General features: G+C 42.2%; 2 protein-coding genes and 1 pseudogene across 2 annotated transcripts; 1 reads left to right on the forward strand and 2 right to left on the reverse strand.

The window, feature by feature from the left end:
* Positions 1-14,989: 14,989 nt before the first annotated feature.
* LOC139374526 (peptidase M20 domain-containing protein 2-like) lies at positions 14,990-17,242 on the forward strand (annotated as a pseudogene).
* A 5,488-nt stretch (positions 17,243-22,730) lies between these two features.
* On the reverse strand, positions 22,731-46,149 carry LOC139374335 (gamma-aminobutyric acid receptor subunit rho-1-like). Its single transcript, XM_071115374.1, has 10 exons — positions 45,920-46,149; positions 41,264-41,320; positions 40,927-41,033; positions 31,026-31,093; positions 29,997-30,220; positions 25,523-25,605; positions 25,245-25,385; positions 24,876-25,028; positions 24,422-24,618; positions 22,731-23,551 (listed from the first exon to the last, which is right to left on the reverse strand). Exons 1-10 carry the CDS (start codon positions 46,033-46,035, stop codon positions 23,234-23,236), a joined length of 1,464 nt encoding a protein of 487 aa, XP_070971475.1. The 5' UTR covers positions 46,036-46,149; the 3' UTR covers positions 22,731-23,233.
* A 9,982-nt stretch (positions 46,150-56,131) lies between these two features.
* LOC139374336 (antimicrobial peptide NK-lysin-like) lies at positions 56,132-58,243 on the reverse strand. Its single transcript, XM_071115375.1, has 5 exons — positions 58,146-58,243; positions 57,911-57,990; positions 57,336-57,419; positions 57,057-57,214; positions 56,132-56,875 (listed from the first exon to the last, which is right to left on the reverse strand). The coding sequence occupies exons 1-5, from the start codon at positions 58,192-58,194 to the stop codon at positions 56,845-56,847; spliced, it is 402 nt and encodes a 133-aa protein (XP_070971476.1). The 5' UTR covers positions 58,195-58,243; the 3' UTR covers positions 56,132-56,844.
* Between the last annotated feature and the right edge of the window lie 13,846 nt (positions 58,244-72,089).

The raw sequence follows: 72,089 nt of genomic DNA on the forward strand, positions 1-72,089 counted from the left end.
CAGAGCCTGTAACACAACTTCCGCTTTTGGATCTTAACAAGGCGACACCCCGTCTTATCTCCTCCTCCACATTTACTGGATTGGCTGAACAGTGCAGAAGAGAACCATAAGGCCAGTATGTAGGGAATCTAGCTTCAGGCGTTTCATTTACAGCTGCTACGTTAGGTTAATAGAAACACAATCTTTCCATGTTTTAGAACACTGATACATGAGGTTCTAAAGCTTACAAACATCTCTGAGTATGGGTGCAGACTCTGCAGAGGGATATAATGTTCGGATTCAGTACTGACATTGATGTCATCTCGTCAATGAGGTCATGCTCCCAAATACTGTATTAGAGACCAATATTGTGGACATGGTTTGAGTTCATGTTGAACAGAACAACCATTATGGAAGAGGAAAGGGAATTAGTAAGATATATTAGAATGATGTATTTAAAGAATTGGGCAACTTTTAGAATTTTGAATATCATTCTAATTTTAGACATTCTGACAACGATAAACACCTGCCTCTGATTGAGAACCACTCCAGACAGCCTTAGACTTTGCTAGATAACCCCACTAGCTACAATCCCAATACATACACACCAAAACCCCAGGACAAAACACACCACAATACAAAAACCCGATGCCACACCCTGGCCTGACCCAATACATGGAGAAAAACACAAAATACTTAGACCAGGGCGTGACAGTTACGACAGGTGTAAGTAAACATCGGCAAAAAAATGTTGTGTGGCCAGTAACACAGTTACAGTCACTAGCCCTTTTGATAACATAAGAACACTAACAAGCTCGGCTAGGGCGAGTAAAATGGTCAGAGTTTTCTCATTTGTGTCTGGAAGTAGCTAGCAAGCTAGCCAACTTTAGCCAGTTAACTTGGCTGCTTGACTTATGAGGTCAGAACACTTGGCTTGGATTAACTCTACTCAGCCAGAGCGTCCAGTGAGCGTTCTGAATGCTCCGGGAGCGTAATGTACTGAATTTACAAACTGACAATCTGAAAGTTCTGAATTTGACAAAGCCTGGTCTAAAACCAGACTGAAGCATTTCGTATACATTGTTTGTCTTCAGGAAGGCAGTGAGTTGCTGCGCAACAGCCTTTTCTAAAATTTTTGAGAGGAATGGAAGATTCGATATAGGCCGATAGTTTTTTATATATTCTGGGTCAAGGTTTGGCTTTTTCAAGAGAGGTTTTATTACTGCCACTTTTAGTGAGTTTGGTACACATCCGGTGGATAGAGAGCCGTTTATTATGTTCAACATAAGAGGGCCAAGCACAGGAAGCAGCTCTTTCAGTAGTTTAGTTGGAATAGGGTCCAGTATGCAGCTTGAAGGTTTATTGTGTGTTATCCTCTATGATTTTATTAATGTGCATGTATGGCTTAAGTTTTATGTGTGCTTGTTTTTTAAAATGGTTGAATTAATAAACTAAACTAAATGGCATAGTCCCAGTGGGTATTAGAACGTTGCGGCCCTGTGGCGAAAACATGTGGGGGAAAACAACCCATGGTTACCTAAATTACCCCACTGGCTCACAGCAAAAACCTGACCTTTTTCAAAGGCAGTTTTCTTGTTGTCTGTTCGTTTTTAGTCAATTACAGCATGTCTAAAGATTACTTTTCTGACATTGCCTGCTCCTGAGCGTTCTCACTACTTAGAAAAAGGTAGCCTAGTGGTTAGAGCATTGGGCCAGTAACCAAAATGTTGCTAGATCAAATCCACGAGCTGGCAAGATACAAATCTGTTGTTCTGCCCCTGAACAGGGCAGTTAACCCACTGTTCCTAGGCTGTCATTGTAAATAGGAATTTGTTCTAAACTGTCATGCCTAGTTAAATAAATGCCCCTTTTCATGACAGTGCTTGTAGCCACGTGAGTAATTGAGTGCTAGCTAGCTAGTCAAGACCAACAACACAAACAAACTGACTATACAGCTACAAGTAATGGGTGGAGTTACAAACGGAGTATACTAAACAAGTTAAATGTCTTAGCTGTGATTAAATGTTTTTCCTTACATATACACTATATATACAAATGTATGCGGACACCCTTTCAAATTAGTCGAATCAGCTATTTCAGCCTCACCCTTTGCTGACAAGTGTATAAAATCGAGCACAGCGCCATGCAGTCTCCATAGACAAACATTGGCAGTGGAATGGCCTTACTGAAAAGCTCAGTGACTTTCAACATGGCACTGTCATAGGATGCCACCTTCAATCAAGTAATTTAATCAAATTTCTGTCCTGCTAGAGCTGCCCCGGTGAACTGTAAGTGTTGTTATTGTGAAGTGGAAATGTCTAGGAGCAACAACGGCTCAGCAGCGAAGTGGTAGGCCACACAATGTCACAGAATGGGACTGCCGAGTGCTGACGCACTTAGCGTGTAAAAATTGTCTGTCCTCGGGGGCAACACTCACTACCTAGTTCCAAACTACCTCTGGAAGCAACGTCATCACAAAAACTGTTTGTCGGGAGCTTCATGACATGGGTTTCCATGGCTGGGCAGCCACACACGAGCCTAAGATCCCCATGCGCAATGCCAAGCGTCTGCTGGAGTAGTGTAAAGCTTGCTGCCATTGCACTCTGGAGCAGTGGAAAAGCGTTCTCTGAAGTGATGAATAACGCTTCACCATCTGGCAGTCCAATGAATGAATCTAGTTTTGCTGGATGCCAGGAGAACGCTACCTTCCCGAATGCATAGTGCCAACTGGAAAGTTTGGTGGAGGAGTTCCAGTGAAGGTCAATTTTAAGGATACAGCATACAATGACATTCTACACAATTCTGTGCTTCCAACTTTGAGGCAACAGTTTGGGAAGGTCCATTCCTGTTTCAGCATGACAATGCCCCTGTGCACAAAGTGAGGTCCATACAGAAATTACTTGTCGAGATCGGTGTGGAAGAACTTGACTGGCCAGTACCTCAACTGACCTCAACTGCACCCAACACCTTTTGGGATGAATTGGAACGCCGACTGTGAGCCAGGCCTAATCGCCTAGCATCAGTGCCGACCTCACTAATGCTCTTATGGCTGAATGGAAGAAAGTCACCGCATCAATGTTCCAACATCTAAAAAGCTTTCCCAGAAGAGTGGAGGCTGTTATACCAGCAAAGGAAGGACCAACTCCATATTAATGCCCATGATTTTGGAATGAGATTCTTGACGAGCAGGTATCCACATTCTTTTTGTATGTCGCCTATTGGACACGGTGTCCAACACTCTCCCACACCAAATAGCCTGAAGCCACAACACAGGGCTCTTATAGCAGTCCCTACGTAGGAGCATTGCGAACCGTAGGTCGGGATTTTTTTTTACCTGGTTACATGTACCACACAGCAAAATATATATAAAAAATAAAACAGCAGCTTTTCTGCATGTTTTATTATTTCTGTAAAATAAAAAATATATATGCCTCTTTTACAATGTGGGTCAATAGGAAATAATGTTGGGTCTAGTGGATAAGAGGTTGGGTCAGTAACCAGAAGGTTGCTAGTTTGAATCCCGAGCTGACTAGGTGAAATCTGTCAATAAGCAAGGCACTTAATTCTAACTGCTCCTGTAAGTCGCTCTGGATAAGAGCATGTGTGAAATGTAAATATTGGTGTTCCCCAATTTGTGGGAGTGTTCGAGGGGAATTCCTTATTATTATGTGAATACTGACTGGGACTATAGTTGAATACTTGTTAATTAAGTTATTATTAAGCTATTTTTTCAGCAATCACTGACTGCAGGATGCACAAAGCACAATAGGCTCAATTTGAAAAACTGCTATTTCCATTTTCATCAGTCTGTGAATACAGGCCTGAGCTGAAGATAGTCGTGGTCATTTCGTCTGAAATTATTATCCGATTTTGTGATAGTAATCAAATCGGAGCATACTTGTGGAGTCTTTGTAAAGCAATAAATGCAGATATTTAGATTTTCTCCCTCCCAAAAAATCTTCATATTCAGAAATTCTCCTCTATCAATACTTCATGAACAATACTGTGAGAACACATTGTATTACTGATACCAGGATCCGGTGAATATGTAGTCGTTTCATCATTTGTTCTGTCGTTCCATATGGGAAGATTAAACATTTAATCAGATCCTACTTTTTATGTAAATATTTTACTTCTGAAGGACCAAATGTAACCCAATGGGTATGATGCATTGTGCATGAAATCCTCCAAAATGTATGTTCATTTTGTAATGTGAACAATGATGCTTGGCTGATTAATTATTTTAAGCCCACTGCAGTAATTTAATTTACTACAGTGGGCTAAATCAGGGTCACACAGAGTCTTTCTTGGTAGTCTTAAAAAAATCTACTTTAAAACCAGTGTATACACCTTGTCAAGTTCTGACCTTAGTTTCTTTTTTATGTCTTTGTGTTAGGTTGGTCAGGGCGTAAGTTGGGGTGGGTTGTCTATGTACTTTTTTCTATGTTATATTTTCTACGTGTTTGGCCTAGTATGGTTCTCAATCAGAGGCAGGTGTCGTTCGTTTTCTCTGATTGAGAATCATACTTAGGCAGCCTTTTCCCACCTGTATTTTGTGGGTGATTGTTTTCTGTTTAGGTTGTTTCCCTGACAGAACTGTGCGCTTTCGTTTTCTCCGTTTGTCATTTTGTTTGAGTGTTTTTTGTGAACATTAAATATGAACAATTTCCACGCTGCGCTTTGGTCTCATTCCAACAATTTTATTTAATTTTTTTTTATTTCACCTTTATTTAACCAGGTAGGCTAGTTGAGAACAAGTTCTCATTTGCAACTGCGACCTGGCCAAGATAAGGCATAGCAGTGTGAACAGACAACACAGAGTTACACATGGAGTAAACAATTAACAAGTCAATAACACAGTAGAAAAAAGGGGAGTCTATATATACATTGTGTGCAAAAGGCATGAGAAGGTAGGCAAATAATTACAATTATGCAGATTAACACTGGAGTGATAAATGATCAGATGGTTATGTAAAGGTAGAGATATTGGCGTGCAAAAGAGCAGAAAAATAAATAAATAAAAACAGTATGGGGATGAGGTAGGTGAAAATGGGTGGGCTATTTACCAATAGACTATGTACAGCTGCAGCGATCGGTTAGCTGCTCAGATAGCAGATGTTTGAAGTTGGTGAGGGAGATAAAAGTCTCCAACTTCAGTGATTTTTGCAATTCGTTCCAATCACAGGTAGCAGAGAACTGGAACGAAAGGCGGCCAAATGAGGTGTTGGCTTTAGGGATCATTCCAACAATGATCATTAAAGAATCACCCACCAACCAAGGACCAAGCAGCGTGGTATCGGGCAGCAGCGATCTCCGGACTCATGGACATTGGAGGAGATTTTGGACGGAAAAGGACCCTGGGCACAGGCTGGGGAATATCGCCGCCCCAAAGCAGAGCTGGAGGCAGCGAAAGCTGAGTGGCAGCGATATGAGGAGGCAGCACAGCAGCGCGACAGGCACGAGTGGCAGCCCCCCCAAATATGTTTGGGGGGGCACACGGGGAGTGTGGCCGAGTCAGGTTGGAGACCTGAGCGAACTACTCGTGCTCACCGTAAGAAGCGCAGTACCGGTCAGGCACCGTGTTATGCGGTCAAGCACAAGGTGTCACCAATACGTGCTCATTGCCCTGTGGGCTATAGGCCAGCCCCCCCGCAAGTGCCAAGCGAGAGTGGGCATCCAGCCAGGGCGTGTTGTGCCAGCCCAGCGTGTTTGGTCTCCAGTACCCCGTTTCGGCCCAGGGTATCCTGCGCCGGACCTGCGTGCTGTGTCGCCAGGGCGCTGGGAGGGTGCAGTGCGTCCTATGCCTGCGCTCCGCCCGTGCCGGGCGAATGTGGGTGTTGAGCCTAAGGGAGAGGTGCGAGTGGTATGCACCAGATCTCCAGTGCTCACCCACAGCCCGGTTCAACCTGTGCCTGCACTCTGGAGGTCCAGGCTAAAGTGGTCATCCAGCCTGGAGGAGTGGTGCCAAGGCTGCGCACCAGAGTTCCAGTGCTCCTCCACAGCCCGGTCCATCCGGTGCCTCCTCCAAGGCCTCCTGTAAGTCTCCCCAGCCTGGTGGGTCCTGTGGCAGCCCCAAGCACCAGGCTGTCTCTCCGTCTCCTCCCTCCATGTCCACCCGTCTGTCCTGAGCTGCCAGAGCCGCCCGTCTGTCAGGAGCTGCCAGAGCCGCCCGTCTGTCAGGAGCTGCCAGGGCCTCCCGTCAGTCAGGAGTTGCCAGAGCCTCCCGTCAGTCAGGAGCTGCCAGAGCTTCCCGTCAGTCAGGAGCTGCCAGAGCCTCCCATCAGTCAGGAGCTGCCAGAGCCTCCCGTCAGCCAGGCAGGAGCTGCCAGAGTCGCCCGCAGCCCGTCAGCCAGGAGCTGCCAGAGTCGCCCGCCGCCCGCCAGCCAGGCGCTGCCGTAGTTGCCCTTCACGCCAGCGCTGCCGGAGTCTCCCACCTGTCCGGTGCTGCCGGGATCTCCCATCTATTCAGGGCCCCCAGTCCGAGGTGGGCGGCGAGGGTCGCCGCTCCAAAGGCGCCACTTAAGCGGGCAAAGACTATGATGGAGTGGGGTCCACGTCCCGCGCCAGAGCCGCCACCGCGGACAGACGCTCACCCACACCCCCCCTATAGTTTTGCGGCCGGAGTCCGCACCTTTGGGGGGGGGGGGGTACTGTCACGTTCTGACCTTAGTTTCTTTTTTATGTCTTTGTGTTAGGTTGGTCAGGGCATGAGTTGGGGTGGGTTGTCTATGTTCTTTTTTCTATGTTATATTTTCTACGTGTTTGGCCTAGTATGGTTCTCAATCAGAGGCAGGTGTCGTCCGTTGTCTCTGATTGAGAATCATACTTAGGTAGCCTTTTCCCACCTGTATTTTGTGGGTGATTGTTTTCTGTTTAGGTTGTTTCCCTGACAGAACTGTGCGCTTTCGTTTTCTCCGTTTGTCATTTTGTTTGAGTGTTTTTTGTGAACATTAAGTATGAACAATTTCACGCTGCGCTTTGGTCTCATTCCAACGACGATCGTTACACACCTCACACACATGGTTATGGGCTTACAAACAAGAAGACACCTGGTTGGAGCCAGATAGCTGCCAAAAGTACTTAGGATCGTAAGAAAATTAATTTGAAAATTGTTAGTATCGTAAGAAAACCCATGTGTGAAACATGAAACATAACCGTTAAATTAGAGCAAACCCTATGTTATGACTATGAATGAACATTTACACTTTCAATTCTTACTTTACGTCTCCCTTTACTCGGTTACATATCTTTTTTATGCATACAAACCTTTGTCAGGAATGTGGCATCTGCAAAGGACATGAACCAAACTTGCACACTCTTGATAGACTTAAAGGGGCAATCTGTAGTTGCTACATCCATTTTTGGACTTGTAAATTATATATACAGTACCAGTCAAAAGCTTGGACACACCTACTCATTCAAGGGGTTTTCTTTATTTTTACTATTTTCTACAATGTAGAATGATAGTGAAGACATCACAACTATGAAATAACACATATGGAATCATGCAGTACACAGAAAAGTGTTCAAATATCTAAATATATGTTTGATTATTAAAGTAGCCACGTTTTCCCTTGATGACAGCTTTGCACACTCTTGGCAGCTCTGCGGTCCAACTCATCCCAAACCATCTCAATTGGGTTGTGGTTGGGTTAATGTGGAGGCCAGGTCATCTGATGCAGCACTCCATCACTCTCCTTGTGCAAATAGCCCTTACACAGTCTGGAGGTGTGTTTAAGCTCATTGTCCTGTTGAAAAACAAATGATAGTCCTACTAAGCGCAAACCAGATAGGATGGAGTATCGCTGCAGAATGCTGTGGTAGCCATGCTGGTTAAGTGTGCCTTCAATTTTAAATAAGTCACTGACAGTGTCACCAGCAAAGCACCCCCATGTTATCACACCTCCTCCTCCATGCTTCACGGTGGGAACCACTCATGTGTAGCCATGCTGGTTAAGTGTGCCTTCAATTTTGAATAAGTCACTGACAGTGTCACCAGAAAAGCACCCCCATGCCATCACACCTCCTCCTCCATGCTTCACGGTGGGAACCACACGTGGAGATCATCCGTTCACCTACTCTGCGTCTCACAAAGATACGGCGGTTGGAAACAAAAATCTCAAATTTGGACTCATCAGACCAAAGGACAGATGTCCACTGGTCTAATGTCCATTGCTCGTGTTTCTTGGCCCAAGCAAGTCTCTTCTTCTTAGTGGTGTCCTTTGATAGTCGTTTCTTTGCAGTTTATTCACGCAGCCTCCTCTGAAGAGTTGATGTTGAGATGTGTCTGTTACTTGTGAAGCATTAATTTGGGCTGCAATTTCTGAGATGCAGTTTACTCTAATGAACTTATCCACTGCAGCAGAGGTAACTCTGGGTCTCCCTTTCCTGTGGCGGTCCTCATGAGAGCCAGTTTCATGATAGCCTTTGATGGTTTTTGAGAGTGCACTTGAAGAAACTTTCAAAGTTCTTGAAATCGTCCGGATTGACTGACCTTCATGTCTTAAAGTAATAATGGACTGTCATTTCAATTTGCTTATTTGAGCTGTTCTTGCCATAATATGGACTTGGTATTTTACTTGGTATTTTTTTTTCTTCTGTATACCACCTCTACCTTTTCACAACACAACTGATTTGCTTAAGAAGGAAAGAAATTCCACAAATGAACTTTTAACAAGGCACTCATGAAGCTGGTTGAGCAAATGTCAAGTGTGCAAAGCTGTCATCAAGACTACTTTGAAGAATCTAAATCTAAAATATATTTAGATTTGTTTAACACATTTTTGGTTACTACATGATTCCACATGTGTTATTTCATATTTTTAATGTCTTCAACATTATTCTACATTGGAGAAAATAGTACAAATAAAGAAAAACCCTGGAATGAGTAGGTGTGTCCAAACTTTTGACAGGTACTATACAGTACATCAAATAAGACTGAAATATAACAAAACCATTTGATATAAAAACACTGGATTTTCAGCGTGTTTTGTTGTTGAAATAATGTTTATTATCTATGAAATCATGAAAAATATTAATAACATTCCACCCATGATGACACTAGAGGACGATTTTGTCATTTGACTGCAGGAAAGGGGGTCATGATTGGGTCAACTGCTATTAATATTGAGTTGTTCCTCTTAATTTTATATTCATGATAAAATGTTTAGTAATGGTTTCCTTCTTTTATGACTGTGTCCATGAGCAGAAGACAAATCAATGTAGAGACAAAAAAAACATTATTGTTCAGTCAGAAAAATATGCGCCTCATTACCAGAGGTTTAAATGAAAATGATCGAAGAACTTGAAAATCATAAATTGAAATTGCTCTGTGGGACATTTCAGTAGCGTACATAGTAATTGAATCAAAGTAAATATTTGTAGGATACTCATCATTTTTCATAGTGTAGAAGCATTACAAAATCGTATCAAACTACCAGACAAGGAAGCCAGGCAAAAGGTCCAGTGAACACAAGTAACCTTGTGGACATGGTCTCTGGTGTATTACAACAACAGATATGGGCAATTCAACCATAACAGAGTGATACTGAGATTCAGATTTGTATTTTTCATGATTTAAAATGTATGTCAAACAAAAATCTATTATTGAATACAACTCCATACACAAGGACTACTTATATCAATTTCCACAGAAAATGTTTTCAAAAACACATTTACTTGAAGAACAGTGTAGATGCAAGTTTGATAACAGAATGACGGAACAAACAGCACAAACCATCATTCTGTTACCAAACTTTGCATCTGCACTGTTCTTCAGTAAATGTGTTTTTGTAATGTTTTTCAGTGGACATTGTTATAAGTATTCCTTGTGTATGGAGTTGTATTCAATAATTGATTTTTGTTTGACATACATTTTAAATAATAAAAAATACAAATCTGAGTCTCAGTATCACTCTGTTATGGTTGAATTGCCCATATCTGTTGTTGTTCGTATCCAAGGCATTGATTTTTGTTTGGCATACTCAGCATCATTCCATTATCGTGGAATTCCCATATTCAAATTTGTCAGGTCTTGATTTAAATACACAACAGGTCATGATGAAACCCTTTCTTTGAGGAAAGAATACTAACTATGTGCATTATTCAAGGGGATTGAATCGAAGGAAGCTGTGGCCAATCACATTAGCTCATCAACACCAAGGGCAAGGAAGAAGCCTCACAGTTCCCATGGGAGAGTTACCAATTATCACTCTAGCTGATGTGTTGAGGTGAGTGAGGGAGTGAGTGCGTGAATGCTTGACTGAGTGAATGTGTGTTTGCGTGACTGCGTGACTGCGTGACTGAGTGACTGCGTGACTGAGTGACTGAGTTACTGCTTGACTCAGTGACTGCGTATTTGTGACTCTGTGAAGTTAGAAATCCCCAGATGGTCGGAAGCAATTATTTTTTATAAATCAGACAACATTTTCAACATACTACTAAGATTATGAAATTAAACCTCATGTCATCTGTGGGCCAGAGAGCCTGTTTATGCTAGTATCCTCAAAGTGGCTGTGACCAGTCATCACTGAGGTAGTGGATGATACTGTTTGTGACAGTAACGTTAGCAGGTTAGCGTTATTTCATTATGAATATTGTTCTGGAGGCAGCTCTGCAGAGTGGTCACTAGCTGGCACAGGCACAAAGTCATAAAATCATATTTTAAACCTAACCCTAACCTTAACCACACTGCTAACCTTATGCCTAACCCTAACATTAAGTTAAGGCCAAAAAGCAAATCTTTGTTTTCATGCATTTTTACAATATAGCCAATTTTGACAGTGCAGCTGGCCTATCTAAGGGGAAATCGCTCAGTTCTGTCCCTAGGACACAACTCATGACAATAAACGTGATAGAGTTCACCGGAGGACAGTGGCAGTACCATCTGATCCACGTCCCCTCCTTTATCCTCCAGCTCATGCCTGCTACACTAAACCACGGGTGGATCCATTTCATAGCAATTTTCTATCCACGACTGTGAGGAGGAATACACCAGGCTTCTCAGTATTTGTGATACTGATATTTGTGATACTGATATGTGTCTTTATACATGACAGGTGCACTCCAGTCCTTCCCTCATCACCAGACCATGTTTAATTTATACCGCTTTTCAAAAAGCTATTATGAGCCATCATCTCAACAACGAATGCACCTGAGAAGCCCTGTGATGATGAATATATCTGTATCTGTGAGGTAAAATGATCTCTTCTCCTTACATAGTAATAAGTCAACTGCTGTAATTCAAAGGTCATGGCAAAGTACCATGTCAACTGGTGAATAATGATAAAGTTATGTGGCAAGGGCATCATCATGATGAAAATAGCAATGGAGGGAAGAGAACAGATACGAGAGAAAAGTAGTAGATCTGAACACCTTTCTCCTCACCTTACCAAGAGGGGGACATATCCAACCAAGGCGTTTCCATTGGGGAATACACTGCAACCGTAGCTCATGAAACTGTGACGTCTTTGTGAATACACATACAGGGTTCAGACAGTGTTTGAACTTTCAAGCCAGGTGAAGACGTTCTAGTGGTAATACGCTCTCACTGAGAGGCACTGTAGATCCTGTAGGTGTTTGTATAGACGGCATTGAACTGTGTGACCTCCAACAACACTGACACTTTGTTTTGTGGACTGGAGGTTTGATTCTGGGGACAGACAGACGGACTGACAGACATGCGCACAGACGGACAATCTAGTCCAGTTCCATTCTTATTGCTGGTATTTTTGTAGCATTGGATGCATCTGTTTGAGAAATGTCAACCTTTCCTCCTCTGGATTTTTCTCTCCTCATGATCAGGATGCAGTTGTGCCTGCATTGCACTCAAACTATGATCGTAACACTATAATGTCACGTTACCTTCTCAACAGACTTAAGCACAACATGCGGTTCAACAGATTGTGGTAACCATTTCTAGTATGATTATCTGGACTTCTCCACCCACCCTGCTGATAGGCTACTCTGCTGTAGGAGGGAGAGCTTACACTTTCCTGTTCAGCGAGACTCTCAACAAAGGCTGACATTATTGAGACTGGCAGCAGTCACAAAGAAACAGTCTGCCCTAACAGTGGTATATCGGGAGTAGCTGGGCAGTTGTATGGGCTCCCTGTGTGAAGCCTGAGAACCCCAATCCACTGCCTGACAGAACTAAAGAAGGCAGAAGAATAAGACCCCCTCGCATCATTTTAATTGAGGAGAGGAATGCATTATGGTATTGTTTTGTATAACAATGGTGCCAAGGAGCTTTTGGAAGGAAAATGTGTGTTCTAGCTAGCATTTATATAGTGTCTAATGTATTAAAAATATCCCTTATAAACAAAGAAGTAAGTGGACAATATTTTGTAAAAGTGTTTGTCCTTTGGGCTACATAAAACCAGGACAATGAGAGAATCGCACCCTCCTAGATCTACAGGGAAGAAGATGTTCGTATCCAAGGCGTTAATGTTTTCACCACTATGGGAATGCTGTGATTGTGTCTGTTCAGTGGTGTGACATAATTGTGTAAGGAAGGGCTGACAAGCTGCATGCAAACAGATACACTCAAGAGGCCCTGAGGCCTCTCCTCCAATTAACAGAGCTCTTGTTGTGGGCTGCAGGGCCTGAGGAGCAGTGCATGCTGGGGTGTGCTCTTTGTTTCATAGTGCTAATGATATCCCATCTCTCCAGGAATCATGACTGAATGACAGTTCACCTCAGCCGACTGGAGCCTCATGTTTTAAAACGGGCTGACCACTACTGTCTGAGTATGTCACTGAGGACATCACTGTCCTGGCATGAGGTTGTGCACCCACACAGACGCTCCTGCACGCACACGCATGCACGCAGGCACACACATCAGTAAAGGGATTGATGCCCGTTACTGATGGACTACACTGATTGAGTCATCATGTCAAAGGTTACTTTAAATATTGCACATAGGAAATGCCTCTATGTTTCTGCGAGAGAAAACTTTTGGGATTTGGCAAGGATTTTATTTGGCTATCATTCAGACTGGCATTCATATACAGAAACTCTTTGGTATTTTTAATTTTTTTATTAGGATCTCCATTAGCTGTTGTGAAAGCAGCAGCTACTCCTCCTGAGGTCCACACAGAGCATGAAACGTGACATAGTACAGAACATTAATTGACAAGAACATCTCAAGGACAGAACTACATCAACTGTATGATACTCTTGATCCTCTCAGGACAGACATGAAAGGGTCTGAAGTACTAACTAGGAAATCATGTGAAATGAAACAGCTGTCCACAAATTAAATCAGTGATTTAGAAGATAGGAAAGCAAAAAGGTCATTTCTACCATGTTACTTCATTTACACACAATAGAGAGGGATAGCTGTGGTGTGTAAAGTAAGCTGAGTGACAGACTATGTCAGAGAGAAGTTCTGGTGACAGCTTGCTCTGCGCTGTCCAGCAACATCTCCTCCTGTGGTGGCCAAAGACCCCAATTAACCCCCCCAACTACTACAAGTCACCCTCTCTATACACGCGCACTCACACACGCAGAGTGTGCGCATGCATAGACAGCGCACCGATTCAAACTCTCTCAAACACACACACACACACACACACACACACACACACACACACACACACACACACACACACACACACACACACACACACACACACACACACACACACACACACACACACACACACACACACACACACACACACACACACACACACACTTGAGTCTTGTGTAGTAGCGTGACAGCTGTAGGGCCGTGTCTTTATTAATCTGGCACGAAATTGAGCTCGTTCCGCTGGTTCAGACGTTGCTTGCAGTTGTCTCGCCCTATCCCAAGGTACCTCATTGTTTGCTGCTTGAGTGTTGTAGTATTCGAGTGGCCATGAAAAAAGTCTCTCGACATTTGACAATGGAGGAGGCAATAATTTATTCCTTTTATTAACACTAATATTGTCCGTTTGAATGTCATTATTAATTCAAGGGGAGAGACAAATGCTGTACTGTCTTTTTTACAAAATGGATTCTGTAATAATTGCTTCAAAACCTTCATCTACATAATAATAGGATTTTAAGTGCATGTGGGCATTGAGAATGTAATGACGATGGTGGAGCTTGTTGCATCGACACAAACATGTTCCTTTGGGTCCCTCTAGTGTAGTGAGAGTGAAAAAGAATGCAATGCACAATGCAAATAGTTTGGGTAGCCATTTGATTACCTGTTGAGGAATAAGCTTTGTCGTGCCCTCTTCATGACTGTCTTGGTGTATTTGAACCATTCTAGTTTGTTGGTGATGTGGACAACAAGGAACTTGAAGCTCTCAACCTGCATGCTCAGTCCTCCTTTTCCTATAGTCCACAGTCATCTCCTTAGTCTTGGTTACGTTGAGGGATAGGTTGTTATTCTGGCACCACACAGCCAGGTCTCTGACCTCCTCCCTGTAGGTTGTCTCATCATTGTTGGTGATCAGGCCTACCACTGTTGTGTCGTCTGCAAACTTAATGATGGTGTTGGAGTCGTGCCTGGCCACGCAGTCGTCGGTGAACAGGGAGTACAGGAAGGGACTGAGCACACACACCTGGGGGGCTCCAGTGTTGAGGATCAGCGTGGCAGATGTGTTGCTACCTACCCTCACCACCTGGGGACGGCCCGTCAGGAAGTCTAGGATCCAGTTGCAGAGGGAGGTGTTTAGGCCTTTCAAATCTAAGCCATATGGGTCTGCCCAGAGTTTGCATACAGAGAAAAACATTCACATGAGTTTTTCTCTGATGATAACTTATGGGACATTAAAAGTCAAACTGCCTACCGCATTTTTGGTTACAGAATGTGGGCTTCTTAATTATGCAAGTATGATGCGTTGCCGCCAGGTATTGACCATGCATGTTGACAAACCCTCATATACAAAGTCGGTGTGGCTGCTGCACTTGTTCTGACACCATTTTAAAGTAGTCAACTGGGTGGGGATTCCTATGAGTTGGGAGAAATCAGCCAATGAAGAAGAAGAAAATGTACTACTTTAAAATTGAGATAGCCTCAATGGGAGCCTTTTGGGCCCCCGAGTGGTGCAGTGGTCTAAGCCTCTGCATCTCAGTGCTAGAGGCGTCACTACAGAACCTGGTTCGATTCCAGGCTGTATCACAACCGGCCATGATTTGGAGTCCTATAATTGGCTCGGCGTCATCCGGGTTAAGGTTTGGCCGGGGTAGGCCATCATTGTAAATAGTAATTTAATATTAACTGACTTGCATAGTTAAATAAAGGTTCATCAAAATAAAATAAATCAAATGGCGCTGCCCATTCTGTCACAGAAGCTATAATGGCACAGATACAAAGGTGAGTCCTCTATCTCTATGGAAGAGAGCTGTCGGACTCTCCTCTCTACGTAAAGGTAGCCTACATTCTGCCCGCATTGAGTGCAGACTGGGCAGTTTTAAAGCACATTGTGCCACAACTTAAGATCTGATTCAAAGGGGTTGGGTTAAATGCCGAAGACACATTTCGGTTTAATGCATTCAGCTGTGCAACTGACTAGGTTTCCTCTTTCCCCTTTCCCATATAATATAGCCAGGTCTCTATGTCTCTATTTGTCTACTTACTAAATTATCATGCATGGATAATGTCACTCTTTGTCATTTGAATGAATATATAAACAAAACCATTTATCAATACCATGTAGGTGACAGTACTTGGGACCCCAGTAGAAGAGGATGGAGGAGGGAAGGTCAACCTTACTGGGCCATTTGAAGACATGGGTGTTGTCTTCATGGCTCACTCCGCTCAACAGGATGTTGTCTTCATGGCTCACTCCGCTCAACAGGATATTGTCTTCATGGCTCACCTTGCTCAACATGATGTTGTCTTCATGGCTCACTTTGCTCAACAGGATGTTGTCTTCATGGCTCACCTCACTCAACAGGATGTTGTCTTCATGGCTCACCTCGCTCAACATGATGTTGTCTCCATGGTTCACCACATTTAACAGGATGTTGTCTTCATGGCTCTCTCCGCTCAACAGGATGTTGTCTCCATGCCTCACCCCGTTCAACAGGATGTTTTATTAATGCTCTGTGTATCCATAACAGAGTAAGACACAGTTACCGTCTGTATCCAATTCAGGTCAACAACATTGTAATTGACTGTAATATGTATCAACTTTGGTTCACTTTTGGTTAATCTATTCTCAGTGTGACAGTGAAGTACCATAGGAAGGTGTCTCATGCTGCAGCCTACCCCTGGGACGGGATGCAGCCGTGCTGGCATACGACAGCCTGTCTGTTTTGAGGAAGCAGATGAAGCCAGACTGGAGATTCCATGGTAAGTACTAAATGAGAGGTTCATGGACATTAGATACTGAGTTAATTTTACTGTGTAAATAGATTATCTTAAGATAAATACACTCATTGTAAGTCATTGTAAGGATAAGTGCTTCTGGTAAATGACTAAAATGTAATGTAAAATGTCATTCACCCCTGCATTGATTAGGCTAGTACTTTTATGGTTTGGCATTGTGTTTGTTGTTGATGATATTGATGGTTCCATGTACTGCAACAAGCTTGTGGAACACACTACCATATTCACAGTCTCTGTGTACACCTCTTCCTTACCAGACTCAAACATGCAGTTGGTTTCTTATCTGTCTTTTTCTACAGGCATCATCAGACATGATGGAGTGAAGCCCAATATCATCTCAGCCTACACTGAGCTGGAGTACTATCTGCACACTCCACTGGCCAGGGACCTGTCTGACCTCTAAGTCAAGGCCGAGGCTGGCTTCAGGTCAGATGCCATGGCAACTGGTTGTCAAGTAAGCATGCTCAAAATAGTCAGGTTATTTAAGGACAGTTTCCGTTATTAAAGGACAGCTATGAAGATCAACGGAAATACATTGGTGGGTTACTCGTGTAATATTTGGACGAAACTTATCCAAACCATACATACTCCAATATCCTTCCCAGAACCACCCTTGCACACCTCTATCAAGAGAATGGCAGAGCCCCAGGGATTGAGTTTGAGGAGGTGCCCAGCCCTTTCTCAGGTAGCAAAAATGAAATAATAATAATTGTAGAGATGTAAAGTGATAGATAATAGAGTAGTCTTGATATTACTGGCGATAAGCACTTGTCTACGTGATCTTGTCTATGTAGTCTTGTCTATGAAGTCTTGTCCACATAGTGTTGTCTACGTAGTCTTGTCTATGTAGTCTTGTCTATGTAGTCTTGTCTACGTAACATAGTCTTGCCTATGTAGTCTTGTCTATGTGGTCTTGTCTATGTAGTCTTGTCTACATAGTCTTGTCTACGTAGTCTTGTCTATGTAGTCTTGTCTAAGTAGTCTTATCTATGTAGTCTTGTCTACGTAACATAGTCTTGTCTATGTAGTCTTGTCTATGTAGTCGTGTCTACGTAGTCTTGTCTACGTAACATAGTCTTGTCTATGTAGTACTGTGTCGTGTCTTTGGCTATGCCGTATTAAGTGATATGACATGCTATTCTATAAAATAATTTATCCGTAATTAATATTACCGGATTGAGCTAATCATGTAAATGTAATTAACTAGAGAGTCGGGCACCACAAAATAATATTTATAGAGCTGTTATCTTCCGAATAAACTCTTAAAGACCTAGTAATATTTTACATCAATAGCAGTCAACATTAATCGTCACCTTTATTCAGTCTCATCAGAAAGTTGTAAATTCTTAGTTATCTGCACGAACCCTGGCTAACAAGTTGAATCAGCAATACAAAATTGGGTATAATTATTTATTTACTAAATACCTAACCAATCACACAGAATTACACATACACATATTTAAATCATAACTTGATTACAAATTACGTCACAAAGGAAAACGTCCCTAGCGGGCAGAACAGATATGACAGCTTGTTACACAAAGGAAAAGGGCTGGGTTTGAGTGAAAGAGCGGGAAGACTGAGGAACAAAGGCCGAAGCTGTGCTATCGTAAATACAGTATCTTATGCATTCTAAATTACCGCCCATTTGGGAAAGGAAAATGCAATAAATATTTACTCTGAGCTGTGCTTCTGTAGGTTGGTGGTAGATGGAAGGCCGTGTTGCCCTACCGAGTCCTTTGAAGAATGTCTATGGTTGTCAATTGGGTACGTTGTAGTAACGTCGTTGTGTGGTAGACGGGATACTCTGTCTGTTCCTTCCTAACCTGCGTTTGCATCTGCTGTTGCTAACTCAATGGCTAGGAGGTATCACTTCTGTAGTGAATAGGAGGTTATATTGTCGTCAAGGGCTTATATAGGAAGGGAGAGGAGGGTGTGTTTGAAAAGTTTTATAGCCCATGTCCCTTCACAGGGGCGGGCCACTGATTGAGCAGCCCTATCTTATGAAAAACCAAATCTCTCATTTTAGAAGCTAAAATCACATTTCATTCCATCACAAATAATTTCATATTCAAACATTTAAATTGAACAACAATTCTATGTGAATCCGATAACTCTGTTGTGTAGACTTTCCACTGTAGAGTTTACGTCACCTGATCATTGATGAGAATGTCTCAGATGACAACCGAACTGACATCATATTCATTAAGTACCACCGCATATGTTCAATTGGTCGGATTACCAGAATACAGCTCATTTCCCCCACCTTCTGATGTTCCCAGAATCTCAATGTTAACCAAGGGTTTTGCAAATGTAACCTCAGTAGGGTAGAGAGAGGAAAAAGGGGGGAAGAGGTATTTATGACTGTCATAAACCTACCCCCCAGGCCAACGTCAGGACAACTGTCTACATAGTCTTGTCCATGTAATCTTGTCTATTTGGTCTTGTCTATGTATCAAATCAAATCAAGTTTATTTATATAGCCCTTCGAACATCAGCTGATATCTCAAAGTGCTGTACAGAAACCCAGTCTGAAATTCCAAACAGCAAGCAATGCAGGTGTTGAAGCACGTTGGCTAGGAAAAACTCCCTAGAAAGGCCAAAACCTAGGAAGAAACCTAGAAAGGAACCAGGCTATGAGGGGTGGCCAGTCCTCTTCTGGCTGTGCCGGGTGGAGATTATAACAGAACATGGCCAAGATGTTCAAATATTCATAAATAATAGGTCTGGGACATGTAGCTGCGGCACGGCCAGGTGGACTGGGGACAGCAAGGAGTCATCATGCCAGGTAGTCCTGAGGCATGGTCCTAGGGCTAGAAAGAGAGAAAAAGAGAATTAGAGAGCTCATACTTAAATTCACACAGGACACCGGATAAGACAGGAGAAGTACTCCAGATATAACAAACTGACCCTAGCCCCCCGTCACATAAACTACTGCAGCATAAATACTGGAGGCTGAGACAGGAGGGGTCAGGAGACACTGTGGCCCCATCCAATGATACCCCCGGACAGGGCCAAACAGGAAGGATATAACCTCACCCACTTTGCCAAAGCACAGCCCCCACACCACTAGAGGGATATCTTCAACCACCAACTTACCATTCTGAGACAAGGCCGAGTTTAGCCCACAAAGATCTCCGCCACGGCACAACCCAAGGGGGGGCGCCAACCCAGACAGGAAGATCACATCAGTGACTCAACCCACTCAAGTGACGCACCCCTCCTAGGGACGGCATGAAAGAGCACCAGACTATGTCGTCTTGTCTACGTAGTCTTGTCTACGTAGTCTTGTCTATAAAATCTATGCCTTGGGATCCACCCTTTCTTTTACATTGGCTCTGATGCACTGAACCATGCACTGACACTACGCTATAAACTTCAAGCGAAGTTTCCAATGAGACACTACACCATTGCAATTAAATGTCTTAACTATGCAGGAGGCTGGTTCAACATGTGTTCTTCCATTTCAGATTCAATGGCCTTCTCTTTCTCAGAAAACATGACATTAGCTAAATGTTTTTAACAGATCATTCATAACATATCTTTCCAAAGGTGTGACCGTGTGAGTGATCATACTGATATTACTTGTAAAAAGAAGGGGTGATTTGGGACACGATCTCTCCTAGTAAGACAATAATATATCCATCCTGTTTGGAGACAATAATATCCAGTAGCCATATGAGAGGTTATCGAATAGGTTATTTATTCAAACGCATCAAAGTGGAAAAATACTAAAACCTAAAACTACTACTACTACAGTGAATCTCAAAGCCTCAGTATATAATATACAATATGAGCTTCAAAATGATGAAGCAGCTGTGCTCTGTCTTTTGATCACCTCACATCTCGTATGTTTCACCGTGACAACAGTATCAAATTAGTGAAAAAGATTGTGATTTGGCATCAAATAACATAAATGTAGTACTGTAGTAGTCACTAGTAGTGAATCGTTATGCGTTGCTCATTTATTACTGTAACATGTAGTTGTGCTATTGTCAAGTGCACAATGAAAAAGTGACAAAGTTGCTTAGCAACAAACTAGTAGAAGCAACATTACAAAACATCCAAATAGTGTGTTCATATGATATTACAAAATTGCAAGTACGAAAATAAAATTCTAGATATCACTGGAAATTCCAGATTTAGAGTTTAACAGAGGCTAGCATTCTCCTGGGCACTAGCTCTAGTCACAGTCATGCCAAGTTAACCAATAGTCATAGTCATGCCAAGTTAACCAATAGTCATAGTCATGCCAAGTTAACTAATAGTCGTAGTCATGCCAAGTTAACTAATAGTCGTAGTCATGCCAAGTTAACTAATAGTCGTAGTCATGCCAAGTTAACTAATAGTCGTAGTCATGCCAAGTTAACTAATAATCATAGTCAATGCAAGTTAACTAATAGTCATAGTCATGCCAAGTTAACTAATCATCATAGTCAATGCAAGTTAACTAATAGTCATAGTCATGCCCAGTTAACTAATAATCATAGTCATGCCAAGTTAACTAATAGTCGTAGTCATGCCAAGTTAGCTAATAGTCGTAGTCATAGATGTCGCAATGTCAAACAACTGTCTCAGAGATTATGATCATGTCTAAACAACATTGCGTTTCAAAATTTGACATTCCCAAAACATTGTGCTATCTAAAATGGTTTTTCAGCCCCCAAGCAACAGTTTATCAATGCTAATTAATCTGATGCATAATGTTTGAGCAATCATAGTGCAACTGAAATATCTCAGAGGATGTTCACAGAAAAATACTGCACCCAATTTATATAGTGTTTCCAAGCCAGGAGGATAAATACCTCAGTCTACCTTTGGTCCGTCTGAGTCATTGATAATATTGTACACAATCCTAAACCCTTATCGTCTAGCTAACCACAGTATCTACAAATTAACTTGACCCGCTGGCTCAGTGGAAATGATGAGAAACCCTTATAACTTTTTTCTTGAATACACATGGAAAGAGTACATATTAGGAAAGTATTCAGACCCCTTCCCGTTTTCCACATTATGTTACATTACAGCCTTATTCTAAAATGGATTAAATTAAACATTTTCCTCATCAATCTACACACAATACCCCATAATGACAAAGTGAAAACAGGTTTTACATTTTTTTCCTTCAACTTTATAAAAAAGAAAAAACAGAAATACCTTATTTACATAAGTATTCAGACCCTTTGCTATGAGAATCGAAATTGAGCTCAGGTGCATCCTGTTTCCATTGATGATTCTCGAGATGTTTCGACAACTTCATTGGACTCCACCTGTGGTAAATTCAATTGATTGGACATGATTTGGAAAGGCACACACCTGTCTATATTAGGTCCCACAGTTGACAAGGCATTTCAGAGCAAAAACCAGGCCACGAGGTCGAAGGAATTGTCCGTAGACGGGATTGTGTCGAGGCACAGACCTAGGGAAGGGTAACAAAAAATGTCTGCAGCATTGAAGGTCCCCAAGAACACAGTGGCCTCCATCATTCTGAAATGGAAGAAGTTAGGAACCACCAAGACTTCCTAGAGCTGACCACCCGGCCAAACAATCGGGGGAGAAGGGTCTTGGTCAGGCAGGTGACCAAGAACCTGATGGTCACCCTGACAGAGCTCCAGAGTTCCTCTGTGGAGATGGGAGAACATTCCAGAAGGATAACCATCTCTGCAGCACTCCACCAATCAGGCCTTTATGGTAGAGTGGCCAGACGGAAGCCACTCGTCAGTAAAAGGCACATGACAGCCCACTTGGAATTTGCCAATAGGCACTAAAGGACTATCAAAACATGAGAAACAAGATTCTCCGGTCTGATGAAACCAAGATTCAACTCTTTGGCCTGAATGCCAGCATCACTTCTGGAAGAAACCTTGCATCATCCCTACTGTGAAGCAATATGGTGGTAGCATCATGCTGGGGGGTGTTTTTCAGCAGCAGGTACTGGGAGACTTGTCAGGATCGAGGGAAAAACCTGCTCAAGTGTGCTCAGGACCTCCGAATGGGGTGAATGAAGGTTCACCTTGCAACAGGACAATGACCCTAAGCACACAGTCAAGACAACACAGGAGTGGCTCCAGGATAAGTCTTTGAATGTCCTTGAGTGACCCAGACGGAGCCCGAACTTGAACCCGATTGAACATCTCTGGAGAAACCTGAAAATAGCTGTGCAGTGACACTCCCCATCCAACCTGACAGAGCTTGAGAGGATCTGCAGAGAAGAATGGGAGAAACTCCCCAAATAGAGGCTGTAATTGCTGTTAAAGGTGTCAAAGGTTTTCAATTTGCAACATTTTCTACAAACCAGCTTTTGCTTTATCATTATGGGGTATTGTGTGTAGATTGAGAAAGAAAAACAACAACATTTAATCCATTTTAGAATAAGGCTGTTATGTAACTAAATGTGGAAAAAGTCAAGGGTTCTGAATACTTTCCAAATGCACTGTACTGTACATGAATAGGTCCATCTTTCTGAATGCACTGTACTGTACATGAATAGGTCCATCTTTCTGAATGCACTGTACTGTACATGAATAGGTCCATCTTTCTGAATGCACTGTACTGTACATGAATAGGTCCATCTTTCTGAATGCACTGTACTGTACATGAATAGGTCCATCTTTCTGAATGCACTGTACTGTACATGAATAGGTCCATCTTTCTGAATGCACTGTACTGTACATGAATAGGTCCATCTTTCTGAATGCACTGTACTGTACACGAATAGGTCCATTTAAGAGGCTGGGTCAAGAAGGCAATGTTCACCTCACAATTTATAATCCATATCTCAGTCTTTTCTTATTGGGCAAGTTCAGGTAGTCGATCCCTGTTTCAGTCAATTTTGTGCCGTTTGGTGCCTAATGAAATAAAACATGTTGTGCTCTAACTGCAGCATGTGGATGTGTTAGGGTAGTATGGTCCTTCCCCATTTGCCAGGCGTTAGGAGTAGATGGACCAGTAGATGATGTTGAACAGGACGTAGGAACCAGGGAAGACCATCCGTGAGTACTTGTCTATGGCATGGGTGTCTATCCAAATGTTCACATAGCCTGGCCTCTTTACCTGGCCCGTGAGCTGGGGATCCCCCAGAACCACCTGGGCAAACATCCTCTCCTGCCTGCCTCCGTTCTCCGGCATCCCATAGTTCCCTGCGGTGCCATAGTTCCCTATACTGTTGACGTCCATGGTGGTGTAACCAGTGATCTGGGGGTCGCACATGGCGTCGTCAGGGTTTCCGATGCCACATGTACACGGCAACTGCAGATAGCGGGGAGTAAAAAAGAGAAAGGTTGAATTAAAGGACAATACTTTGAAACTGCAAAACTTAAGTGGCTTTAAATCTACTGATGTCGAATGTATGTAGTAATTTTCGAGCTTAGGGCTTCTCAACAAGGTTGTTCGTGGCAGGAAAAGTTTTCAGGGGCTGTGTGAGTTAAAATAGGCCATCAGACTGTTAAACAGCCATCACTAACATTGAGTGGCTGCTGCCAACATACTGACTCAACTCTAGCCACTTTAATAATGGAAAAATGTATGTAATAAACAATGCCACTTTATATAATGTTTACATACCCTACATTACTCATCTTATATGTATATACTGTACTCTATACCATCTACTGCATCTTGATGTAATAAATGTATCACTAGCCACTTGGAACAATGCCACTTTATATAATGTTTACATACCCTCATCTCATATGTATATACTGTACTCTATACCATCTACTGCAACTTGCCTATGCCGTTCAGCCATCACTCATTCATATATTTTTATGTACATATTCTTATTCCTTCCTTTACACTTGTGTAAAGTTGTGTAGTTGTTTTGAAATTGTTAGGTTAGATTACTTGTTAGATATTACTGCATGGTCGGAACTAGAAGCACAAGCATTTCGCTACACTCGCATTAACATCTGCTAACCATGTGTATGTGACAAATAACATTTGATTTGATTTGATTTCCTCCTGAGGCATCTTATGCAGTTTCATTTCCACATGCCACAACATTTGGCATATAGAGAAATATACAGCATGCAAAGTTGTTCACCAGAGGTAGTCCTAAAAATAAAAGTACACAGAAAAGCAGAAAAACATTTTATGTAAATGAAATGAAATAAACTGTACCCTCTCTCTTAGTTTCCTCTCTTTCCTTTCCTGCACGGTAGAGAGGTAGTTGACCGCGGCATACTCTATGACCGAGAGGAAGACAAACACGAAACTGACCCACAGGTAAATGTCCACCGCTTTGATGTAGGACACTCTGGGCATGGAGGCGTTGACTCCAGTGATGATGGTGGACATGGTGAGCACTGTGGTGATACCTGGACAGAGTCAAAAGACATTAGAGACAGTTACCCAGACAGATCTCCATTGAAATAGCTTTTTAGTCCAGGTCTTGGCTTGATTTTTTACAGTTGATGTCAATCTTTATTTGGGGCACTGTTGAGACCAAACAAACTTCACAATCACTGTTGGAAAGACACCAAGACTGTACTATATCTCAAATAAAACATGGAAATATCAATTTAGCCTAGAGCCAATAAAACATCCTGGTCCTTCTGGCAAAGGCCTTTCCTACCCAAAGGGACCCTAGCGGGGACGGCCCGGCGGTCAATCCAGAAGGAGACCCAAGACAGCATGACCATGAGGGTGGCTGGGAAGTAGGTCTGGAGCAGGAAGAAGAAGACGTGACGTCGCAGGGTGAAGTGGATGTACAGACGGTTGTACCAGCCTGAGAAGAAAAAAGAAACACAGCTGATATTCTACACAGAGCCAGTCCTTTTCACCTGTTTCCATTCCCATAGTGCAGGGGTCTGAAACTCACGACCAGCGGGCCAAATGTGGCCAGCAAGGCAATTTAATGTGGCCCACGGTCGTCTTTGTAAATACAACTATGGGCTATAACGTGTCTTTGTAATGTCTAATCAATCTGTGACTTCAGGGTTACCTGTACTGCTATAGAAGGCCAGCTTTGTAGTGGTGTGAAACTTCTGGATAAGGAACTGGGATAAAGATATCCTCTCGTCTGTGTTCAGTGACTCGTTGCCTTTCTTCCAGTACAGCATGAGGTCATCGTCCGTGTATGCATCTGACGAGAGAATGTTCAAAAACCCCAATGAATACCTCATATAAATATGATTGCTTATCTTTGATCATGTGATAAAAACATAATCAAATGTCATCAGAGATGTGTAGGTAAATAGTAAAGTTGAGAGGTGCACTCACAGCTCTCTATTTCCAGCGAGCAGGTCTGTGTGTCTAGAGGAAAGCGACTCAGGTCCATGTTGCACATGGCCGTGACCGTGACCCTGTGAGAACAAAAGTGGCATCAGAGCCTGACTTATGCCTGACCAGAATTTAATATGGATATAAAGTGATGATTATAATTGTGAATTGCTTTGATTGTTTGTGTTGCCTTTATGCTGAGCTGTAGCTGAAATGGATCAGTATGCCTATTATAAGCTCACTTGAATAAGGTATGAAACAGAAAATGCCAGGTATCAGAAGTTTTTATCTCAATATCAAATCATTTCTGGGCATCAATTAAGTACCTTATTGTAAAGGTTCTTCATAATAATGGTAAAAAAGAAAGAAAATAGCTTTTGAGCAAAAAACTATTTCTTATTAAGCTGTACTTTTGCTAGGTCTGAGCAGAGCGGGAAAGGGCACCAAAGCAGTGCATTAACCACAGTTAGGATTGTGGTGCGGAGATCAATTCACCAGAGTGGAGGAGCCTGATGGGAGTGATATGTAACCTTAAAACTAGCTTTTATTGGGAGTGAAGTTTGGAATTCTCTTTGTTATTGGTCTATTAATTTATGCCGCTTGATGATTTATCACCAAGCAAGCCAAAACTCCACCCATGCAAAACCTGCTGATTAGAATGTCCTATGTAGAAATAACACTGATTACATTTTTCATACTTTGAAAGTGTTAGTTTCATCAGCTGGTGTACAAATATGGTACAAAACACAGGAAAACAGAATTTTAAATCTACCGGGCCTTTAACAAAAAGTATTTGTAGTTAAAATAATTTAACAAAACATTGTTGTTGGGGATTGAGACTGCTTTTTCAATGTCAACTCCATGTTGGTGATCTAGGTCTAATTGCTAGGAGTCTACAGAATGTTATATCCGATGTCTCTGAAGGTTACATGAGGTCTCTATTTGGCGGCTGTCTTGTTTACAATTGGACTGGTGTTGATTAAATCTGTTCAATGAAGAACACTGGCAAGGGAACGGAAAATGTTTGTCATACAGTCCTGATTATAACTGTGTTGTCCACCTGTCTCATTAAACGGCTGTCACTAAAAGGTCCTAACTTTGTCAGACAAATTATGTCATGCACCACCAGATCTATCTTTATATCATCCATTCAATGAACTCATTGTCCAATTTAACAACCAAGGAGGGTTGCACACACAGGATCTGACATTTATAATTACTAAGTAGCATGTTCAATAGCTTTGTTTTGCTGTCCAACAAATAGGCCTCCTTCATATGCCTCGATAAGTCAACTGGAAAAGGATTTCAGCACTAAATCCAACACCCTTGAGGGTTAGTTATCAAACCAAGGTGGTGTTCAGCTAGCACAAAAACGTTCCGAAACGGGGTGCTATCGGTACCTGTCCAATAAGAAACGCTTGTTTCCGTGTTCCGTTGCAAAACCTTTTGCTATGGTGTTCCCCTTTAAGCAGGATTTACCAAACTCAGTCCTGGGACCCCCCTGTGTGCACATTTTGTTTTTTTCCCCCAGCTTAGCACTACACGGCTGATTCAAATGATCAAAGCTTGAGTTGGTTATTTGAATCAGCGGTGTAGTGGGGGGGGCGATGAAACAACTGAGGGAAGCGAAGTGGGTGGGGGACCGTTGGGCAACACAAGCATAGATACTTCAGCTTTATAGCCCCTGTAATGTGTCTGGGTTTACCCTTCTGTCTGTGGCAACACTGCAGCTCCATTGTATGCGTTGCGTTGCCATTAGTGTTGCGTCAATGTGACATTCTACATGCTACACAGAGACGTTTTCTCACCACCAAATATGGTAGTGAGAGGAAGACCAGTCATGGGCAGTGGGAGAGGATGGGAGTAGGTAAAACTGGCCCGACATTTAGCACATTTTCTCATCGATGAAACATCTGATCTCAATTAATATTTCTGTTTCCAAAACCAGAATATAATACGAATCCAGTGCACATAGTTTTATACACTTGACGCTTTGCCAAAGTAAAACAAAAGGCGTTGTTTAAAAGGAGTGCAATGCCAAATTGAATTTGTGCACACGCACACTTCACAGAGGTGTTCCATAACAGAAATTCACATTTTTATAAACTTTTATTTGTTTAGGGTAGCCCAATTGAGACCATGGTCGCATTCCCAATGGTGCCCTGAGTACAAACATTTTCTCATAACAGGAAAAACAATTCACATTACAATTAAAACAAGATTAATACAAATAACCACAAGGCACAACCTCAACACAACTATTTTAACAAATAAACCACTACAATCAATCGAAACAACTAAACTGCCCTAGTAGCACCAAGGAATCAATTTGAAATGAATTTTGTAGGTGATTCCAACACTGGAGGGTACTAAAACTAAAAGAGGATTTACCTAAATTGGTCAAGACCAGAGGGACCTCAAGAGTTAAATCCTGCGAGCGGGTTTGGTTGCTCATTCTTTTATACGTTAGCAACGAAGTTAGGTAAGTTGTAAGCTTGTGTAGTAGGGCTTTGTAAACAAAAAGGGAGTAATTCATTGATCTATGGGACTTTCATGGGGGATCAGCCAACCTTTTGATACAGGATGCAGTGGTGAGTATTAAACCTGTCACCAGTGATAAAACATATGGCACTTCAGCATCCAAAGGTTTACGAGTAGTGGCTGCTGCAATCTGGTAAACGGTGTCATCCTAATCAAGAACTCGCAGGAAAGTTGACTGCAATCTGCTTTCTGCTACTTAGGGAAAAACAAGCCCACTTTAAATCTTAGCTTTTTAACTAGTTCAAAAGTATTTTTCAATCCAAATGCCCAGATATTTGTAGGCGGGAACCCGATTAATGGGAGAACCATCCAATGAATATGTCACGCCCTGATCTGTTTCACCTGTCCCTGTGATAGTCTCCACCCCCTCCAGGTATCGCTTATTTTCCTCAGTGTATTTATCCCTGTGTTACCTGTCTCTCTGTGCTAGTTTGTCTTGTATCTTTAGTCAAGTCAACCAGCGTGTTTTTCCCCGTACTCCTTTTCTATTCTCTTTTGCTAGTCTTCTCGGTTTTAACCACTGCCTGACTCTGGACTACTTTCCTGCCTGCCTGATCATCCTGCCTGCCCTGACCTTGAATCTGCCTGCCTTTCGGTACCTATTGGACTCTGATCTGGTCGCAACCTTTTGCCTGTACACGACCATTCTTGCCTACCCCTTTTTGGATTAATAAACATTGTAAGACTCCAATCATCTGCCTCCTGTGTCTGCACCTGGGTCTCGCCTTGTACCTTGATAGAATACATATGTAGTCCATCTGAAACATTGAAGGACTACAGAAAAACATGTATTTAGTTTTGCCTGAATTAAGTCCAATTTTTAAACAAACCAGGGCTTTCTGTAAAGTAAGAAGACCAGATTGCAGCTCTAACATAGCCTGGTCAGCAGTTGGGTCAATGGCATATATATAACAATGTCGTCTGCATTCAGATGAATATTACAAATTTTAACAGATAGACCAATATTATTTATATCAATTTATATCAATGGTAAAAAGTACTGACCCCTGTGGTACAGTTTTTGTGATAACCAGGAAACTAGACTTAACGCTATCAAAGATCACACATTTAGTCCTGTCTGACAGATACTTTTCAAACCACTTGCAAGAAGCCTGATCCAGGCCTATTTCAGTCAACCTCTGAATAAGAATGTGATGGTCATTGGTATTGAAGGCCTTGGAAAGGTCTATAAATAAGGCAGCACAATGATTTTTATGATCCAAGCAGTTTAACACATCATTTAAAACAAGTGTTTCCGCTGAAACCGTGCTATGTCCAGGTCAAAAACCGGGTTTGTGCACATTAAGAACAGAGTGAGAAGTTTAAAAAGTTCTTAGGGAAAAGTTATTCAGAGATTCGAAGACTTTGGAAAGGCAAGAATTTGGAAATTGGACCGTAGTTATCTAAGTGAGAAGGATCTCCACCTTTATGTAAGGTGAGGACATGCGCCGCTTTCCAGATCTTAGGGATAACGCCAGAAACATTAGTCAAGTAAAAAATAATGGTCAGTGGTTGTACAATTAGTGGTGCAGAGAGAGCTCCATTAAGAACACATGCTACAACATACCAATAGGATCTCGCTAGCTTGTGCTTGGCTTTTCCTACCTCCTTGCTTGTTCTGCACACAATGCGTTATTTGCACCCACTGTAAACGCCACAGATTAACTTTCTTCGCGAAGTTGTAAATATCAGAGCATGTTTTTATTTCTCATTATTTCAATTCACAAGAAAGAATGAACATGCGAAAATTGAACATCTGCAATTCTTAAGCTTGGATGCCCCCTTTGGACGTGATGCAATTTGTGCGCAACACAGGCAGTACAGCAGCTTTCATTGATTTCAAAGGAAGTATTTCCTCAATGGCTGATGGCTCCTGGCAATGCTGGATGCCCGATGGCTATAGTGTAGCAGGGCCGTAACACTGTGGAGCTACCTCAGACTGTAAAGCACGTTGCCGTCAGGGTACACCCTCAGCATGACGTTGTCCGTGGTGGTGTCATGGATGAAGGACCTCTTGGAGTGGACGAAGAACATGTCAGGAACCCAGATCTTCTTGGCCAGCCTGCTGTCAAAGGTCATGCTCTGGTTATTGGTACTGGTGAAGGACAGGCGCTCGTCCTTCCAGTAGTGCCTCAGGTACAGGGTCATGGTGAAGTCCTGAAACAACACAGCAGGTTGGTGGGGGTGGTGGGAGTGGGGGTGTTGGTGGTGGGAGTGATTATGGTGGGGGTGGTGGTGTTGGGAGTGGCGGTGGTGGCTGTTTTGGTGGTGTTGGTGGTGGTGGGAGTGGCAGTGGTGGCTGTGTTGGTGTGTGTGGTGTGGGTGGTGGGAGTGGGGGTGTTGGTGATGGGAGTGATTATGCTGGGGGTGGTGGGGGTGGTGGTGTTGGGAGTGGCGGTGGTGGCTGTGTTGGTGGTGTTGGTGGTGGAGGGAGTGGCGGTGGTGGCGGAGGGAGTGGCGGTGGTGGCTGTGTTGGTGGCGGTGTTGGTGGCAGTAGTGGTGTTGGTGGTGGTGTTGGTGGTAGCGGTGGTGGTAGCGGTGGTGGGAGTGGTGGTAGTGGTGTTGGTGGTGTTGGTGGTGGTGGTAGTGGTAGCGGTGGTGGTGGTGGGAGTGCTGTAGGACAATCACGCCTATTGATGAATATGCTATTTGGATGCAACATAGGTACTGTATGTGTTTGGAGGATTCTACATGTGAGGTACAGTATCTGAGTTGAGTATACTTCATCTTTTGTCATTATGTAATATTAATGAAAGGCTTCTCTGGTTGAAAGCATTTTTCTAGATGGTGGAATACTTTTTCTAAAGTTTGGGGAAAAGATTTTGCCTGGTCAAGCAGACTGATGGCTGTGCTCACGTTTCTGTTTCACAAACAGAATGTGAGCTATCGCGCGATCAGTCTCGTTCCACCAGGTTAGGAAAGATTACCCTTCACTGTGTAAAGATACTAAAATCCCACTCACCATATCCACTTCAGAGATTGTGTCCAGACTTTCAACCTGAACATCTACCCCAACTGGAATAGGGGGTCCTGTAATTAAAGAAAATTGCATTGATAGAAATTTCAATGAGAGGTTAGATTTTCAGAATTAATTGACTATCCTGGACCTCTGTTTAAAAACCTATTTAAACATGTAATTACAAGTGCAGTACCATTTATCCTTAATTTCCTTCATTGCTATAATGGATACATTAATTTAATTAAATGCATTTTATTTAACCTTTATTTAACTAGGCAAGTCAGTTAAGAACAAATGATTATTTATTGATGGCAAAAAAAGGCAAAAGGCCTCCTGCAGGGATTTAAATATAGGACAAAACACACATCACGACAAGACAGACAACACAACACTACATAAAGAGAGACCTAAACAACAACATAGCAAGTCAGCAACACACAACAACACACCATGGTAGCAACACAACATGACAACAACATGGTCGCAACACATCATGGTATCAGCACAAAACATGGTACAAACATTATTGGGCACAGACAACAGCACAAAGGGTAAGAAGGTAGAGACAACAGTACATCATGCAAAGCAGCCACAACTGTCATTAAGAGTGCCCATGATTGAGTGAATGAAGAGATTGAGCTAAAACTGTCCAGTCTGAGTGTTTGTTGCAGCTCGTTCCAGTCGCTAGCTGCAGCAAAATGAAAAGACGAGCGACCCAGGGATGTGTGTGCTTTGGGGACCTTTAACAGAATGTGACTGGCAGAACGGATGTTGTACTTGGATGATGAGAGCTGCAGTAGATATCTCAGATAGGTGGGAGTGAGGCCTAAGAGGCTTTATAAATGAGCATCAACCAGTGGGTCTTGCGACAGGTACACAGAGATGACCAGTTTACAGAGGAGTATAGAGTGCAGTGATGCAGTGATGGTGGGGGTGGAATGCTCTACATTCTGGCTACCCGGATAAAGCACTAAATAAACTTCAGTTAGTGCCAAACACGGTTGCTAGAATTTTGACTAGAACCACGAAATCTGATCATATTACTCCAGTGCTAGCCTCTCTACACTGGCTTCCTGTTAAGGTAATGATTGATTTCAAGGTTTTACTGCTAACCTACAAAGCATTGCATGGGCTTGCTCCTACCCATCTTTCCAACTTGGTCCTGCCGTACATACCTACATGTACGCTACGGTCACAAGACGCAGGCCTTCTAACTTTCCCTAGAATTTCTAAGCCAACAGCTGGAGGCAGGGCTTTCTCCTATAGAGCTAAATGTTTATGGAATGGTCTGCCTACCCATGTGAGAGAGGCAGACTCGTTCTCAACCTTTAAGTCTTTACTGAAGACTAATCTCTTCAGTAGGTCCTATGATTGAGTGTAGTCTGGCCCAGGAGTGTGAAGGTGAACGGAAAGGCTCTGGAGCAACGAACCGCCCTTGCTGTCTCTGCCTGGCCGCTTCCCCTCTCTCCACTGGGATTCTCTGCCTCTAAACCTATTACAGGGGCTGAGTCACTGGCTTACTGGTGCTCTTCCATGCCGTCCCTAGGAGGGGTGCGTCACTTGAGTGGGTTGAGTCACTGACGTGATCTTCCTGTCTGGGTTGGCGCCCCCCTTTGGCGGAGATCTTTGTGGGCTATACTCTGCCTTGTCTCAGGATGGTAAATTGGTGGTTGAAATATCCCTCTAGTGTTGTGGAGGCTGTGCTTTGGCAATGTGGGTGGGGTTATATCCTGCCTGTGTGTCCCTGTTCCCCGGACGTGCTACCTGTCCCAGACCTGCTGTTTTCAACTCTCTAGAGACAGCGAGAGCGGTAGAGATACTCTGAATGATCGGCTATGAAAAGCCAACTGACATTTACTCCTGAGGTGCTGACCTGTTGCACCCTCGACAACCACTGGTTATTTTTATTTGACCCTACTAGTCATCTATGAACATTTGACCATCTTGGCCATGTTCTTTTATAGTCTCCACCCGGCACAGCCAGAAAAGGACTGGCCACCCCTTATATCCTGGTTCCTCTCTAGGTTTCTTCCTAGGTTCTGGCCTTTCTAGGGAGTTTTTCCTAGTCACCGTGCTTCTACATCTGCATTGCTTGCGGTTTGGGGTTTTAGGCTGGGTTTCTGTACAGCACTTTGAGATATCAGCTGATGTAAGAAGGGCTTTAAAAATAAATGTGATTTGTCCTATAAGGAGCATTGAAGGTAAATCTGATGGCCGAATGGTAAAGAACATTTAGCCGCTCAAGAGCAACCTCAACTGACAATCTATAAATTATGTCTCCGTAATCTAGCATGGGTAGGATGGTCATCTGAATCAGGGTTAGTTTGGCAGCTGGGGTGAAAGAGGAGCGATTACGAAAGAGGAAACCAAGTCTAGATTTAACTTTAGCCTGCAGCTTTGATATGCGCTGAGAGAAGGACAGCGCACCGTCTAGCCATACTCCGAAGTACTTGTATGAGGTGACTACCTCAAGCTCTAAGCCCTCAGAGGTAGTAACCACACCTGTGGGAAGAGGGGCATTCTTCTTACCAAACCACATGACCTTTGTTTTGGAGGTGTTCAGAACAAGGTTAAGTGTAGAGAAAACTTGTTGGACACTAAGAAAGCTTTGTTGTAGAGCATTTAACACAAAATACAGGGAGGGGCCAGCTGAGTATAAGACTGTATCATCTGCATATAAATGGACCACCACTCCCACCACCACCACCCCCAGCCCCACCACCACTCCCACCACCACTCCCACCACCACTTTGCGCTGTGGACCTTGAACAGAATGTTACTGGCAGAACGGGTGTTGTATGTGGAGGATAAGGGCTGCAGTAGATATCTCAGATAGGGGGGAGTGAAGTCTAAGAGAGTTTTATATATAAGCATCAACCAGTGGGTCTTGCGACAGGTATACAGAGATTACCAGTTTACAGAGGAGTATAGAGTGCAGTGATGTGTCCTATAAGGAGCATTGAAGGCAAATCTGATGGCTGAATGGTAAAGAACACCTAGTCGCTCGAGAGCACCCTTACCTGCCGATCTATAAATTATGTCTCCGTAATCTAGCATTGGTAGGATGGTCATCTGAATTAGGGTTAGTTTGGCAGCTGGGGTGAAAGAGGAGCGATTACGAAAGAGGAAACCAAGTCTAGATTTAACTTTAGCCTGCAGCTTTGATATGTGCTGAGAGAAGGACAGTGTACCATCTAGCCATCCTCCGAAGTACTTGTATGAGGTGACAACCTCAAGCTCTAAGCCCTCGGTGGTAGTAACCACACCTGTGGGGAGAAGGGCATTCTTCTTACCAAACCACATGACCTTTGTTTTTGGAGGTGTTCAGAACAAGGTTAAGGGTAGAGAAAGCTTGTTGGACACTAAGAAAGCTTTGTTGTAGAGCATTTAACACAAAATCCGGGGAGGGGCCAGCTGAGTATAAGACTGTATCATCTGCATACAGTGGGGCAAAAAAGTATTTAGTCAGCCACCAATTGTGCAAGTTCTCCCACTTAAAAAGATGAGAGAGGCCTGTAATTTTCATCATAGGTACACGTCAACTGTGACAGACAAAATGAGAAAAAAAATCCAGAAAATCACATTGTAGGATTTTTAATGAATTTATTTGCAAATTATGGTGGAAAATAAGTATTTGGTCACCTAAAAACAAGCAAGATTTCTGGCTCTCACAGACCTGTAACTTCTTCTTTAAGAGGCTCCTCTGTCCTCCACTCGTTACCTGTATTAATGGCACCTGTTTGAACTTGTTATCAGTATAAAAGACACCTGTCCACAACTTCAAACAGTCACACTCCAAACTCCACTATGGCCAAGACCAAAGAGCTGTCAAAGGACACCAGAAACAAAATTGTAGACCTGCACCAGGCTGGGAAGACTGAATCTGCAATAGGTAAGCAGCTTGGTTTGAAGAAATCAACTGTGGGAGCAATTATTAGGAAATGGAAGACATACAAGACCACTGATAATCTCCCTCGATCTGGGGCTATTCATTGACCACAGCTCAGCGTTCAACACCATAGTGCCCTCAAAGCTCATCACTAAGCTATGGACCCAGGGACTAAACACCTCCCTCTGCAACTGGATCCTTGACTTCCTGACTGACCGCCCCCAGGTGGTAAGGGTAGGAAACAACACATCCGCCACGCTGATTCTCAACACGGGGGCCCCTCAGGGGTGCATGCTCAGTCCCCTCCTGTACTCCCTGTTCACTCATGACTGCACAGCCAGGCACGACTCCAACACCATCATTAAGTTTGCAGATCACCGACAACAACGAGACAGCCTATAGGGAGGAGGTCAGAGACCTGACCGTGTGGTGCAAGGACAACAACCTCAATGTGATCAAGGCAAAGCAGATGATTTTGGACTACAGGAAAAGGAGGACTGAGCACGCCCCCATTCCCATTGACAGGGCTGTAATAGAGCAGGTTGAGAGCTTCAAGTTCCTTGGCTTCCACATCACCAAGACACTAACATGGTCCAAGCACACCAAGACAGTCATGAAGAGGGCACGACAAAACCTATTCCCCCTCAGGAGACGGAAAAGATTTGGCAATATTTTACATTTTCCTGACGGGTTGCATCACTGCCTGATATGGCAACTGCTCGTTCTCCGACCCCAAGGCACTACAGAAGGTAGTGCGTACGGCCCAGTACATCACTGGGGCCAAGCTTCCTGCCATCCAGGACCTCTATACCAGGCGGTGTCAGCCATCCTAGTCATGGGCTGTTCTCTCTGCTACCGCACGGCAAGCGGAGCTCCAAGTCAAGATCCAAGAGGCTTCTATACAGCTTCTACCCCCAAGCCATATGGCTACCCAGAGTATTTGCATTGCCCCCCCCCCCCACCCCACAACATGCTGCTACTCTCAGATACTATCTATGCACAGCCACTTTAATAACTCTACCTACATGTGCATAATTACCTCAATTACCTCGACACCGGTGCCCCCCACACATTGACACATTGACTCCGTACCAGTACCCCCTGTATATAGCCCCGCTATAGTTATTTACTGCTGCTCTTTAATTATTTATTATTCTTATCTCTTACCTCTTTAGGGATCTATGGAGTGCTTGGACCATGTTAGTTTGCTGTTGATGTGGACACCAAGGAACTTTAAACTGCATTGTTGGTTAAGGGCTTGTAAGTAAGCATTTCTCTGTAAGGTTCGGCGCATGTGACAAATAACATTTGATTTGATTTGGTGACAGGCAGTGGCTAAGACAGCAGATTTTCTGACTTTATACACTGCACTCTTTGAGAGAGGTAATTATCAAACCAGGCCAAAGACCCCTTGGAGACACCAATACTCCTTAGCCGGCCCACAAGAATGGAATGGTCTACCGTATCAAAAGAATTGGCCAAGTGCTTCAATAACCATTGATTCTATCACAAATAACGTCATGTATTGTGACTATACTATGTGTAATACAATATACAGTAGTTTCATTCAGTCAGTGTAAGCCTAATACAAAAAATACACTACAATAAATTCAGCGCTGCATTGTCAGCCAATAAACTGGATTTGCTTGTGCCATGACGGGCTGGATTCTATTTTTTTTTAAACTGTTTTAACCTTCACTCTCCATCATCCGCCTTAGTACAGGAACACAATTAGGTCACAATGGATCACAGTTGTTGCAGCCGCAAACATCTGGATGCCTTTCCAATCTCTCTTTCCTAGATCTATTTTCTTTCATAATAGGATGCATTTTAAAGGAGGCCCAGAGGGGTCATTCATAGTGTGATGTTTTTTAGACTCAGATTGCATTTACAGCTGTTTATTTTTATGTATTCATAAAACAAGACATACAGTGCCTTGCGAAAGTATTCGGCCCCCTTGAACTTTGCGACCTTTTGCCACATTTCAGGCTTCAAACATAAAGATATAAAACTGTATTTTTTTGTGAAGAATCAACAACAAGTGGGACACAATCATGAAGTGGAACGACATTTATTGGATATTTCAAACTTTTTTAACAAATCAAAAACGGAAAAATTGGGCGTGCAAAATTATTCAGCCCCTTTACTTTCAGTGCAGCAAACTCTCTCCAGAAGTTCAGTGAGGATCTCTGAATGATCCAATGTTGACCTAAATGACTAATGATGATAAATACAATCCACCTGTGTGTAATCAAGTCTCCGTATAAATGCACCTGCACTGTGATAGTCTCAGAGGTCCGTCAAAAGCGCAGAGAGCATCATGAAGAACAAGGAACACACCAGGCAGGTCCGAGATACTGTTGTGAAGAAGTTTAAAGCCGGATTTGGATACAAAAAGATTTCCCAAGCTCTAAACATCCCAAGGAGCACTGTGCAAGCGATAATATTGAAATGGAAGGAGTATCAGACCACTGCAAATCTACCAAGACCTGGCCGTCCCTCTAAACTTTCAGCTCATACAAGGAGAAGACTGATCAGAGATGCAGCCAAGAGGCCCATGATCACTCTGGATGAACTGCAGAGATCTACAGCTGAGGTGGGAGACTCTGTCCATAGGACAACAATCAGTTGTATTTTGCACAAATCTGGCCTTTATGGAAGAGTGGCAAGAAGAAATCCATTTCTTAAAGATATCCATAAAAAGTGTTGTTTAAAGTTTGCCACAAGCCACCTGGGAGACACACCAAACATGTGGAAGAAGGTGCTCTGGTCAGATGAAACCAAAATTGAACTTTTTGGCAACAATGCAAAACGTTATGTTTGGCGTAAAAGCAACACAGCTCATCACCCTGAACACACCATCCCCACTGTCAAACATGGTGGTGGCAGCATCATGGTTTGGGCCTGCTTTTCTTCAGCAGGGACAGGGAAGATGGTTAAAATTGATGGGAAGATGGATGGAGCCAAATACAGGACCATTCTGGAAGAAAACCTGATGGAGTCTGCAAAAGACCTGAGACTGGGACGGAGATTTGTCTTCCAACAAGACAATAATCCAAAACATAAAGCAAAATCTACAATGGAATGGTTCAAAAATAAACATATACAGATGTTAGAATGGCCAAGTCAAAGTCCAGACATGAATCCAATCGAGAATCTGTGGAAAGAACTGAAAACTGCTGTTCACAAATGCTCTCCATCCAAACTCACTGAGCTCGAGCTGTTTTGCAAGGAGGAATGGGAAAAAATTTCAGTCTCTCGATGTGCAAAACTGATAGAGACATACCCCAAGCGACTTACAGCTGTAATCGCAGCAAAAGGTGGCGCTACAAAGTATTAACTTAAGGGGGCTGAATAATTTTGCACGCCCAATTTTTCAGTTTTTGATTTGTTAAAAAAGTTTGAAATATCCAATAAATGTCGTTCCACTTCATGATTGTGTCCCACTTGTTGTTGATTCTTCACAAAAAAATACAGTTTCATATCTTTATGTTTGAAGCCTGAAATGTGGCAAAAGGTCGCAAAGTTCAAGGGGGCTGAATACTTTCGCAAGGCACTGTATTTGGCCCTTGTTCTAGTTCATGAATATCACATGCATTCTACAGCAATGCACATTTTGCTTGATCCATGAGCTTGCGTGGGTGCTCTGTAACACATTTTGTCATTTGGCCTCAAATATTATTGTATCTCCATGTTTGAACTAAGAAGGTCATCCTGAAGGTATTATGGATTGCCAACATGTAAATAACTCAAAAAGTACATTTAACCTTAACATGAGACCACTGGGCACACATTAGTTGAATCAACGTTGTTTCAATGTAATTTGTCAACGTATTGTGATGTGTTGAATCAACATGGTAAATACATTGGATTGCAGAAAAGCAATCAACCAGCACTGATTTCATATAATTTCAATCAGCATTGTAAACATTGAAATTAGGGTAGAACTTGTACTTAAATACATTGACTTAACCGGACTGACAGGTTGTTACATCAATCTAATTTCAACATAATCATCATGTATACGTAGAAACATTTTAAAAACATATTTTTTTAAATCCTGTATTTAATATACTGTATATTTAAACTATTTTGAATGTCATATTTGATTAGACATATTGTATGTTATTTAACTGTGTTTCAATGATGATAGTAAAATGGTATGTCATGCCATCAACCTAAATAAAGACGTATATTGAAATAAAATGTCAAACCACAGTCCAACGCTTCCTGCCTGAACAATGACAATTCAATATCCAGTTAGACTACAAAATAATTATTAATGTTGTTGGATTCACACCTCTATATCAAACAAAAATCTAAGTTAAAGAATAGCACTAAATCAAATTAAACTTTATATGCATTTCAAATAAAGTTTGATTTGATTTAGTCCTATTCTTCAACTTAGATTTTTGGTTGAGATGGAGACATGAATCCAACATATTAATAAATTGTAGACGAAATGTGAAATCAGCCAACCATCCTTCACATACAAGACAATATCCTAAGGTAAACATTTTCTATTCATATTATGAATTCATCCTATTTATAGGGCTAATGGTAACTAGGATCCAATCAACCATGGATGAATGACAATATACAGTACCTAACTACACGTTGAAATGATGGTGTCCTCTGTTGGGCAAATCAGATTTCAATGTAGCCTACATAAACCCAACCTCACTCCAAATTTACTTTCACATACAGCTTGTGAAGTAAGAACATTTTGAAGAGATACTTTCAACTATTCAATGTGATTTACGCGAATGAGTATGGAAGCTGATGTATCTAGTGTGTTGACGTGATAGCTTGGCAGAAATGTTCACAGCTTACTTCCAAAGCCAAGCAGGGTATGTAGAGGTAGGTATCTGGAATGTGATTTGTTCTCACAGAAGTGCATTACTGCTCATATACCAGTAGGAGTCACTGTTCAGGCAGTAATTTTGGCTTCATATTTTATTTCAAAAGGGGGATACCTAGTCAGTTGTACAACTGAATGCATTCAACTGAAATGTGTCTTCCGTGTCTTCGGGCGCCGAGGGAACAGTGGGTTAACTGCCTTGCCCAGGGGGGCAGAAAAACAGATTTTTACCTTGTCAGCTCGGAGATGCGATTCAGCATATATACCTCTTTATTTAGGTTGATGGCATTACGTTGAAACAATTACGTTGATTCAAACATTATTTTACTATCAACATTGAAACAAGGTAAAATCAACTATGTCTAATCAAATATAAAATGTTACATAAGTTCAACCCCGCAATATACATAGAGTATACCCCCCATGAAAAACCCAGCAGCGTTGCAGTTGTTGACACAAACTGGTGCATCTGGCAACTACTACCATACCCTGTTTGAAGGAACTTACATTTTGTGTCTCGCCCATTCACCCTCTGAATGGCATACATACACAATCCATGTCTCAACTGTCTCAAGGCTTTAAAATGATTCTTTAACTGTCTCCTCCCCTTCATCTACACTGATTGAAGTGGATTTAACAATTTAACACATCCGTGTTAAAAGAAAGAGTACAAATATAGGATCTTCATTTGAGACAGTTTGCTACAGCAGGAAAATAGTCCTGCAGCAACAGGAAATGTGAATTATTATGTGGATTATAATGAATGGACATTTTTTGTAGGGGTTCATGAAAATTCTTAGCAACAAAAGAGTGATCAAATTAAGATCCAACATCTGTACTAGCATGACAATATACAGCTTGCCATGTTATTGGTGTCATTAGGGCTTCTAGAGGGCTGAGCTGATAAGACCATTGGATAGATTGTCTGACCCTGTTTAAAGGAAAAAGGGAGTTTGTGTTGGTGCTCTAAGCAACATCAAAACAGCAAACACAACTAAAGGGAGTCAAAAACCCATTTGTGCATTACCATCAAAGTAATTAGTGTTGATGCAGGGTAGGTACAAAGCTTATGTGGAGCATGTTTTTCACATACTAAACCTGATGATTTTACTAGGTAGAAATATATACATTATATGACTCCTGTAAAGTCTTACCTCCAAATGCTGGTCTCATGGTAAAGTCATGGTCATCTATTCTTAAGAGCTGCTCAGATTTTGTCATGGGAGATTTTGTCATATCTGGACCTCGTTTTAGGATTGGGCTGTAGTGAGGAAAAGAGGTTGTCTTTTTAGGGTTAGGCTGTAAGTTGAGGATCTCTTTTTTCAATGGGCAAAGACATGTTGTACACTGTCAAGTACGGTAGCATTTTACAATATCAGCTTTGCTATATTTACAATATCAAATGTATTGATAAAACCTTTCCTATCATGCTTCAAGTTGGCAAACCACTTTTGCAGATCAGTGTTTTGTACAATGACATTGAACTCTAACCTTGCGGTCTTGCTGTGAGCTCCTCCATCATCCATTCTTGATGTTTCTCTCCTGGATCTGTTGATGAAAAATATTTGAACACATCAATCAACAGCTAGTAAACTATACATATCTATATACACATCAATTACACAATACATAGCTACTATATACAGTACCCATTATTACACTATACATCAAAAGAAAACATAAAACACGAAGAGAAAAACACAATCATATGAAAAAACAAACACATTCTTTAATAAAAAGGCCCTGTAACGTTGTAAATTGTTTTTAGGAAAGGAATAGTGTCATTAACCTGGGCATAATGAAAAGATCACAAAATGATTTCAAACAGCGTCTGGTCAAAATGTCAAGATGAACTCCAGTATAGGTGATAGATATACAATAAATGACACAGGAGTGGCTCAGTTGGTAGCGCATGGCACTTGCAATGCCAGAGTGGAGGGTTCAAATCCCACAAGGGGCCAGTATGAATTCAAATGCATGCACTCACATTGCTCTGCATAACAGCATTGACGTAAGTATAAAATAACCTTTAATCTAACTGAGACCATTGTCAGGCTGAAATACAATGCAAGTTTTCTGCAGTTTAGCAACAACAACAAATAAATAATTCAAACAAGCAACAACCAGTGTAAGACAGTAGAAATGGTTGTTATCATGTTTTTTTATAAAGCTAAGCAGAAATGTGTCTTTTACTCTCAACTTGACTCAAGGAGCCAAATCAGGCTGATTCGTTGCCATTTTCATCCCCAAAACACAAGAAGGGCATGAGTGCATTCAGATAAACACTATTTCAAGAGAACGTCTCTTGTCAACGCTCAAAGGGATCCTACATCTGAACGCTTGTCGCTTTGATAGCGTTATCCAGGTCACCGCAGAAACATAAAAAATAATTTAAAAAAATAGATTTTCCCCTAAAAACCCTCAACTGGATTAATGGGTGGCCTGCGGGCGAGTGCATGCTGTGACAGTGCCCCACAGGCGTGCATGGAGAGAGGAGAACAGCAGACAGCAATATTATCTACCGTGACAATCAGACAGAGAGCAAGAGAGAGTGCTGCTGGGCGCTAACCGGTGTGGGCTGATGGGTGATATTCCTCTCTGTCCTCCCCAGCAGCTGGTTGATAATCCGCTTGGCACAAATGTCTCTCCAATCCCCTCCAAGGGCCAGAGTCTAGAAAAGTCTGTCTGTGTGTGTGTGTATGCATGTGTGTGTGTGTGTCTATCTGCAGAACACTGCCTTGGGGATTCCTATAGCTCTGCTGTTGCTATACAGTGGCCTGCCTTTTCTGGCCTAACAGAGTCAACAACAGGGTCATTAATCAACTCCTGTTAAGTGCACATAACAAGGAAGGGCTCAGTTGAAAGTGCATCGCAGTTCACTGGTGCCAATTTAAACTCAATTATTTTTTGAATTGCTCTGTCCGGATATGGGTTTGCTCCAGTTCCGTGAAAAGGTTTCACAGCAGTCCAGTCATAACCAAACGTTGCGTTTCTCAGAAGCTGATTGTACTACTGACTGTTGTTGTTATTTTCATGCCATTCAAGAGGACAGAGAATGCTTTTCATATGAACTTTAGAGAAACAACTGTGGGGTGAGAAGTCGGGTTTAGTTTTCCATCAGTGTCTGTTAAGCTAAGACTGTCTGATACTGCTTTGATGGACTGTGTTCTCCTGTTGTTTTTTGAAGAGAGAAAATAAACACATGTTCAAGTCCGTCGCCCTATATGTTTATGGGGCCTGTTTCAAGTTATGTGTCGCTAACATTTTGGTTTCACTCACAGCAATATACTGTGTTCCAATGTTACAAAATGTGTGGCATCTGTTCATGACCATAACATTTCCAATCTACATGAGAGAAAAAGTGGTGATCTACAACAATACGTGTAACTTTGAAATAAAGGGCTTTTAATTTTCCTTGAAAATATAATTGTGATTGAATATCTTAACACAATATTTTATTTTTATTACATTTTTTTGTTAAAGGAAAACCCACCTCAGTCTTCTCAAAACCTAACCCATTATTTTTCAGCAACACAATGCAACAAATGTTAATGCCAAAGACACACCAGAATGGCTTTCCAAGACGTGTTGAGTGTTCAAGTCTCAGTCCAGACTTAAATTTGCTTGAAAATCAGAGACAATGTTTAATTCTATTGGTGTCCATTAATGACTCCCAACCAAATTCAATGAGCGTAAGCAATTCTGACAAAAAAACGATGGATATACAGTACATGTATGTTGCCCTAAGAGTTGTGCAAAGTTGGTAGAATCTTATTCAGAATTATTCACAGCTATAATGGCTACCAAAGGTGCTTCCACCAAATATGAACTCAGGTTTGAAGACATATGCAATCATTCAAGACCTCATTGTTTTTTTTATTTTTAATACATTTTTAAAATGTTCTATAATGTTTCTTTCACTTTGAACATCTGGAGTAGGTTGTGTAGATTGGTAGAGGAACATCTGGAGTAGGTTGTGTAGATTGGTAGAGGAACATCCCGTTTGAATTCCTTTTTAGAATACATTTTAAGACTGTGCAAGGGGTGTGTAGACTTTCACTAGCGATTGTAAGAATAGATCAAAGAGCCATGATCACATGAGAGTGAAATTGTGTCTAAAGGAGACATGGTTTGTGGGATTAGGAAATGAAAGGGCCTTTGGAATGCACTAAGTGGGTATAAAATCACTCAAAGCTGATAGTAGAGTCCAAAGGCACCCTGCAGTTTGGATGGGAAAAATCATTATCATCTTCACTAGAGATTAACAGCTGCACAGTTCTGTTTTTAGCATTGTACTGTAGGACTCGAGAGCTCTTACATTTTAGGAATATTTCATATTTTGCAGGTTATTATTGTTGTGTATAATAACGTGCATTTTAATGTGTAGGCCTATATGAATGTGTAGTTTGACGTATTTATTGTATGTGTATTGTGGTGCTATAGAGGGCTCATCTGAAAAAGGGACCTTGGTCTCAGCATTGACTCCCTGACAAAATAAAGGTTATCTAAAATAATACGTTAATTTTTAGTGAATCCGTAGGCAATATGGCCAGACAACATGTTATGGTATTTGCGATTAATTATATCTTGGCTAGAAAATGTACTGTCCTAAAGCTATAACATTGAGACAACATCGTCGGTCTTAAGGATCGTACTCTTTTTAATTTTTTCTGGCCTAAAATGACATACCCAAATCTAACTGCCTGTAGCTCAGGACCTGAAGCATATTATTAATACCATTTGAGAGGAAACACGTTGAAATTTTAAATTAATGTAGGAGAATATAACACATCTGGTAAAAGATAACACAAAGAAAAAAACATGCGCTTTTTTGTATTTTCATCTTTGAAATGCAAGAGAAAGGCCATAATGTATTATTGCAGTTTAGGCTCAATTTAGATTTTGGCCACTAGGTGGAAGCAGTGGGTGTGCAAAGTTTCAGATTGATCCAGTGAAGCATGGCAATACTGGACAGTATTTTGTATGAAGTCTGCCCAAATGTGTCGAATTGGTCAATTTATAAATTTTCAAGTACATAACTATAGAGAATATACAAAAAGTCTACACATTCCCAGGAATGTCATACATGATGGATCATTAGCTTATACACAAACTATCACACATCTAGATGGCCGGGCGGGGTGGGTGTGGAGCCAAAAACAGCAGGGGTTCAAACTGGAGAACCCAGTTCCTACATTTGAATATAAAAATAGATTTTATCAAACAAAACTATGCTACATTTTATCTTTGGGACCCTCAGGATGACAAATCAGAGGAAGATTACTGAATGTAGTACATTATTTACCTTCAGAGGTGAATGTATCAAACCAGTTGCCATGATAAAAGTGTTTTGTTGTTGTGCAATCTCCTCAAACAATAGCCTGGTATTTTTACACTGTAATTGCTACTGTAAATCGGACAGTGCAGTTACATTAAAAATAATTTAAGCTTTCTGCCCATATAAGACATGTCTATGTCCTGGAAAGTTTGCTGCTATTTACAACTGTCATGCTAATCACATTAGCTCAACTGTACAGGTATAGAGACATTGATCCTGTAGAGGTTAAAAGCAAGTAGTAGATTTGCCATTCAGCTGTAACATACTGTACTGTATGTAATATACGGTATGCCTCATTGCCACTTAATCTATCAGTTCCACATAATTGGTTCTATATGTTGTTAACTGTATGCACTTCAAAGTATTGGTTGACCCTAGCCTGGTCCCAGGTCTGTTTGTGCGGTCTTGCCACCTCCTGTGGTTGCTGACATGTCAAAAACAGATAGGACCAGGCTAGGTTGAGTTGGGGCTCCATAAATATGTATCATAAACTGATCAGAATGATATTCATTCCATCCAATAGCGCCACATCCAGTCCAGCCACCCATGGAGCAACAGCCACAACATCCAACAATAGAACATTATTAGATACTGGAATATAGGCCCCCTCTCTAAATCCCCTTTCTGAATAAGTCTGAAATCACCTGGTGGGGGAGCAGAACAGGTGAGGACAACTGAACATTACCATAACCAATACAGATTCACATTTTAACCCATGTCTAGATATAAAATGTCAATCAAAGGATAAATTCAATGCCATACATCCAGTCTATGTTATGTATAGATCCTAGGATGGAATTTGCATTTACCTGCTTTGTTTGTAGGTCTCCAGCTTGTCACCTCTTTGATGAGCTGATCTCCCAGAAACCCCCATGAGGCAGACGCAGAACAGCACCAACACAGTATCCACCTGCATGGTGCACATACCCCAGTAGACCACTCAAACTCCAGTCAAATTCCACACCCTACCAGGGCTAAAACCTCTCTTCATGGGTCCTGGGACATTGTCTTCAGCAGAACAGCATCGGGGCCGGGGAAGAAGCAGCAGCTCTGGCCTGACCAACAAACATCCCACGGTGCTTAATCTCCACAGTGGGCAAAAGCAATTTTGACTAAACCTATAAATCCCTGAGCATCAGATGGCACAGATTTGATCCCTCCAGTGGCGGATGTGGCTCATTCGCTCTGCCCTGTTGCTCTACTCTGCTCTGTACCGCCCAGACCAATTCTCATAATGATGCAGCGTGATCGTTTGGGAGGTCAATGGTGGGAGATAGATACAGGATCTGGTTCCCACAGTCAGACACAGAGTCCCTGATGTGGAAGACCATGAAGTCCCTCAGCTGTGTGCCTATCAGTGCTATTTTGCTGAGACATCTTCAAGGGCTGCTAAAATACGGCTTCAGTCTGAGTTTCACAAACATAGATATGTGGGATTAGCCTACATACACAAAGAGATTGGTCACTATTAGATAGGATTAACCTATTTCAACAAATAGTAGCCTTGATAATATGAATGAATCATATAGAGAGTATACTAGCCTACGCTGATGTCCTCCATTCTTTATTAAAGACCGCATTCTTTCTGTGTTGTTGTTGATAATCAGCAGCACATCAATCCAGCCTTGTAAATAAAGTAATCTTGAATGTTTGAAAGATCATGAATTTGGGATAGTTCCATGGGAGGTCAATTTGAGCATTGGTGTAAGTAATGTTAGGCAACTTTTATGTTTGATATTTTGTTGTATTCTTGGCGACCTATTTGAAGAGAACGGACAGCAATAGCAAAACAATCACATAGCTCATTACTCTGACTGATCCCAATATATGATGACTGCCTACTGTACAGTGGAAGCTGGTGGGAGGATCTATAGGAGGACGGGGTCAGTGTTATGGCTGCAATAAAATTAATGGAACAGAGTCAAAAATGTGGTTTCCATATCTTTAATGTGTATGATACTGTTGCATTTACTCTATTCCAGCCATTACAATGAGCCTGTCCTCCTATAGTTCATCCCACCAGCCCCCACTGCTACTGTAAATTATCAATATAACATTAGAATGTTATCTGAAGACTGAAAATAATCAGACCAATTTCAACAATTTTACTGAGTTATTGTTCATATATGGAAATCAGTTAATTTAAGTAAATTCATTAGGCCCTAATCTATGGATTTCACAAGGCTGGGAATACAGATATGCACCTGATGGTCACAAACACTGTTAAAAAAAAGATAGGCACTTGGATCAGAAAACCAGTCAATTTCTGATGTGATCACCATTTGCCTCATGCAGCACGACACATCTCCTTCGCATAGAGTTGATCAGGCTGTTGATTACGGCCTGTGGAATGTTGTCCCACTCCTCTTCAATGGCTGTGCAAAGTTGCTGGATATTGGAGGGAACTGAAACACGCTGTAGTACACATTGATCCAGAGCATCCCAAACATGCTCAATGGGTGACATGTCAGCTTCCAGGAATTGTGGACAGATCCTTGCGCCATGGCGCCATGCATTATCATGCTGAAACATGAGGTGATGGAAGCGTTTGAATGGCACGACAATGGGCCTCGTCACGGTATCTCTGTGTATTGAAATTGCAGTCGATAAAATGCAATTTTATTTGTTATCCGTAGTTTATGCCTGCTAATACCATAATCCCACCGCCACCATGGGCACTCTGTTCACAATGTTGACGTCAGCAAAACGCTATCTGCCCGGTACAGTTGGAACCGAGATTCATTCCTGAAGAGCACACTTCTCCAGCGTGCAAGTGGCAATCGAAGGTGAACATTTGCCCACTAAAGTCAGTTACAACGCCGAACTGCAGTCAGGTCGAGGCCCTGGAGAGGACGACAAGCATGCAGATGAGCTTCCCTGAGACGGTTTCTGACAGTTTGTGCAGAAATTATTCAGTTGTGCAAACCCACAATTTCATCAGCTGTCCGGTGGCTGGTCTCAGAAGATCCCGCAGGTGAAGAAGCCGGGTGTGGAGGTCCTGGGCTGGCGTGGTTACATGTGGTCCATGGTTATGAGGCCAGTTGGACATGGTGCCAAATTCTGTAAAACAACTTTGGAGGCGGCATATGGTAGAGACATTAACATTCAATGCTCTGGCAACAGCTCAGGTGGATATTCCTGCAGTCAGAAATTGCATGCACCCTCAAAACTTGAGACTACTGTGGCATTGTTTTGTGACAAAACTGTAAATTTTAGAGTGGATTTTTTTTTGTCCCCAGCACAAGGTACACCTGTGTAATGATCATTCTCTTTAATCAGTTTCTTGATATGCCACACCAGTTGGATGTATTATCTTGGCAAAGGATAAATGGTCACTAACAGGGATGTAAACAAATGTGTCCACATATTTTGAGAGAAATACGATTTTGTCAGTATTTTATTTCAGCTCATGAAACACGGGACCAACACTTTACATTGGGTGTTCATATTTTCCCTTACCAAGAAGGACTCCTCAATGTGCTTGGACTTTCACGTTCAAGCGCCAGGTCATCAGCAAATAAACAACGTCCAAAGCAGTCATTGGTGTAAACATTGGCTGGGCTTTATGGAAAGTTATGGAGAGGATAACAAGTTATTTTAGCTACAGAACTGGTTAAATTTTAATAATCGGATAATATGGGAACTATGGATCACGACCAAGAATAAGATGAAGTGTAGAAACAGTATAATGAGGTAGCTAGACAGTAAAGTCTAACAGCACACAGACAAGAAAAACGTTAGCTGGCTAACTAGTGTCTTCACAATCACTTCATCGTTAGCCAGGCTACAGTCAAAGATAGCTAGCTTGCAGATCTTCAATTTATTTTTGGTTGTCAGGTCTGCCTACACTTTGACGGGACAAGATGAGCGCTGCCCGGGAGATAAAACATAAGTTGTTCACTTACTTCGATCTCGCAACGAATGAGTTCTTCTTGTTCTTTGGGATTGGTTTGGCGGATCACGTCCACAATTTAGGTGCATACATTCCCACCTACTGTACTGGAGAGTGAAGCCAATCACGGCCTACCTACATTAACTTCCGATAATGCAGAATTGGGAAAAAGGAAAATGACCCTGCCGACTATTAGCCTTCACAAAAAAAAAAAACACATTCCACTATTTAACCCTTTCTAATCCTACTCCAGGCCAAAGGTCTGGCAGGACAGAACACTACCACCTAACACCCCCTGCAAATCCTCTGCAGTAAAACCTTGCAATCCCAATTACGTCTCTGCAACTGCAACTTTCACCACAACCTCTTTTTTCAGTGACTTGCATTCTATTTCTGCAGTACAGTTGTCAACCACGGATATGAATGCTAAGAAACCCACCTTACTGAAGCACATATTATTCCCATCCCTCTCTATTGGTCTCTGGCTACTCACAGGAATCCTCATAGGATCCTTCACCCTGTACCCATCTTCCTCTAGCCCTCTCTTCACTGCTTCAGCATACGACAGCATATGAATCTGTACTACTGACCCTGGAAACCTCAACCTGCCTTTCTCTCACCGGACACCTCCGATCTCAGCTCCATGGGCACCCCCCACAGTTTACACACACAACGTTCTTTTCCCATCAATTCCCATTATTAAAGTGGCTGGAGTTGAGTCAGTGTCAGTGTCAGTGTGTTGGCAGCAGCCACTCAATGTTAGTGGTGGCTGTTTAACAGTCTGATGGCCTTGAGATAGAAGCTGTTTTTCAGTCTCTCGGTCCCAGCTTTGATGCACCTGTACTGACCTCGCCTTCTGGATGATAGCGGGGTGAACAGGCAGTGGCTCGGGTGGTTGATGTCCTTGATGATCTTTATGGCCTTCCTGTAACATCGGGTGGTGTAGGTGTCCTGGAGGGCAGGTAGTTTGCCCCCGGTGATGCGTTGTGCAGACCTCACTACCCTCTGGAGAGCCTTACGGTTGTGGGCGGAGCAGTTGCCGTACCAGGCGGTGATACAGCCCGCCAGGATGCTCTCGATTGTGCATCTGTAGAAGTTTGTGAGTGCTTTTGGTGACAAACCGAATTTCTTCAGCCTCCTGAGGTTGAAGAGGCGCTGCTGCGCCTTCTTCACGATGCTGTCTGTGTGAGTGGACCAATTCAGTTTGTCTGTGATGTGTATGCCGAGGAACTTAAAACTTGCTACCCTCTCCACTACCGTTCCATCGATGTGGATAGGGGGGTGTTCCCTCTGCTGTTTCCTGAAGTCCACAATCATCTCCTTAGTTTTGTTGACGTTGAGTGTGAGGTTATTTTCCTGACACCACACTCCGAGGGCCCTCACCTCCTCCCTGTAGGCCGTCTCGTCGTTGTTGGTAATCAAGCCAGGAAGTCCAGTACCCAGTTGCACAGGGCGGGGTCGAGACCCAGGGTCAACACGTTAACACGTTTAAATGTCTTACTCACCTCGGCTGCAGTGAAGGAGAGTCCGCATGTTTTCGTTGCAGGCCATGTCAGTGGCACTGTATTGTCCTCAAAGCGGGCAAAAAAGTTATTTAGTCTGCCTGGGAGCAGGACATCCTGGTCCGTGACTGGGCTGGATTTCTTCTTGTAGTCCGTGATTGACTGTAGACCCTGCCACATGCCTCTTGTGTCTGAGCCGTTGAATTGAGATTCTACTTTGTCTCTGTACTGACGCTTAGCTTGTTTGATAGCCTTGCGGAGGGAATAGCTGCACTGTTTGTATTCGGTCATGTTACCAGTCACCTTGCCCTGATTAAAAGCAGTGGTTCGCGCTTTCAGTTTCACGCGAATGCTGCCATCAATCCACAGTTTCTGGTTAGGGAATGTTTTAATCGTTGCTATGGGAACGACATCTTCAACGCACGTTCTAATGAACTCGCACACCGAATCAGCGTATTGGTCAATATTGTTATCTGACGCAATACGAAACATGTCCCAGTCCACGTGATGGAAGCAGTCTTGGAGTGTGGAGTCAGCTTGGTCGGACCAGCGTTGAACAGACCTCAGTGCGGGAGCCTCTTGTTTTAGTTTCTGTCTGTAGGCAGGGATCAACAAAATAGAGTCGTGGTCAGCTTTTCCGAAAGGAGGGCGGGGCAGGGCCTTATATGCGTCGTGGAAGTTAGAGTAACAATGATCCAAGGTTTTTCCACCCCTGGTTGCGCAATCGATATGCTGATAAAATTTGGGGAGTCTTGTTTTCAGATTAGCTTTGTTAAAATCCCCAGCTACAATGAATGCAGCCTCCGGATAAATGGATTCCAGTTTGCAAAGAGTCAAATAAAGTTTGTTCAGAGCCATCGATGTGTCTGCTTGGGGGGGGATATATACGGCTGTGATTATAATCGAAGAGAATTCTCTTGGTAGATAATGCGGTCTACATTTGATTGTGAGGAATTCTAATTCAGGTGAACAGAAGGATTTGAGTTCCTGTATGTTTCTTTCATCACACCATGTCTCGTTAGCCATAAGGCATACGCCCCCGCCCCTCTTCTTACCAGAAAGATGTTTGTTTCTGTCGGCGCGATGCGTGGAGAAACCCGCTGGCTGCACCGCCTCGGATAGCGTCTCTCCAGTGAGCCATGTTTCCGTGAAGCAAAGAACGTTACAGTCTCTGATGTCCCTCTGGAATGCTACCCTTGCTCGGATTTCATCAACCTTGTTGTCAAGAGACTGGACATTGGCGAGAATAATGCTAGGGAGTGGTGCACGATGTGCCCGTCTCCGGAGTCTGACCAGAAGACCGCCTCGTTTCCCTCTTTTTCGGAGTCGTTTTTTTGGGTCGCTGCATGGGATCCATTCCGTTGTCTTGGGTGAAAGGCAGAACACAGGATCCGCGTCACGAAAAACATATTCTTGGTCGTACTGATGGTGAGTTGACGCTGATCTTATATTCAGTAGTTCTTCTCGACTGTATGTAATGAAACCTAAGATGACCTGGGGTACTAATGTAAGAAATAACACGTAAAAAAACAAAACACTGCATAGTTTCCTAGGAACGCGAAGCGAGGCGGCCATCTCTGTCAGTGCCGGAAGTGTCTATCATAGCAAGACATTCAGCGTATTGGCATTTGTACACACACTCATATCATACACAACATATTTCCCTCTCTTTCCCCACAGAACTACAGAAAGCAAAGAGCAAATCCCAGAGCAATAATATTTGGCCTGTATGGCAGGGTTTTTGGAATTGGAATTTCAGTGTACTTCCTGAATTGACTGGAATTAAAATGGAATTGATCCCAACCCTGCTGTATATTCATTTAAATTTAGTTTCACTGATGTTTATACCTGGTACATGTTGATACATCATCTCACTCACACACTGTTTTTCAGGTTAAAATCAGATTCATTTCCATATAAATGTATGTTACTGTAATGACACTAACTGTTCTACATTTCTTTAAAAGTTTCTACTCTACTCTGCGCCCTTTGAAGCTCTGCAGGACAGCCAGCTGTTTGATAGAGTACCACAGAGTTATAATACCCATAAAACCTAGTGGTCAAACAGGGTATTTGTTCCAAATGTTTTTCCACCATTAATTTTTCCTATAGGGAATTTTAGAAACACATAAAATAAGGGCTGTGTTTTATGTAGGCTTATCCTGGCTTGACACTTTCATAACCGTGTAAATATCTCCAGGACAAGGTGACTTATCAATATATTCTCCTGTATTTAGCCCCTGTATTTACTTACCCCCCAAAAATGAAATACTAATTAGCTGCCAATGTGGCTATCATAAAGAACTATACATGCCATGATGATCTGGACGAGACTGCCAAAATGAGGCAAAGGTATGGATCTCTGGATTGACTAGCTAATGTTAGTGAAATGTAGTAATTCATCAATTGGATACATTTCTTTAATTGGACAATTCTGTGAACTGTCTTGGGCAAATTCTAAATTAACACAATTTTAAATTGACACAATACCTGTTAGCAAAGGTGTCAGCTAGAGATGATGTGCAGGAGCTTGTAGGGATTTGTAGTTTTACATGATGTCTACTTTGATGCAAATTAGCATTTTTGAATCTGAGCGTAAATGGAGCTTAATATATTAATGAATGTTATCTTGTCTAAGAGAGATTTACATTTTTATCAAAACGTCACGCCAGGGTAAGCTTACACAAAACACAGCCCTTATTTGTATTCTTCCTAAAATCCCCTATGGAGAAAAAAATGAATGGTTGAAAAACTATTGGAACCATTTCACTGTTTGACCGCTAGGTTTTATGGGTATTATGACACCTCCACTGTGGGGCTCTACAGAGAACTCATTCATCAATGGCCAGTCCAGGAGAACACAGTACTTCTATGTGTGTTTCTGTGTGTGATGTGTGTCGTGTGTCCAGAGGAGAACAAGCATGTGTTTCGTCTGTTTGAGGTGCAGGACGGCAGTCCCTTCGTGTCAGTGTGTGGTCTCAGCCTGACCCCCTCCTCCCTCTCCCCCACTCCCTCAAACTGCAAGTCAGACTCACTGAGCTGTCTGGCAACTGTCTCCAAGACAACCTCTTCCCAGAGCTGTGCACCGGCTCCAACTCCTGGAAGTGTCCTCGAATCACATCATGTGGGAGGGTCTTAAAGAAGACAACAAACACCTTGGAAGGGCATCCTCAAACTGCTTTCCCGATAACTTAAGAGATCATTTGTATATACTTAGTTTGTATAAACTTTGTGTAATTTTTTGAGTAGTTGATCTTATTTGCTGGGGAAATAGTTTCAGCTGGAATAAGTGAAGCTATGAAAGTCTAGGGCCTCATTTCATAAACATTGCGTACGTTCAAAATATACCCCAAAACATTTGTGCTCTAATTTTCACGCAAAAGTTGGCATTCATACAAAACTGAACTTGTCGTAAGAATGTGCTTAGCTTCCCGCAAGTAGGTTGTTGAAGGTTATTGCATTGCAAGCACACAAATACCTAGTCTGTTGTACAACCAAATGCTTTCAACCGAAATGTGTCTTCTGCATTTAACCCAACCCCTCTGCTGGGCTGTCTTAAGACAAATATAAGCACCACCAGCCCAAATTACTATTATTAATTAAATTATGGTGTGATGTATTCAGTGTTATGGTTTAAGGACATTTGAATATGTAATGTGAGAGTGAAAGTCAGGTGGGACAATAGTTTCTTCAGTCAATGTATGTCTTTAGTTATATTTATGTCTATGGTTAAGTTCTGCTACGCAGTAGCAGGTTGAGTATTCCAATAGGACATGTCTACACTTTCTGCTAGTTCATAACATTTTGACCATAGCATACTATTACCATGCGCTTTTCCGGCTGTGTTTCCACGACTTCCTGGTCATCAAGGTCAACCTCCCTTGTTTGTTAATTTAAAAAATAAAATAAATCACTTTTTCCATAATGTTAGTTTGCTGTAATTCTCCATTTCAGAAAACAACCCCTTCCTCCAACGACTCCACATTCAGGAATTGTCATAATTTCTTTGGTTGGAAAACAATGGTGCAAAGCTAAATAAATATAAACACTGAGTTGTGTCTATTGTTCCATGTTGTTAGTCTGTATGTCCCACTCATACATTTCCACCCTGTTAGGCTAAATTATAGAACATTAACTAAATGTCAGTGTTCACCATTATGTTAGCTCAGTCTTGCTCACTCGCTATGGCTAATTTAGGCTTCACATTGCCACATTGCCATGTTAGCTTCCATCCTGTTGGAGCATGCACATAACAGGTTGAAAATGCACCAATGTGCCTGAGCTTGACCGATGTCTCTTTTCTGATAGAACACACATTTAAAAAAAATATTCTAATCTTTCCTCAAAAAATTATAGGAACCAAAATATAGGACTGACCAAACTGGCAATCAACTGGCTTAAAATGTTGAGAGCCAGGTTGAAGCAAAGCTTTCTGGAGTCTGCTAAGTGGGTCCCGAAGAAGGTGAACATGATTCCTAAACACAGAGGACAATTAAGGTGACAAACAGCATGACATATGACATCATTCTGCTTTACATGGATCCTACATGATGCAGGGCTTGTAACCAATACGTGTTAGCTCTCAAGACTGTTGAAATGTGTGGTAAAAAGGTCTGCAGGTTTAACACTTGTTATAAGAATGTATGAGCCTTCATAATGTCTCAAGGTTTACAATACTTAATGTGTTTCTACTCTACAGAAACATATCTAACAGCTGGAGGCCTGTGATCGAATCTGTGATCGAATCGACTTTCTCCAGTCATTGTGCAAAAACAGTTGGTGCATAAGTTGATCAGTTTGATGCTGCTGACTGAAGAATTTTTCAACTACAGATTGTTTTTTGCTAGAATTAAGCTCTGCAAAAATACATGATTGCTTAACGTAATTTGTGAAAGGTGTGGAAATAGCTTTTCATCAGAGGCATGGTACTGTAGTAGCAATGTCATGTTTGATTGAATTGATTGGTTGGTGTAACTCTGTAATTCATAACTCTATAAAAATGATTCAGACAAAAGCCATTGCTGGATGTCATTTTTAAAGTAACTGTATAGTGAAAAGATCATATTCGATCAACTCATACCAAAATAATTGTTGACTCATCCTATATCCTATATATTTGTAGCAGAAGCATAAATTGGAGAAAAAAACACTTTTAAAAACCCCATCTCAAACTTATATCCAAAACAGACCTTTTCAAAAATGCTTGCTATTTCCTCAGAGAACATGATGTCATCTCCCTGAAGAGGATGAACTGGCTAATCAGCGGTCCACTCGCATTAATATTTGTAATGACTGGTATACGCCAACCCCATTCTCCTGTTTTGGTACGCCCACACTATTCACAGAAAAGCTGCTTTTTAACTGACTTAATTTGAAAAATTTGGAAAGGAAAACTTTTTAACTCATATTATAATTCATACTTATTATAATAAGTCATATTTCATAGAAATCTGGAAACACTGGACAATTACTTTAAGCCACACACCAAGCAATCAAGATTCTTTACTGAAAACGGAAATTCTAAATAAAAAAGGTAGCCAGAATTATACTACATGTTAATCAGTAAAAATTCTAATTGGATATATTTATAGAGTTATGTTAGAGGTGTCAAAGAAGGAGTTGTACTCTCTATCAATTGAGGTTTATTTTTTGCCAAACATTAAACATTTTAAACATTTGGGACTAAAGCTGCAAAAGGTTTACATTTGTACATGATACAAAATGTAACGCAATTTAAGAATGACGTATACTGATTGGCTGGGCCTGGCTCCCCAGTGGGTGGGCCTATGCCCTCCCAGGGCCACCCATGTCACCCCTGCCCAGTCATGTGAAATCCATAGATTAGGGCCTAAATAATTTATTTCAATTTAATGATTTCCCTCTATGGGACTAAAGTAGCAAAGGTATACCTTTGTAGATGATACAAAATGTACTGCAATTTAAGACAGACACATACACTATTATAAACCGGATCGTTTGAGCCCTGGATGCTGATTGGCTGAAAGCCATGGTGTATGAGACAATTTTACCACCGGTATAGGGCCATTATACCACAGCTAAGGGCTGTATCCAGGCACTCTGCGTTGCATGGTGCATAAGAACAGCCCATAGCCATGGTAAATTGGCCATGTACCACACCCCCTCTGGCCTTATTGATTAATTATAATACATGTTCCCAAAACATTATTTCAGAACATAATCATTTCAACTTCATCATCCATTTATACGATTGTGTTGTGACTAGTTTGAAAAAGAAAGAGCAAGAGGCTGGAAGCATAGCATTGTCTTGACACATGAACATCCATCTTCTCACTTTGGAATCTGGATACTGGCTGCTTGGTCAGTAGCTCAGGTCCAATACTTCCTTTGGTCTAAAGACACATAAAAAGACTACATAAGTGGAAGATTGGAAGACATAACCTCATATTTTCATATCAATGAATACATTCTATTCAATAGCATTTCAATTATCAACCACAAGTGATCATCGTTATACTCTTTAGTTGTCTGAACAGTGACTAAAGAGCGTTTCGAATGGTTTCTTGTACTCACTTGCAGGCCTTAATGTTAACACAGATGGTCCTCACATCATGGCCTGTATTAAGCTCCTCAATCAGCACCCGCAAGTGTTTTTTCACCAGGCCTTTACACATAGATTTTGGGACGGATAATTTATCGCAAACGGACAATAGCTTCTGCTTTATCTCCTCCTATTGAAAATAAATCATCATCAACATCAGTTGACATTTTCAGAGAAATATCACAGTAAATAGTTAGTAGTGCAATTTCATGAAAGGACACTCTTATCAATTGTAATGCTATGGAAGCTACCGGGCTAGAGGAAGTGGAGATGGATTTCTTCACTTTGTTCAGTGCCCACTTACACAACTTGCAGATTCCCACTTGCTTTTGCTCCTTTGGAAAGCACAAACAGACAAGAAATGACATGGTAAAATTGTTTGTATGATCTGGCACTGTGAACTTGAGCAATGCACTTAACCCTAATTGCTTCAGGGGCTCTGTACAATGGCGATCATGGCCGTGACCCCAATCCCTGTGGATGTCTCAGGGGGTTGGGATATAAAAAATATATACATTTACATTAGACACTTGTGTAACGAGACAGATTTAAGCAACCCCCCACCTTTTATTATTATTAATTAAATTATGGTGTGATATATTGAGTGTTATGGTTGAAGTACTCTCACATTACATTTGAATATGTAATGTGAGAGTGAAAGTCAGGTTGGACAATAGTTTCTTCAGTCAATGTATGTTTTTAGTTATATTTACATCTATGGTTAAGTTCTGTTACTCAGTAGCAGGTTGAGTATTCTAATAGGAAGTTGCAGAAATGTCTACACTTTCTGCTAGTTCATAACATTTTGACCATAGCATACTATTACCATGCGCTTCTCCAGCTGTGCTTCCACTACTTCCTGGTCATCAAGGTCAACCTCTTGGCATTGCCCATGTATTTCCCAAACTGTGAAGAAAAAACGGTCACTCAGGTGATTGGCGCTCCAATTGTGAACTTGGAGTTGATTTAGGCACCCTACCCACAGTTCCCCTTGCATCTTGACCCAATGTATGTGCTGAATATAAAGTAGTTACTACTTAAGTTAATAAATAAAATCTCACCTGAACAAGCCAGCAGTCTGAGGGCAAGGAGGACCAGAGATGTCTTCATGATTTGTGGTGGTAGAGATGTGAAGATTAAAAGTCGTGTTGGGTTTTGGTAAAGTGACTAACGAATCAGACAAGCCCCTTTATATATAGAGGCCCCTCTAACCACAGCACCCTGTATAAACCCCACCTACGATCTAATGATAGTACAACTCACATTAACTACAAGACACAAACCTTACAAGTCAACAGGATGTTACTTGGAAGAACTTAATCTTTTCTTGTGGTTTAGATCAACAGTACATACTGATGAGGAGTAATCTTCATAATCACCTTTTTCCATCTCTCCACTGTCTGAACTTCATTTACATTTCATTTTTGGTATACACAGTTTGTTTCCAGCAGAATAAACAACAACATATTGCTTAAAACTTGTTCAGCAAGCTTACAAGTGATACATTTAGGGCTAGATCTACTAAAATAACATATGGAGTTGTTTTAAGACAGTAATAACCATTTGTATTTGAGGACACCTGTAGGTGTCAAATGGGGGGGTACAGAATGGCAGGCAGGCTCAGGGCAGGCAAAGTGGTAAAAAAAACAGGAGAACTAGAAAACAGGAACTGACAAGATTCAGGAGTACGGGAAGAAACACTGGTAGGCTTGACAAGACAAGACGAACAGGCAACAGATGAACAGAAAACACAGGTATAAATCCACAGGGGATAATGGGGAAAATGGGCGACACCTGGAGGGGATTGGCGACAAGCCCAAGGGTGTGAGCCCAGTGGCCGAGCAGGGAGGGGTGTGATGGGTGTACTCCACCCATACGAGTTACTGGGTCCATGTGGTGGGGTTGGCCGAGACAAGGCACCGAAGAGTCGTCTCCTGGTCCTGATTGGCACGTGCCGTTAGATTTGGGATGAAACCCGGAGGACAGGCTGGCCAACGACCCAATGAGTGTGCAGAACGCCTTCCAGAACCGGGACGACCACGGTCGGAAACCATGTCCACCGGAAGTCCATGGATCCGGAAGACGTGCTGCACCATGAGCTGGGCCGTCTCCTTGGCCAAAGGTAGCTTGGGGAGGGGAATGAATTGGGTGGCTTTGGAAAACCTGTCCACCATTGTGAGTATGAGTATACTGAATAGGTGGTGTACTTAACTGCAGTATAGTATTATTACTATTCATGGAAGCATGGTTATAATGGACACGGGTGTTGACAGTGACCTTTACCCTCCTGTGATGGCATCACCCAGAGCTGGCACAGTATTAACAACCGGCTGTGATTGGGAGTCCCATATGGCGGCACACAATTGGCCCAGCGTCATCCGGGTTAGGGTTTGGCAGGGTTAGGCTATAATTGTAAATAATAATTTGTTCTAAACTGACTTGCCTAGCTAAAAAAAGGTTAAATACATTTTTTTAAATAATAATTATCAGGACACTACCTCATGTTGAGACAGAGGAGAAGCAGAGTCTTCAGGACCAGCTCAAAGCCCATAGAGCCCAGGGAATTAAGAGACAGGTGCCTTGTGCCTGTAGGACGATGAGATGATTCTGATTCTTAGGTAATATTTCAAGAACCACCTCACAGATCTCAATGTATCCACATAGAGTTGAAAATTGATCTGATGCTAATAATATTTGTCATATCAGTTAAAAAGGGTATTAATGAGCCTGTTTACCTGCCAGGTTACTGGCCAGTAGGAGGCAGTGCTGCTGTTTACCTATCAGGTTGCTGGCCAGTAAGGGCAGTGCTGCTGTTTTCCTGCAAAGGTGCTGGTCAGTATGAGGCGGTGTTGCTACAGGCAGCAGGCTGTAAGAATGCAGAGAAAGGCTGGCCAGTAGGAGGCAGGATGACAGAGGAGCTATCTTTTTCTCAAGATTCGAGCACCATGACCCTGAGGACGCATGTAAGTCATTGAAACGTGTTAACCCTCACAAGGCTGCCAGCCCAGATTAACTCTCTAGCCGTGCCTTCAGAGCACGTGCATAACAGCTGGCTCTGAGCTCTGGCATTTTTAAAATCTCTCCCTAGCTCAGGCATCTATCTGCGTCCACTTTCCCCATATGTGCCCAAGAAAGGGAAATTAACTGAACTGAATGACTACCGATCAGTAGCACTCACTTCCGTCATCATGAAGTGCTTTGAGAGACTAGGGAAAGACCATATTACCTCCTCACTCCCCGACACACACAACCATTTCCAATTCTCTACCGACCTGTCAGATCCACGGATGACGCAATCACCATTGCACTGCACACTACCCTTACCCACCTGGACAAAAGGAAAATTCTGTTCATCGACTACAGCTCGGCCTTCCATACCATAGTGCCCTATGAGCTCATTACAAAGCTCACGGTCCAGGGTCTGAACTCCTCACTATGCAACTGGGTCATGGACTTCCTGACAGGCTGCCCAGAGGTGGTGAAGATAGGCAACATTAACTCCTCAACACTGATCCTCATCATGGGGGGCCACAAGGGTGTGTCCTTAGTCCTCTCCTGTATTTCCTGTATACCAAAGGCAATCTCAATGCTGTGTGTTACAGGGAAGACATTCTCCTCCCTCATGTGGTGCCCTTCCTGCAGGCTCATCCTGACATGACCCTCCAGCATGACAATGCCACCAGCCATACTGCTTGTTCTGTGCGTGATTTCCTGCAAGACAGGAATGTCAGTGTTCTGCCATGGCCAGCGAAGAGCCCGGATCTCAATCCCATTGAGCACGTCTGGGACCTGTTGGATCTGAGGGTGAGGGCTAAGGCCATTCCCCCCAGAAATGTCAGGGAACTTGCATGTGCCTTGGTGGAAGAGTGGGGTAACATCTCACAGCAAGAACTGGCAAATCTGGTGCAGTCCATGTGGAGGAGTGCACTGCAGTACTTAATGCAGCTGGTGGCCACACCAGATACTGACTCTTACTTTTGATTTTAACGCCCCCTTTGTTCAGGGACCCATTATTCCATTTCTGTTAGTCACATGTCTGTGGAACTTGTTCAATGCATGTCTCAGTTGGTGAATCTTGTTATGTTAATGAAAATATTTACACGTTAGATTAATGAAAATAAATTAAGTTGACAGCGAGAGGACTTTCCTTTTTTTGCTGAGTTTATGTCTATCAACCATTATGTCAGTGTTGAGTTCTCAACTTGGCCTCCAGCTTAAACATTACTAGTTGACATGAATCCTACTTACAGGGGGACCATCACTACATCTGTTCCTCTACTGAATACATTGCTATTGATTATTGCATTGTTGGGTTTGCAAGTGAGTCATTTCACGGTACTTCTGCATGTGCCATGAAAACTTGAAACTTCTAGCTAGACTAGACCACAACCAAATTCATGTCTTAGTATGTATGACTGGCCTCAAACTAAAAGGTTAGACACAGCAGCTGTGGGAAGAGACTACGTGACCACTGACATGCACTTGCTGCACTTTCTATAAAGTATAGTGCCTTGCAAAAGCCCCTTGGCGTTTTTCCTAATTTGTTGCATTGCAACCTGTAATTTAAATGGATTTTTATTTGGATTTCATGTAATGGACATACACAACACAGTCCAAATTGGTGAAGGGAAAAAAACAACAACACTTGTTTCAAAGAATTCTGAAAAATAAAACATGGAAAAGTGGCGTGTGCATATTTATTCACCCCATTTGCAATGAAGCCCCTAAATAAGATCTGGTACAACCAATTACCTTCAGAAGTCACATAATTAGTTAAATAAAGGGCATTAATCAGAGAGGCAACAATGAGACCAAAGAAAACCCTGAAGGACTGCAAAGCTCCACAGCGGAGATTGGAGTATCTGTCCATAGTACCACTTTAAGCTGTACACTCCACAGAGCTGGGCTTTACGGAAGAGTGGCCAGAAAAACGCCATTGCTTAAAGAAAAAAATAAGCAAACATGTTTGGTGTTCGCCAAAAGGCATGTGGGAGACTCCCCAAACATATGGAAGAAGGTACTCTGGTCAGATGAGACTAAAATTTAGCATTTTGGACATCAAGGAAAATGGTATGTCTGGCGCAAACCCAACACCTCTCATCACCCTGAGAATACCATCCCCACAGTGAAGCATGGTGGTGGCAGCATCATGCTGTGGGGATGTTTTTCAACAGCAGGGACTGGGAAACTGGTCAGAATTGAAGGAATGATGGATGGCGCTAAATACAGGGACATTCTTGAGGGAAACCTGTTTCAGTCTTCCAGAGATGTGAGACTGGGATGGAGGTTCACCTTCCAGCAGGACAATGACCCTAAGCATACTGCTAAAGCAACACAAGTGGTTTAAGGGGAAACATTTAAATGTCTTGGAATGGCCTAGTCAAAGCCCAGACCTCAATCCAATTGCAAATCTGTGGTATGATGAGGATTGCTGTACACCAGCGGAACCAATCCAACTTGAAGGAGCTGGAGCAGTTTTTCCTTGAAGAATGGGCAACAATCCCAGTGGCATGATGTGCCAAGGTTATAGAGACATACCCCAAGAGACTTGTAGCTGTAATTTCTGCAAAGGGGGGGGGGGGGGGGGGGGGTGAATAGTTATGCACACTCAAGTTCTGTTTTCTTGTATTTCTTGTTTGTCTCACAATAAAAAAATATTTTGCATCTTCAAAGTGGTAGGCATGTTGTGTAAATCAAATGATACAAACCCCCCAACAATCTCTTTTAATTCCAGATTCTAAGGCAACAGAATAGGAAAAATGCCAAGGGGGTGAATACTTTCGCAAACACTGTATTTCAGAATGAAAGCATACTACATCTTTCTAACTATGAAAAAGTTTGTGTGTGTTTTAAAAATGTGCCCTCCCATAATAGTGTTGTTGGCAGCAGTGGCGCCGCATTTGTTTTAGAGGTGGAGGGGGGACATAAGCTGGCATGTTTTTGGGAGGGGGGAACTAGGGGGAAGAGATATATCGGCTGTGGGAAGAGAATAGGGGGAACATGACAAAATGGAGTGATTTAATCATTTCTCAGCTTGACCATATATTCAGTCAGTCAGCAAATGTTAAAAGGTTGCATGGAAAAAAGCCCAATGGTAAAAAGCAGTCCAAAAATAATTAGTATTATGTTCACTTAATATTTTTTTCTCTCCATTGAACACTTACAAAAACACACATCTTGCCATAGTGCTCCATTAAATCAAATGGTGTAGACACTTTAAGATACAACCATTGTATCCTAACTACCATATCAGCACATGCTTCTTAGCTTGAATACCAAAGGCAAAGTTTTACAGCAGATAAGTGGATGATATGCTTCCTTTTCAACCAGTGAAATGTTTTCAGTTTGCAAGGCGCCTGTCTCAGACCTGTGGTTTAGGTTTACTGGTTAGCAGACCATAGATAACAAGCGCTTTACGGAGAAACAAGAGTCTCATTACCAGATACCCAACCAATTGTTTCAACAATATCTGTTAAAAGCTTCTCATAATTTACTGATCTCTTTCTTGTATTTGTTGTCTTTATCATGGACCTTCCTGGACAGTTTTTTTTAGACAATGCTTGATTAAATTTCAGAGTACTCTATAGAATAACTTAATTTTAATTTGTGCGTGTATGTGTGTGCAATTGTGTGTGCGCATGTGTACATGTGTGTTTGTGAGAACCTGGTTGTACTAGTGTGGACACTATTTAAAAGCCCAGGGCATTAAGGGACAGGTGTTCTGTACCTGTAGGACGATGAGATGATTCTGATTCTTAGACCACCTCACAAACAGATCTCAATGTATCCACATAGAGTTGAAAGTTGGTGTCCCCCAAGGTTCCATTCTGGCTCCTGTAATTGCACCATTTATATAAATGATCTGATGCTAATAATATTTGTCATATCAGTTAAAAAAGGTATTAATGAGCCTGTTCACTTGCCAGGTCACTGGCCAGTAAGAGGCAGTGGTGCTGTTTACCTGCCAGGTTTCTGGCCAGTAGGAGGCGGTGTTGCTACAGGCAGCGGGGCTGTGAGAATGTAGAGAGAGGCTGCCCAGTAGGGGGCAGGATGACAGAGGAGCGAAACAGCTTTTTCTCAAGATTCGAGCACAATGACACTGAGATCTTATATAAGTCATTGAAACGTGTTAACCCTCACAAGGCTGCCAGCCCAGACAAAATCTCTACCCGTGCCTTCAGAGCATGTGCATAACAGCTGGCTGTTGTGAGTTCTGAAATGTTTCATCTCTCCCTAGCTCAGGCCTCTATTCCCATCTGCTTCAAGATGTCAACTATCATCCCTGTGCCCAATAAAGGGACATTTACTGAACTGAATGACTACCGACCGTTAGCACTCACTTCTGTCATCATGAAGCACTTTGAGACGCTAGTCAAAGACCATATCACCTCCTCCCTCCCCGACACAATTCGCCTACCGACCTGTCAGATCCATGGATGACACAATCACCATTGCACTGCACACTACCGTTACCCACCTGTAAAAAAGGAATGTGAGGATTATTTTCTTTGACTACAGCTCGGCCTTCCATACCATAGTGCCCTATGAACTCATTACAAAGTTCACGGCCCAGGGTCTGAACTCCTCCCTATGCAACTGGGTCATGGACTTCCTGACAGGCTGCCCAGAGGTGATGAAAATATTCAACATGAACTCCTCAACACTGATCCTCATCACGGGGGGGGGCTCACAAGGGTGGGCCCTTCTCATGGGAGAAGCCTTCTCAGTTTCTGATTCGAAATCGACACTGCTGTCTTCTGTGATGTTCAAACTTGTGTCCTTGTTATATTTGTTTTGTGTCAAGATGCCATTCAATATGGCTGATAGCTCCTATACACAGCATAAACAGAGGTTGCGTTTCATAAAAACCTATGCATGCTGCATGGACAGGTTTTATACATTTCAAACAGGACATGTAAATACCCTCACGAATGCATGGAAGCGGATCTGAAGAGCACTGGATTTGATACTATCTTTTGTGAAGGGGCCTTTTTCGAACATTTGCTAAAAACCTGTATGCTACCCAGCCAGCATAGATGTTATCTGCATATGAGATAATATTGCATATTGATGCAGTCCTCTCCTGTATTCCCTGTATACCAAAGACTGCATGGCCTTACACAGTTCCAAATGCATCAAGTTGGCTGACGGCACAACAATAGTAGGCCTGATCGCCAACAACAACGAGGCTGACTACTTCTTCTCTGTAGGCTGTCTGATGGCGTGGTGCAAGGTAAACAACTTCTCCATCAATGTTAGCAAAACAAAGGAGCTGATTGTGGACTTCTGGAGGAACCAGGCTGGACTTGCCCCCATTCTCATCAATGGGGCTGCCGTGGAGACGGTGAATAACTTCAAATTCCTCGGCGTACACATCTCAGAGAAGCTGAAATGGTCTTACTACACATTGACAGATTTTTCATCTAGTCAGCTCAGGAATTCAAACCAGCAACCTTTCGATTACTGGCCCAATGCTCTTAACCCCTAGACCACCTGCCACCCCACTACTATTGTGAAAAATGTAAAATATATACTGAAAAAATATATAAACGCAACATGTAAAGTGTTTGTCATGTTTCATGAGCTGAAATAAAACATCTCAGACATATTCCATACACACGAAAAGCTTATTTCTCTCAATGTTTTTGTATACATTTTTTTTTACCTCCCTGTTAGTGAGCATTTGCATTTGCCAAGATAATCCATCCTTCTAACAGGTGTGGCATATCAAGAAGCTGATTAAACAGCATGATTATTATACAGGTGCACCTCGTGCTGGGGACAATAAACATCCGCTATAAAATGTGCAGTTTTGTCACACAGGGCTATGAATGCCTCTAACAAAGTTAACTACCAACACTGAAAGGAGGGAAAAAGGGCTACCTAAGTATGATTCTCAATCAGAGGTAACGATAGACAGCTGTCCCTGATTGAGAACCATATCCCTGATTGAGAACCATATCCGGCCAAAACATAGAAATAAAGAAACATAGACAACAAAACATAGAATGCCCAACCACATCACACCCTGACCTAACCAAATAGAGAAATAAAACAACTCTCTAAGGTCAGGGCATGACAGGCCCACCCATGGTTGCATACCTCCCCAGTCATGTGCAATCCATAGCCTAATGAATTTATTTTAATTGACTGATTTCCTTCTATGAACTATAAATCAGTAAAACCTTTTAAATTGTTGCATGTTGCCGTTATATTTTTTAGTCAGTATATAGTTTTATTGAGAATTTTCAGGTAGCTGCGGCATCCTCAGCACCCCTACTTCCCGCTGCTATGGCAGAGACTGTGTTTGTTTTGGTTCTTCAAAGCTGTTGTGTGCATCATACCATCAAACAATCAATTAATTGCAGTCATTCTTACACCATGAGATCAATTATCAGTTCTAAACATGTATTTTTATGCTCTATACTCAATATCTATTTTCCTGCGCGCAAATGATAGACAGTTGGTTGTCGGAGCACGTCTCTGGTGCCGCTGAGTCGGAGGAGCGTCTATTACGCACTAGCTTGTCAAACGATGATTAAAATGAACGAGTCACTCAAACGATGATTAAAATGAACGAGTCACACAGAAAAACGAATCATGACAGTCGAGTCAGTAAACATAAACATAAAATAACGAATAGTTCGCGAAGTGCATATCACTATCAGACAGATAATGGAATTAACCCAGCAGACGATCTCCCACACAAACAAGGAACATATCACATGCCTTAACTGTGTCTTGGTGTGTAGCCTTAACAGTAAATCTCACCGTCGCTGGAACGTCTGCATCAGATGGGATTCAACTCATGGCATGCAGGCTACTTTCTTTTCCGCTCTAGGGCTCTTCCTCTTCAACCATCCAGAAGCTGTCGAGTCATTCCTAGTTTGCGGTGCCGGAGGAGTAGTTGTTCCAAATCAAAATGTATTTGTCACATACACATGGTTAGCAGATGTTAATGCGAGTGTAGCGAAATGCTTGTGCTTCTTGTTCTGACAATGCAGTAATAACCAACAAGTAATCTAACCTAACAATTTCACAACAACTACCTTATACACACAAGTGTAAAGGGATGAAGAATATGTACATAAAGATATATGAATGAGTGATGGTACAGAACGGCATAGGCAAGATGCAGTAGATGGTATCGAGTACAGTATATACGTATGAAATTAGTAATGTAGGGTATGTAAACATTATATTAAGTGGCTAGTGATACATATATTACATCAATTTTTCCAATATTAAAGTGGCTGGAGTTGAGTCAGTATGTTGGCAGCAGCCACTCAATGTTAGCGTGCATGGCCACGCAGTCGTGGGTGAACAGGGAGTACAGGAGAGGGCTCAGAGCGCACCATTGTGGGGCCCCAGTGTTGAGGATCAGCGGGGTGGAGATGTTGTTACCTACCCTCACGACCTGAGGGCGGGGTCGTTTAGCTCAGTTACCTTAGCTTACTTGGTAACAGGAACTATGGTGGCTCTCTTGAAGGATGTGTAAACAGCAGACTGGGATAAGGATTGATTGAATATGTCTGTAAACACACCAGCCAGCTGGGCTGCGCATGCTCTGATGACGCGGCTGGGGATGCCTTCTGGGCCGGCAGCCTTGCGAGGGTTAACACGTTTAAATGTTTTACTCACGTTGGCTGCAGTGAAGGAGAGTCCGCAGGTTTTGGTGGCGGGCCCGTGTCAGTGGCACTGTATTGTCCTCAAAATGCTGGAAGCAAGACATCCTGGTCTGCGACGGGGCTGGTTTTCTTTTTGTAAATCCGTGATTGACTGTAGACCCTGCCACATTCCTCGTGTGTCTGAGCCATTGAATTGCGACTCTACTTTGTCTCTATACTGACACTTAGCTTGTTTGATTGCCTTGCAGAGGGAATAGCTACACTGTTTGTATTCGGTCATGTTTCAGTTCACCTTGCCCTGGTTAAAAGCAGTGGTTCGCGCTTTCAGTTTCACACGAATGCTGTCATCAATCCACGGTTTCTGGTTTGGGAATGTTTTAATAGTTGCTGTGGGTAACGACATCGCCAATGCACTTGCTAATAAACTCGCTCACCAAATCAGCGTATTCATCAATGTTGATTTTTGGTGGATTTACTGCCTTGCTCAAATGCAGAGTGCCAGAGTTTTTCACCTTGCCCGCTCGGTGATTCAAACCTTTTCTGGAGATGTTAGGTTCATATTCCCAAAGTAGCTTTAGCCTACTACAAATTACCATGTGCATCTCTCATTTAATCATTTAATAGGCTATTATTTCAAGTATTTTGCTCTATGCATCCGAAACGCAGCGGGGTTTTAATATACAGTAGAGTTGAACAGATGAACAGACAGTTGATATTTGGCATTGAAGTGTGTAGGCTACCACTGTAAGTGGGCCTACTATAAATGTACATTTTTGGGGTGGAGTAGACAGACAGTGCATTCATTATATTTAGGTTTGGGGAAAAGTAAACGCTAAATATTATTGAATTCAAGTGATCTGTTTACAGGTTTACAACAATTTGCTATTGATTTCTTTAAGAAACTGACACACCAGAGACAGGCCCTTCAGCAAATGTCACTGGAAAAGTTAAAAACATTCTGCCAACACTTCCAGAGACATTTGATCAAGCTCACCATATATATTCTTTAGACACTTCCTTGTCCTAATTCCAATACTTCCAAAGTATTCAGCCAATAAGGGCATTATTTTCACCATAAAAGGTGAATGATGAGCTTTTTACAGGTGGAGTTATTACACGCGTTCACGTGTGCACCGTTTCAAGACGGGTCTGATTTATAACCAGAAACATGCATATATATGAATGTCGTTTCAGAAGTATCTGCACCCCACCAAGACAAACACCGTGGGAAACACTGACATATGAAACTGACTTGTAAGACTCTGGCTATGTCCCTATATGGCCTTGTATCCTCTGTTCAGTGATGGTCACAGCACCACCCCATCTTTCTGCAATAGCCTGACAGACAGCAGTGGGTGTGCGACAGGCCAGGCTAGGTGTTTGTGGTTGGAAATAGATCTGACTGTCTTGTGAGGCTATCTTCTAGTGGTCTGTGTAATTTGAGAAATATTGTCTGAAATCCATGTAAATTCAGAATAATTTATGGCAGTAATGTTCCTATCTGTCAAAAGTTCAACTCAAGTAATTTATTATTCAAAGTTGAATACTTTAAAAGGCAGACATTTTTCTGTATTTGTCACACAAGCATTAACCAAACCAGCGGCTTTACACTTTTCTTAATATATGCCATCTGGTTTGCTTAAAATAACAAATTTGAAATTATTTATAATTTTACTTTTACTTTGGTACTTAAGTATATTTTAAACCAAATACTTTTAGACTTTTACTCAAGTAGTATTTTACTGGGTGACTTTCACTTCTACTTGAGTCATTTTCTATTAAGGTATCTGTCACGACTTCCGCCGAAGTTGGTCCCTCTCCTTGTTCGGGCGGCGTTCAGCGGTCGACGTCACGGACCTTTTAGCCATCGCCGATCCACTTCTCATTTTCCATTGGTTTTGTCTTGTCTTCCATCACACCTGGTTCCTATTCCATCCAGTACATGTTGTGTATTTAACCCTCTGTTCCCCTCCATGTCCTTGTCCGTAATTGTTTCGTGTAGTGCTTGTGCACGGTATGCTGGTGATTACCGGGTTTTGTTTGACCCATTTCATGTATTGTTCTGTTGATGGTGGTTTATGTTTCTTAAACGACACCATTGTAAATCAGTTTTCGCTCTCTAGCGCCTGACTTCTCTGCCGCCAGTACGCACCTCATTACAGTATCTTTACTTTTACTCAAGTACAAATATTGGGTTATTTTTCCACCACTGAAAGTCTCTTAAACTGACCTGCATCTCTGTCTCTGCCTGATCTTTAACTAAAGTCCCACAGTAGATGGGCATCACCATAAACCTCATCTGACCATGCTTTCTGGAAGAAATGTTTGGGGTGTGGTCATTTTGTTCTGAATGCTACATGTTGAGTTTAACCCATCAGTGAGTTTGTGACCATATTCAAGATGTTCATTATGTAAAACCACTGCAATGATGTCCTTTTGTTTTCAGTTGGTTTGTTTCGATAAGCTTTGCTGGTTTGAGATCCAGGCAGTTTATTTGGCAGCTCCTTCCAATAAAGTTGTCTTCAAGTAGTAATTTGCATTTAAAAAAAAAAATATTGCTTATGTAAATGTAGTGGTTAACTGTTATTTATTTTCTACCATCAGAAATACAGTATTGTTAGTCATTATTTTTGGTCCTCTCGTGATCTTGGTCATCTGTATCTTTATGAAAGCACTGTTGTATTTCATCTTTTATTTCTGTTTCTTTTATCTAGTGGAATAAACAGATTGAAGTAATTTTGGTGTACTCTTGTTAATAATGTGTGTTATTTCTCTCAAACAAGCTAACCTACTGTAATCCTCTAAGTTTTAATAAACTTTGATTGTTTTTTATCTGCCTCTTTATTGTTTCCCTTTAATGGGCCTAGAATCCATTTAGATGTTGCAATTGTAATATATATTTTTATTTTGATAGACATAGTATTAACTGCCTAGTTAAAGGAATACCATGAGATCTGGGATTTGATTGGTCCCTTGCTGAAAATGGAGGAGGCACAGAGATCATGGTCCTGATTGGTCCTTTGTGTGTTCCACAGTATGACTGCTTCCTGACCCACCTGAGCCTGGAAAGAAATGGCGGACGGCAGCGTGGCGTGTGTGTTTTTGGTTTCTCTCAATGTGTATCAACCCTGGGGCGGCAGGTAGCCTATTGGTTAGAGCGTTGGGCCAGTAACCGAAAGGTTTCTAGATTGAATAACCAAGCTGACAAGGTAAATATCTGTTGTTCAGCCCCTGAACAAGGCAGTTAATTCACTGTTGCTAGGCCTTCATTGTAAATAAGAACTTAATCTTAACTGACTTGCCTAGTTAAAAAAAATAATATCAACCCTTGTTCTTCTGTATTTAGCTATTTGAGCTTTCTGGGTCTTTTCAAAGTGTCTATCCTGTACACTACCTCTGGATCATGTGACCTGACTGTCCAATACTGAGATCTGTAAGTTCTGTGTGTCCTGCTGTCCAGGTGTCTGCCTGTCTGTCCCTCCATGGTGTCTGTGAACCTGTCCGGGAACCTGGCGGTGACCTAGGTGGTACTCCAAAGCCTCCTCTCCACCTAGCGACCTTTGACCTATTTCAACCTCCAAGGTACAGTAGGCCTATAGTAGTCATCTCTCGAGGTAGAGTGTCATGAGTCTCGCAAGTGAAACAATGTTCTCCCCCAAGTTGGTGTGAGCTTCTGAAGACACACAGCTTCACACTGTGGTTTCCTTGTTCTTAACACACTGACTGGCCTTCTTCTCACTGTTTAATATTTCCACAAAGGAGGGTGTTGGGTGGGCTTCAAGATACTGTGGGAAAGTTCCTAGTCACACATTAGTGTTGTCACCTCAGTGTATCACTTTATCACTCAGAGATTGGGCCAAGGCAATTATGTTTAGGGTAACTAATTTCGTCACCTGTTATAGTAATTTCCAATTTATAAAAAGCAATGACTAAATTATTTCTGTTAGTGCAATTTGTGGATGGTGCTACTGCCATCTTGTTAACGATTTAAGCATACCCATTTGTTTGAAGTGCTGCTAAGCAGGGGCACAACTTTCAGTGGGGATGGGGGGTGTCATGTTCCCCACACAGTTTTATCATTGCAATGTGACACAAAAAGCGGCAACGGTGTGCTTTAGGACAATACGAACGCCTCTGTGCGGTCGGGTAGGCTGTTTTCAGTTTTAGCCTGCTTGAATGAGGACCCCACGGACATCAAAGAGTGGGCTGATAGGCTATGTGAAAGCAAAGGTTCTGGAAGAATGGCTAGACCAGCACGGTAGAGTTGAGCATACTGTAGTTCAGTGTGTATGTGTTGCATTCTTTCACCAAGTTGTAAAAGCAAGCAGAGCAGAAACGGGCTATTATTTAGTTGACTGATGTAGCTGGAAAGGTAAC

The sequence above is a fragment of the Oncorhynchus clarkii genome, chromosome 19 (assembly GCF_045791955.1).
Source record: "Oncorhynchus clarkii lewisi isolate Uvic-CL-2024 chromosome 19, UVic_Ocla_1.0, whole genome shotgun sequence".
In the NCBI taxonomy this organism is placed as follows: Eukaryota; Metazoa; Chordata; class Actinopteri; order Salmoniformes; family Salmonidae; genus Oncorhynchus; species Oncorhynchus clarkii.

Coding starts and splice junctions, on each gene's coding strand:
- LOC139374335 (XM_071115374.1), bottom strand. CDS start 46,035: ATGTGCACCATGCAGGTGGATACTGTGTTGGTGCTGTTCTGCGTCTGC. Junction 30,221..31,025: donor CAATCTCTGAAGTGGATATG/GTGAGTGGGATT, acceptor GTGTTGTTTCAG/GACTTCACCATGACCCTGTA. Junction 23,552..24,421: donor AGAGGAAACTAAGAGAGAGG/GTACAGTTTATT, acceptor CGCTATCTGCAG/TTGCCGTGTACATGTGGCAT.
- LOC139374336 (XM_071115375.1), bottom strand. CDS start 58,194: ATGAAGACATCTCTGGTCCTCCTTGCCCTCAGACTGCTGGCTTGTTCA. Junction 57,420..57,910: donor CACAGCTGGAGAAGCGCATG/GTAATAGTATGC, acceptor TGCTTTCCAAAG/GAGCAAAAGCAAGTGGGAAT. Junction 57,215..57,335: donor TCTCCACTTCCTCTAGCCCG/GTAGCTTCCATA, acceptor TATTTTCAATAG/GAGGAGATAAAGCAGAAGCT.